Source organism: Hakea prostrata, chromosome 1, assembly GCF_041222555.1.
Source record: "Hakea prostrata isolate BN-2017 chromosome 1, UWA_Hpros_2, whole genome shotgun sequence".
NCBI lineage: Eukaryota > Viridiplantae > Streptophyta > Magnoliopsida > Proteales > Proteaceae > Hakea > Hakea prostrata.
Window position 1 is genome coordinate 11857570 of NC_142600.1, and position 71021 is coordinate 11928590.

General features: G+C 39.8%; 5 protein-coding genes across 7 annotated transcripts in view; 2 read left to right on the top strand and 3 right to left on the bottom strand.

Annotated features, from left to right (window-relative positions):
• The first annotated feature begins 4409 nt into the window (after nucleotides 1-4409).
• Nucleotides 4410-26219, top strand: LOC149027498 (autophagy-related protein 18c-like). 2 transcript variants are annotated; one of them, XM_089163173.1, is made up of 5 exons: nucleotides 4410-4703; nucleotides 11385-12223; nucleotides 24157-24415; nucleotides 25058-25181; nucleotides 25893-26219. In XM_089163173.1, the coding sequence occupies exons 2-5, from the start codon at nucleotides 11468-11470 to the stop codon at nucleotides 25984-25986; spliced, it is 1233 nt and encodes a 410-aa protein (XP_089019299.1). In that variant the 5' UTR covers nucleotides 4410-4703; nucleotides 11385-11467; the 3' UTR covers nucleotides 25987-26219. The 2 variants fall into 2 exon arrangements, with proteins under 2 accessions (XP_089019299.1, XP_089019307.1); XM_089163181.1 differs by having other exon boundaries at nucleotides 11481-12223.
• Nucleotides 26220-26328: 109 nt separating this feature from the next.
• LOC149027499 (Calcium-dependent lipid-binding (CaLB domain) family protein) lies at nucleotides 26329-27931 on the bottom strand. 2 transcript variants are annotated; one of them, XM_089163198.1, is made up of 2 exons: nucleotides 27371-27931; nucleotides 26329-27285 (listed from the first exon to the last, which is right to left on the bottom strand). In XM_089163198.1, the coding sequence occupies exons 1-2, from the start codon at nucleotides 27831-27833 to the stop codon at nucleotides 26741-26743; spliced, it is 1008 nt and encodes a 335-aa protein (XP_089019324.1). In that variant the 5' UTR covers nucleotides 27834-27931; the 3' UTR covers nucleotides 26329-26740. The 2 variants fall into 2 exon arrangements, with proteins under 2 accessions (XP_089019324.1, XP_089019318.1); XM_089163192.1 differs by having other exon boundaries at nucleotides 26329-27291; nucleotides 27371-27930.
• Nucleotides 27932-29324: 1393 nt separating this feature from the next.
• Nucleotides 29325-33362, bottom strand: LOC149027500 (Acyl-CoA N-acyltransferases (NAT) superfamily protein). Its single transcript, XM_089146865.1, has 4 exons — nucleotides 32633-33362; nucleotides 31194-31252; nucleotides 30623-30679; nucleotides 29325-29859 (listed from the first exon to the last, which is right to left on the bottom strand). Exons 1-4 carry the CDS (start codon nucleotides 33092-33094, stop codon nucleotides 29697-29699), a joined length of 741 nt encoding a protein of 246 aa, XP_089002991.1. The 5' UTR covers nucleotides 33095-33362; the 3' UTR covers nucleotides 29325-29696.
• A 12532-nt stretch (nucleotides 33363-45894) lies between these two features.
• LOC149027501 (dehydration-responsive element-binding protein 2C-like) lies at nucleotides 45895-48413 on the top strand. The gene is made up of 2 exons (XM_089163209.1): nucleotides 45895-46125; nucleotides 46639-48413. Exons 1-2 carry the CDS (start codon nucleotides 46100-46102, stop codon nucleotides 47807-47809), a joined length of 1197 nt encoding a protein of 398 aa, XP_089019335.1. The 5' UTR covers nucleotides 45895-46099; the 3' UTR covers nucleotides 47810-48413.
• Nucleotides 48414-50975: 2562 nt separating this feature from the next.
• Nucleotides 50976-71021, bottom strand: part of LOC149027502 (MATE efflux family protein) — a 21631-nt gene continuing 1585 nt past the window's right edge. The window contains exons 3-13 of the mRNA XM_089163219.1: nucleotides 70844-71002; nucleotides 70526-70704; nucleotides 68868-69003; nucleotides 68178-68274; nucleotides 67922-68022; nucleotides 55148-55311; nucleotides 54068-54139; nucleotides 53822-53938; nucleotides 52209-52304; nucleotides 51964-52085; nucleotides 50976-51328 (exon numbers count right to left, since the gene is read on the bottom strand). Of these exons, the coding sequence (XP_089019345.1) occupies nucleotides 51268-51328; nucleotides 51964-52085; nucleotides 52209-52304; nucleotides 53822-53938; nucleotides 54068-54139; nucleotides 55148-55311; nucleotides 67922-68022; nucleotides 68178-68274; nucleotides 68868-69003; nucleotides 70526-70704; nucleotides 70844-71002 (1304 nt within the window). The 3' untranslated portion in view covers nucleotides 50976-51267. The remainder of the gene's footprint in view (nucleotides 51329-51963; nucleotides 52086-52208; nucleotides 52305-53821; nucleotides 53939-54067; nucleotides 54140-55147; nucleotides 55312-67921; nucleotides 68023-68177; nucleotides 68275-68867; nucleotides 69004-70525; nucleotides 70705-70843; nucleotides 71003-71021) is intronic.

Here is a 71021-nt window from a genome sequence, read left to right on the forward strand (position 1 = left end):
GAGGGGTAAAGGCGTAAAGCTAGGTTGTCCTAAATATACCTGAACACTTCATATATTTTGTAATATCGATGTAATATATAAAGGATTTATATGTGAGTCTTCTTTGTGAGACCTAAACTATTCGTCTCCTTAATGTAACATATTACATTTTGATCTCAAATTAATTAACACTGTTAATATTTTACATTTTAAATTTGAAATAACCAAAATTTTCAATAAATATGATATAATTAAAATACCCCTTATCATATTGTTATCAATCATATTGGTGGATGAAGAGATTCCTTCTTCACTCCACTTCTTCTTTTCACCTTGCGAGAGGGAAACCTTAACCACCCCACAAAAGGTAAAAAGAAATCTGATTCCCTCATACCACCCCACCATCCCCATGTAGGAAATCACCCACCATTGCTAAATAAAAAACCCTAATCATAAATCTAAGACAAAAACCCTAATTAATATCCTCGATTTTGACATTTAGAAATTGAAACAAATTCTCTATTTTGCATATTGGAGTTACAACGGAATCGATCTAACTTCAAGTAAGCAAACCCGTCAACAAGCTTTGGTATTTGGTTCTAAACCGGATTTGTTTGTCTCCTCCACACTCATTGATATGTATTCAAAGTGCAGTGGATTGGGCAATGCAAGATTGTTCATTGAACTTCCACAAATAAATTTAAATATCCTTGATTACAAAAATGCACATGAAAACACTTGCAAAGCATTATAACCTTATTTAAGTTCTTAATGGGGAAGAGTTATGGTGGGAGAGAAAGTGCGGTTTTTAGATCCGAATGCCATGATTTTGGTTTTGTCAACTTGTTCTCATATTTCACAATTATGTAGGAATGGAAATATGAGAGAATAAATAGAGAAAAATTTATGATCATTGAAGCCATTTCACAATACTTTTTTTTTTTAGCTCATTTGAAGTAGTTCTTTTTCGCATACCTTGAGAGAAAGTAATGTTGTTGTGGACTCCCTAATTAACCACACTTGAATCTTCGTCTTAGAGTTCTTATCATTGTTTAGCCTCCCTTCATTGCATTTTATCCTTTTTTTTATGCTGACTTATTGGGAACACTATTCCCTAGGCAAACAAATATTTCTTTTTTTTTTTACCCAAAAAAAAAAAAAACTCTGTGAGCTTCCAGGGGCCATAAAACAATTCCCCCAAAGGTTTGTACATTAATTGATGCCATATACTTATATGAAAAATCACAACTAAAAAATTTACGGTAGCCAAGAGTCTAGCAAAGAGATTGTAAGCGTAAGTTTAACAAAAAAAAAGAAAAGGAGAGATTGTAAGCATAAGACAATCCCCCTGCCTCTCCTCCCAACCCCCACTTTTTTCCATCCATATGAAATTCTGAAGACAAATTTTGTTGTTGAAGCAAGCAAATTGAATGTTGTCTATCAACAGCATTGATCTCCTCAGTCTTGTTATTGTTGTATTTAGAAGAAAAAAATAGTCTTTTTTCTCCCTTCACACATCGTAGATCAAAGTGCACAAAACACAATTTTTGAGTACCATCTATGTTGTCACTAGAAAAATTTTCAAGCATGGGAGATGAGCAGCATATATATATATAAAACTCATCCCTTAGATCCTTTGTGTGAAGCTGCAGGTAACAAAAACTTGATAAAAGAAATGTTACAACAAGCTTGAGTACATCCCAGGTGAATGTGTAGTGTTGTGGAAACTTGACCTAAAGTAGAATGCCACACTTCTATAAGCATATAAATAACATCATCTATTTAAACTCCACAGGAAAAATGAGATAAGAAAAAAAATATCACCAAAATTGTAAGTTCTTATAAATATTTTTTCTGCCACGAATATCAATCCTTAAATTCAGTATCATTTTGGTTGGGTTGCATTAGTTTCTAGTAATGAATCAAATTATGCTAAAACTTTGATGTTCAAAATTTGATTTCATTTTTTCATCCAGTTTTTCATGTATAAGGTTTTGAAAACTAAGCCTATCTCTTAAATTTTTATGTTCAAGCATCAAATCCCTCTTCCTTTCACTCTATTCCAACAACTTAAAAAAAAAAATTAAATAGAAAAACAATTGGAGAGTTCATCAAAAAAATTTACAAATTAGAAAGAAAATGATGTATTAAAATTGAATTTTAGCTTTAATGGTGGGTCCTCATGGATCGGATTGATGCAATTATTATGTTGATGGCTAACAGGTTGGAGAGATGCTTCCAAGACCTGTGAAATATTGACCCTTACATAAGGCTGGGATTCTCATTGAGCGTATAGAGAATTAGCAATTTTTTGAAACTGGGTTTAAGATTTAAAAACTCAAAAGGAAATTAGAATGAGGGAAATACATTACTTCACAAATGTACTCTAATTTGATATCTTTTATGATTTAAAAATTTGTATTAATGAGAGAGATAAAGAAAATTTTATTTACACCAAATTGATGAAGTCGTGTTATAGAGTTTGGCCAATCTATAAGATCATTCTATATGAAAGACAAGATCTATATTTATTAGGATCAACAACTACAATTGTAAGGATATGAAGATCATAATTGTTAGATCCTAATAGATCCATGTATTACCTCTCGAGAGTTTTTCAAATATCGTTTACATGCCAACAACAAAAAACTTTATTCGTATCATTTTCTTTTTGTGAAACTATTCATATCATATGCACCAAGCTTCTTTTTTCTTTTTCTTTTTTTCTTGGGGGATTGGATCATACACTCCAAGTTGCTTGCCTATGATAGGTGGTTGTAAATTATTGGGAAATTACTTGATTAGCTACTATTGACTTTGTTTTTACAAAACTAGTCACCTTTAGTTTAGGTTAATGGAAATGGCCATTATGAGTTTAAGTACTACAAAGTAACTTAATTAGTGCTTTAAAATACTTGAACATTGTATGCGTATATTGTAACTTGCCCATTTACCTACTTGCTCAACATATGATTGTAAAACCATGGTGTGGATGATGATCTTAGAGCTGAAACAGCCATAGCAATGGCCACTCAAACAGTTAGCCATAGATCTCTCACAAAAAATAATAATAATAATAATAATAAAATAAAAGAAATATCAGCAATAGCTCTACCATAATCTATCTAGTTCCCTATCCTCTATCATTCAATTGTAGAAGCATTAGAATCTTATTGATGTCAATACTCCCCTTCTTTTACGACTTTTCACAACATTAAAGTCTACTATGGTAATCAAAGTAACCAAAGCACAAAACAAACCTCAAACTCCTCTTCCAATGAGCCTTGGACCCTAAACCTAGCCCTAACAAGTACTTTCACATGAAACAATGTTACTCTACTAATGTCAATTTTTTACTCTCCCATGGTATTCTATGATCGTATCACTACTCCTCCCACCGAACAATCTCCACAACTTCATTTTTGGAAATTCATCAAAGCTGATGGAGACCATGGGTATACTAGAGGTGCAATCCAATTTGATTGCACCAAGACATCAGATTTAGTAGTTGTTTGGTTTCATATAATGCAATTTTGGAGGCTTGGTGAGAGCAAATCACTTTGAGTCTTCTCCCACCATTCTGCAAACTATGATTGTCGTAAAATATTTATTGTTCTGCAATTCTGTTTGCAACTTGGGAATAATGAAGTTCGATCAACCATCACAAAATGTTTTTCTTTTAGCCAATCTGAAGAATAGTGTATGTATATGATGTTGAACTAGGGTAAACCACTCTTTGAGCAATTTTTGTTATACAAAAACTTGTATTGATCATTTTTCGTTAGAGTAAACAAAGGGTGACTAGTTTTGTAAAGGCAAAGTAATTTTTCCTGACTATTTGGTTGTAAAGGCCTAGTCCATCTCTTTTCAAGGAGTAAGAGGATTCATTTGATAACCCACCATAAAACAATTCATGGTGTTTTTTGCTTCGAGAAGCAAAAAAATTGGCTGAAAACCGTTTGATAAAACTACTTTGTTCCGCGTTAATTATTGCAACATAAATTGAAAGTTATGAATAGTTTTGCTTTGAGAAACATTTTCTCCTGTTGCATCAATTTCTTGAAATAAATTGTGTATGAGTTGGATTTAAATGAGACATTATTAGAATGAGAATAAATGAAATTTAGCATTCTAAATATAACAATGGTAAATTTTGTATATTATTATTATTATCATTTTTTATTTTTTGTACTTCTAGAAGCAAATTTATCAAATACTTAAAAAAATGTTTCTGATTCCAAAAACACCGAGAATTACCTGTGATGTTTTTAAGGAGAAACGCTTGGTGAGTTTTGGAACCTGACTTGGCAAAAAAATTCAAATAATCTGTAAAATTAAAATAAATATAAAGAGACTTGTTTTTTTGGAATAAAATATAAAGAGACTTGAGACTTGAGAGACACCTTAAAACTTACTTTTTGATGGGAAAAACTGAGAGATCTTTCGCGTTATCAGCCTCCCAGAGTCCCAGGGCACCGGAGAAGCGAAAATAAAATATTGAAAACAAGGGTTCGCGAAAAAAAGAAAGAAAAGAAAGAAAAAAAGAAAAAAGAAAAAGAAAAAGAAAAGAGGCCTGAGAGAAAACAAGAGAAAAAGACTAGTAATTTATATTTTCTAAGCTTCTCTGCCTTGTAACGGCCGCGAGGCTTTGGTTTGGGTAGTACGTCTTTCTGTTGTTTGAAGAATTCGATTCCTAAAAGGGCTGAAACCCTGCAAAGTTTCAGGTGCATTCCTCTATCTTGTTGTATAATTGCTTCTTATTTTTGTTTTAATTTGTACTCGAGACAATTCCTTGATATCTTGTGTAATTTCCTGACAAATTCAGAGATCTCGCAGAGTTTTAAGGTGGTTTCTCCCTTTATTTTTTCTCTATATATAACTTTAATGAGTTTTCTTTTTCAGTCGATCTGGTCAATTTAATAGGTGAATGGTCTGGTCACTACTGATCACTCGCTGCTCGTTTGATTTCGCTATTTGAGCTTATTTAGCATGTCCTTTCAGTTTTCTTCCGCCGGACTTCGCGACAGTTTGTTTGCCCTAGTTTTGAATTTCATCTCGGAGATCTGCCTTTTCTACGCCAATACGTTTCAGTTTCCTAATTTTGATTAGAATTTCCCTCTGGCTGATCAAATTTTGAACTGGAGAAGTAGTCCTATTCCGGTGGTCGAGCTGAAAGCTGACCAGCTCAGCTTGATCATCGTTGTGCATTTGCATGCTTTGACGCAGGAGCATTTGGGTTAACCTAGTAGCGTCTTTAAGGTGGTAAAGGAGAAATCTTGTTGTTTCAGTAAATGAGTGTACACATTGGCTACAATATGGTGCAAAACTTCATGGGCCTATAGTTCTTAAATTAAAGTTTAGTTTTTCATTCTTCAATTTTTGGCTGGTTTTTTCTGTTCAGTTACCACTCACTAAGAACATGTGAAGTCTTAGGATTCCATAAGAAGCATTCAACTAGTTTCTGAATTTGTAGTCGTTGTTGTTAAGGTTGTATCCTGGAAGCCAGTGCACAATATTATGGACAAAACCTACAAATCTAGTTTAAAAATTGATAAATGACTATGTATGAGTTGGATTTTAAAAACCAATAAATTTCTCAGATTAAAGTTTAAGAAGATAGTTAGGAGAGCATGGACTAAGAAATATAAGGATCTTTATAGCGATTTTGGCATGAAAGTGGGGGAAAGGATATCTACATAAACTACCAAAAGTGAGGCAAAGGAAATGTAGAGGTTTCAGTCATATCTGATGCATTAAAAAGTGAAGATAATAATGTTTTTATAAGTGACGAGTTATTAAAGAGAGATGGAAAAACTACTCTACGACTGACTTAACTGTAAACGATATTTTAAAATATTGTAATAACTGCCAAGAAACATCAATATTTTGATACATGCTAAAAGTTAATGTATGTAAAATTTTTTAAGATATCATGTAAAATGCCAAGAAACCTCAATATTTTTGATATCTGAAGTAATGGAAGATTTAAACAAAGAGGAAATAAGCAAAGTAGTCAGTCTAGGTGGTATCATCAAGTAGAGGTGTGGAATAGCTTAAATTTTTGTGTAATAACATGGCTAGGTAAGCTGTTTAATAAGATTACCACAAGGAAATGCCAGATAAGGGAGGAAAAGCATTGTGGTTCCTATTTATGAAAAGTAATTGCAGTATTCAAAGTTATTATAATCATTGAGGGATAAAAATTACAAGTCCAATTGTAAGCTGCCCAAGGCAAGAAATTTAAAAATATCAAAGGACCAATTTGGTTTTATGCTAAGAAAATCAACCATTAAAGTTACTTATTTGCTTAAGAATATAATAGAAACATTTAGAGAATGTGAGAAAGATCTCCAACTAAACAAGCTATTTATTTGATAGTTCACTTATTCAGAAATATGAATCTCTCAATTTTTATTTTTATTTTTTATGGAAAGGCTTGAATGATGATAGATTTCTTCATACAATCAATTGGGCTTCCATCTGACTGCCTAAGAAAGGATGTATGGGGCTGAGAAGAATGATTTAATATAGCGGGTTCCTCAAACTCTTTTTGAAAGTGGGTTCATCATAAGCATTTTTGGGTGGAATGGTTGTTCTAGAATTCTTAGGAATGGTTCATTTGGATAGCTTTGTGTTTGACGGATTGCTCCCAGACTTGAAGAAAATTTTGAAGCAGAGGCTCCTAGTGTAGGAAGTTATAAGGGAGTGGGGGTAGAGTTGAATATGGGCTTTCAACATTATTATGATTGGATAACTGGCATGCACTAGAATTCTTCTTCTGTGGGGATAGAACTTATTATTCTGGAATAGAATCAGGTGAAGGATGGGACTCCAAACCTGCAATTTCTTCAAGATTTATTTTCTGTGTGGGACTTTTTGGACCAGGTTGTCGGGAGACTGAGTGGGAGTGCATCATGTGGACGGAATCTAATTAAGATGTTTTGTCTTTAGTTTCTGCTGGGAACTTCATCAGTCTTGGGTACTTTCTGTCCCATGGTACAGCCTGGTCTGGTTTGCTGGACAGATTCTAAGCTTTCTATTGTTACATGAAATGCATTTATTCTTTGCTGAGTATTGGTTTGCTTAACCAAAGAGGGAAAGTTGATTCAGGCTGGGTAGTCATGTCTGCTTCAGAAAACGAATGTGCTGCAGAGAAGTAGTGAAATGGTGCAGTTTGTTAGTGTTAAAAGAAAATGGTGCTAGCAAGCCAAGAACGGCTTCAATTGAAGGGGCAAAGTAAAGTCATGAGTGTGTGAGAAGTGGCTTAAATAGGTTACCATACTGCACTGATAAGTACAACTTTGCTCTTCTTAACTGTGTGGATATGCTGCATGAATAAATACAGCTTGACTGCGCTAGTGTGCTTAACCATGTAAATCATGTTCTACCTTGAGAAACTAGTTGTGACGGACAGCCTTCTCTTTAATATTCTGCCTTCTGATAATGTCTTTGTTGAATGTAATTGATGCTACATGACTTAAGTTCAATGTGAGTATTGATAGAACCCTATTTTTAAAACTTAAAAGAGTCTCAGGCGAATCCCTTCTTTATTAAGTATTACTTTTTCCATCGATCTTGTTATTAAGCTTAAAGACATGGCGTAACAACCGGTCTATTGTCATTCCCTTCCCCTTGTTGCTTTTGCCCGAAAGCTCAAAAACACCAAATCTGCTCTCCGATCCTGGAATTCCTCTTCTTTTGGTAACATCTCCTCCCGCCTCTCCTCCTGTCGTTCAGAGCTCGCTAGGGTTCAAAACCTTCTCCAATCTGACCCTAGTAACTCCTCGCTGGCGGATGAGGAGAAATCTCTCTCCTTGGACCTCTCTTCCCTCATTTCCCAAGAAGAAAACTTTCTTTGTCAAAAGGCTAGGATCAAATGGCTCGAGCTTGGGGATGCTAACACTGCGTATTTTCATCGCTCCCTAAAAGCTCACCATAACTTCAACTCCATCCTTTGTCTCCTCACTGGGAATGGATCCTGGATCTATGATCCCCGTCGAATCAAGGCGGAAGTCATTTCCTTCTTCTCCCACCTTCTTTCCCCGTCTTCTCTCCCTCCTCGTCCACCCTTCCCCCATTCCCTTCTCAATAAATTTGTTGACTCCTCCTCCCTTGATTCACTTAGCTCCATCCCCTCTACCGAGGAAATCATCTTGGCCATTCTCTCCCACAAGTCTAACGGAGCCTCCAGCCCCGATGGCTTCAATATGGGTTTCTTCTTGGCTTCTTGGGACTTCATTGTGGATGACCTTATCCATGCCATCCGTAATTTCTTCTTCAACCCTTCCCAACTTTCCTTCATTAACCATACCTTCATCTGCCTCATCCCCAAAAAGCCCGGAGCCACTTCCCTCACCGACTTTCGTCTCATTTCTCTTTGCAATCTCCTTTATAAATTCATTGCCAAAGTCCTGGCAAACTGAATTTTGTGAGTCATCCCCTCTCTTGTCAGTCCCAACCAATCCGCCTTCATCTCTGGGCGTAGCATCTTGGATAACATCCTCCTCTATGAGGAGATTGTGCGAGGTTTCGATCGTGTTGGCCACTCCCCGGCAACACTCCTAAAGGTTGACCTCCACAAAGCATTTGATTCTATCTGCTGTGACTTTATTAATGAAACCCTCTTTGCCATGGGATTCCTCCTCCCTTTGTCCATTGGATTGAGATTTGCATATCCACCCCCCACTTCTCTATCATTACCAATGGCTCCCCTGTTGGATACTTCCCATCCCGTGTGGGTATCCGTCAAGGTTGCCCCCTCTCCCCTTACCTTTTATCCTTGGCTCTTGAGGTCCTCTGTCGCCTTCTTCAATCCAAAATTGATCAACTCCTCATCTCCCCCATCCCTAAATGCAACTCACTGAAACTCACTCATCTTGCTTCCGCAAATGATCTCATGATCTTAGCAAAAGCTGACCATTCCTCTATCTCTTCCATTCTTGATGCCCTCTCCTCCTTCGAGTCCCTCTCTGGTCTCCTGTTCAACTTGGATAATCTTCGTTGTTTCTTTTTGGAGTTTCTGACTTTGTTCGTTCCTCCCTTCTCCTCCTCCTCCCTGGTTTTAGGCCAGGCTCCTTCCCTGTCACCTACCTTGGCCTCCTTCTTATCCCCGGCCGCCTCACCAGCCATCATTGCTCTCCCATGCTTGACCACATTAGGAAAAAATTTCAACTCTAGAAAGGCAATCTTCTCTCCTTTGTTGGTTTCTGCAGTCCTCCTACTTTTACCGGTGTGGAATCTTCTCCATTCCTAAAGCCACAATCCGAGCCATGGAGTCCCTTTGTTGTGCCTTCCTTTGGAAAGGCCAAGAATCCACACGTTTCCTTCCATCCCATCAGCTGGATCTCTGTCTGTCGTCCTAAAGCTAAAGGGGGCTTGGGCATTCGACGTATCTCCAATATCAACCTTGCCTGCCTTTTGAAACTCATCTAGAAAATTGCCTCCAGACATAATTCCATTTGGGTTTCTTGGGTATACTCTCACTTGCTAAAATCGATTCCATCTAGACTGCTCCCATCCCCTCCAACCCGTTCTAGGTCTAGAGAAAGCTTCTCCTTCTTCGCCCCCGGGCCCTTCCTACCATCTCAACCCAAATCTCTTCTGGTTCCTCTACCTCCTTTTGGCTTGACCCATGGCATCCATCGGGCATTCTCTTTACCCTCTTTGGCCCCCGCTCTGTCTATGATTCCCGCATTCCCAAGCTCACCCCCCTCTCCATCTTCATCTCCAATGGTTCATGGTCCCCATCCCCAAGTGTGGAACTCTCTCCCTCCCCTTAATGCTGACATTTCCCGTGACACAACCATTTAGCTTCCTACCAACAAGCTCTTCACCTCCTCCTCTGCTTGGAACCTTCTCAAACTCCCTTCTACCACTGCACCCTGGGCCACCCTAGTTTGGTTTAAATGTCACATTTCTCGTCACTCCCTTACCCTTTGGAGAGCCCTTAACTTAGCCCTTCCTACCAAAACCTTCCTCATTAGCCGTCACATCCTTGTTAACCCTAATTGCAACCTTTGTTGGACTTGTCTTGAAGACCTTGAGCATCTTTTCTTCTTATGCCCCTTCTCCCGATCTCTTTGGGAGAAAGCCCTTGCTTCTATTTGGCCTAGGTCGAGGTGCTCTTATGGCTTTGCTCGAAATTGGGCCTGGTGCTTGCGAGCTTTCCCGAGCTCCACGCTCTGTGACCGAGTTGGCAAGCTAGTGTTTGGTGGGGTTATCCACCATTTATGGTAGGAGCGAAATCTTAGGCGTTGGTCTTCCAAATCTCGATCCCTTGATATGATTTGGAAGGCTATCTGTTTTGAGGCCTATTCTAGTCTTCTTTTTATCCCCAGGAATAGGCTAATTGTTAGTGCTTGGAGTCTCACCTCCTCCTTTAGGCCTCCCCCGTGAGAGGCTTTCTTCCCCCCCCCTTTCTTCCTTTGTATTCTTGGCGTTGTTGTCTTTAATATATTTCTTTATTCATCCAAAAAATAAATAAATAAATAAATTGTGCAGCTTAAATGCAATTTGAATAATTGTTATTAGTATTACCATCACATGAAATGTTTTTTGATTCTATGGTTCCAGGTCCTGGTGGGTTTGACTGGAACCGTCTCATATAAGACTTAGTAGAAGTTTGCTTAAATCATTGGATACGCGATCATCTATTCCATCATTTCATGGGAAATTAAGAAACTGAGTACCCTTTCTGGTGCTTGATAATGGTGGAAAAGTAAAGTATTGAACATTATCTTTGAGATATACAGAAGCTCTGAGAACATCCCAATACAGGGTGGTTTTGGTCAAAATGACCCATTGAAATTGAATCCCATGACTGAATTGTGATTTGATAGATTGACTTGCATTCAGTTTCCTTCAAACTATATCTTTGCATTTTTAGACAACAACAACAACAACAACAAGCCTTGTCCCAACTAAATGGGGTCGGCTACATGGATTCTTGCCCTCCAATCGGTTCTGTTCGAGGCCATGCTAGATACATGGCCTAAGCTATACATATCCTTTCTCACCACTTCTCCTAAGGTTATCTTAGGATCTTTGCATTTTTAGAAACTTTTTAAATCTCTTCACAACTCTCTGTTAGACTGAGAACTTCTCAATGCTTGTACAACTCCAAGATAATTCTAGGACTTTACTCTTCTACTATTATCCATGAGTTTTGGTGCTTCTCATGTGCTCTATCATCAAACTATCCCATTTTGTCATATAAAAAGCTCTGGTGATAAAATTCAATTTCCCTTTCTTGCCCTTTTTCTTTACAATACCCCCATCATTTTATAGCCTTAGTTTGTTAAATGAATTGGTGTTTCAGTTGACTTGTTCATCATTTTTCCTCCTAATGTTTTGTTGGTGTTTCTGCTGACTTGTTCATTGTTTTTTCTCCGTTTAATGTTTTGTAGCGCCAATTACCAGTTTGGTTGAGATTTCTGAGTTTCAAAGGATTTTGATTGCTTCTGATGCTGATAACTTCTGTTTCATTCCCATGAGCTCTACAGTTTCGACATCTTGGGGAATTGCACCATCCAGGCTTGACACATCAGAATACCCAAAGATGCACCCATCAGGTTCTTTTGGTCAATCTGAACCTGAGTACAATGAGAATGATGAGACAGAGCTACTGTCTGTGTCATGGAATCAAGACTATGGTTGCTTTGCTGCTGGCACCAACCAAGGTTTTCGTATATATAACTGTGACCCTTTCAAAGAAACTTTTAGACGGGATTTGAAGAATGGGGGATTTGGAATTGTTGAGATGCTGTTTCGCTGCAACATACTGGCACTTGTTGGTGGCGGAGCTAATCCCCAGTACCCGCCCAACAAGGTTATGATCTGGGATGATCATCAGAGTAGGTGCATTGGTGAATTTTCATTTAGATCTGAGGTTCGTGCTGTGAAATTAAGACGGGATCGCATAGTTGTTGTACTTGAGCACAGGATATATGTGTATAACTTCATGGATCTGAAGCTTCTTCATCAGATAGAGACTTCAGCAAACCCAAGGGGACTGTGTTGCCTTTCACACCATTCAAGTACCTCAGTACTGGCATGCAATGGTCTTCACCGAGGACAGGTTCGGATTGAGCACTTTGGTTTGAAGGTGACAAAGTTCATTAATGCTCATGATTCCCAAATTGCATGTTTAACGTTGACAATGGATGGACTTCTTCTTGCAACTGCCAGTACGAAGGGAACTTTAATTCGGATTTTCAACACAATGGATGGTACTCGCCTACAGGAGGTAAACACTCACCAACCAACTGCCCCAAACAAACCTATAGTCTTCCTTACATAATGTGAGAACACTCTCAGTTCTCTGTAATTTCTATTATGGTAAGGTTATTTTGTTTTTTACATGGTAATATGGTTAGCAATCTATCTTACAAAGAGCTTAAAGTATTCAACAAGCTGCATGTCTATGTGACTCTAAAACCCTAAAGATTTTTTTTTGCATAAAGGTAAGCTGATTTTGTATTAAAAAAATTATAGAAATCACAATTAAGTCATAGAGAATGATGAATTGAAATAGAATCAGATTAAGAATGGCCAATGGCTAGCCTTCCACAAGAGAAGAAGCAAGGAGAGAAATAGAAAAATTGAAAATAGAAGTTGGCAGACCAATTGGTCAAGTTGTTCTAGTTGGCTTCATAGTATCATATTTATAATAGATAAAATTATGGTAATTGCAATAAGTACGCTGAATTATGTGTTTGTATGGATAAGCTCTTGCTGATTCTTAATTATCCACCCCCCATTTTCTCCTTCTGAAGCGTTCACCCAAAGGCTGCGTTTGTTTGCTGGAATAAAGGTGGGGTGGGAAAATTCTTGAAAAAAGTGTAGATTTTTTACTTTTCCCTTAAATCTCAAAATGGTAGATTGTTTGGTTGCTTGGGGTGGGAAAGTGGGAGACAAGTTTCCTTGAATCAAGGAAACTTGTCTGGTGATGTGGCAACCCAACTTTCCCACCCCAAGCCATTTTAAAACCCCACATATTTGGTAGGACTTTGTGGGAAAGTTGGGAAAAGTAAAAAGTGGGACCCACCACTATCACTTTTCCACAAAACCCTTTCCTTCTTCCTCACCCCACTACACATGGGACCCCCCTTTTTTTTTCCCACCCACCTTTGCAAACAAACGCAGCCAAAGGGAAAATAACAATTCTCTTTGAGCTGGAGCTTGTTTATCATCCATATGCCCAACTTGTAACAACCTTGAAAGGAAACAAAGGCTTTGGTTAACATCTCACCAAGTTGACCACGGAATTAACAAAAACGAGTGGAGATCTACTTCCTCATGGCAACATCTTAGTCAAAAGGACAATCACCTTCTACATGCTTGGTATGTTCATGAAAATAGGATTATTGGCAATCTAAATAATGATGATTGCCACAATAAATATTAATTATCTTAAGAATCTAAGGGGGTTTGCTGAATTATTTCAGGAAGTAACCATAAAACCATTTCTCAGACTAGAAGTTGTAAGCATTGAAACTGAAAACTGCAGGAAGAAGCTCTTTGCTTCTAAGTTTGATTCCCATTTCAAATGGGAATTCTAATTAAAGCTAAGATCAAGGATATGACCTGGTCCCATTTAACCCAATACTCAGAGAATTTAGAAATAGGGACCATAATTAGTAACTTAGTGGTTTATGGGTTCATGTAATGGAGGGAATGGCGGAATATTTCGAACAATTAAATTCAATCAGCAACTGATCGATGGGAGGATTAGCAAACTATACTAATAGCTTGGTTGTGGAACATCCTCAGCTTGACTTTCTCAGCAGCAACTTGGGAACATTAATAGCAGCGAACAAGAGAAGAAGAGGAGCATAGAGGGACTTAACTGATGTGAACCCGATTCTAGGGGAATCTCCTAGAATTTAGGATTTGCCCAGAATCTTCTAGCAAATCATCTTGTTAAAGTAACCGAGGAAGGGGGGTGAATAGGTTGCTACTAGTGGATTTACCCCCTTTTTTTAAATTAATTGCTAATTCAAGTTTAAGTTACCAAATTTAAATGAAAATGAGCAATTACAATCAACCCTCAACACAAAGAATTTTATAGTGGTTCGACTTAGCAGGTCTATGTCCACTCCTCTCTTGGTCTGAAGAGAGATTTTTACTAGTAGTGACCTCTTTCAATACAATGGGTAGAGGATCAAACCTTTATAATCTATGTTCAATAAGGCAACAACATCCTTTTCTACAATCTTTGTTTAGGTAGGCCAATAGCACCCTTTTACAATTTTAATCAAACCTAGGCTAGAATTAAACAACAACAAAACCAATTACAAGAGTTAAGGTATGATATTACCTTACAAGGGGTATGACACTTTACCACTTGTGTGAGAGTGATGCAATGAGAGTGTATGCTCAACTCAAATGGATATGATTTGCACCACAAGTATGACTCCAAAGCCCAAAGCCTTCAAGCACCACAGCCTAGCTTCAATAATATGTTTTACTTCCTTGGGACAAACTTTATGGAGTGGGTAAGGGAGAGAGAGACAAGAATGCAAGTAGATTTTGAGAAATTGAGAGCAAGAGAGTTTGTGTATCCTTGGTAGTTAATGCACTTTGTAGAGGCTTTCAAATGAGGGTGTTTTGGCTTAAAAGGAAGTCCCAAAAGTGCTGAAGTCTAAGTCCTAACAGATAGAAACTAGCCAGTTTTCTATCTAAAACGGTGGGCCATTTGGTAATATATCCGTTAATATGACCGTTGGGTCATTTCTGGACTCGCATACAAAAATATGCCTCTGAGCTAGCCATTTGAGCTCAAACGGCAGGCCTTTACTTGCTCAAACGGGCTGTTTGAGTCCAAATGGCGTTTTCAACAGTAAGGCCATGCTCAATTCTTCAAGGTAATTGGTCCTTCTAGCCACCCCTAAGTCCATAAATGACTTTCCTAACCTATCCTAGGTCAGTCTAAGTATATCATGAACATGATATGATGCATGTGTGCAATTACAGGATGAATTTAGTGTCCTCAATCCTAGGTGCACTTCATCTTCATCTTCGGCTTGATTTGATTCTTGAGTCTTCAGTTCTTCATTGTCTTCTAGCTTCAAGTCTCAATATGTCCAGACTTAGTTGAGCCATTTCTTGGGGCTTGAACATGCATTTGAGTTGGGTCTTTGTTGCTGTCTTGATCAATTTTGCCCTTGATTCCATGTTCTTCATTTTACTCACTTGGCTTGATCTAAATGCACACAACTCAATTTAAAAGTTAGTATTTGTGTTTGGTACCATCAAAATCACTGGAGGCTGATGTGGCAATGCTAACATGGCATTTCCCCAACAAATCTAATAATTTTAGGGGAACCTATGGGTAGGTGGGAATTGGAAGGAAGTTAAAGAAACACAATTGGGATCTAAGGTTTGTTAAAGGTTTCACAAGAGTCTCCTTTCTTTTTTCTTTTTCTGAATTTTCTTTTCTTTTGTTCTGTTCTGCTGCCAGAACAGAGAATCCGAGGGAGAGAGGGAGGGTTTTGGGGGAACTGCAGGGGCTGGGAATGTTGGGGCCTAATGGAATCACGGGAGGGTGGTTAAGGGTCTGAATCGGCTGGAAGAGGGGGCTGTAAGGTCTGCGAGGGCTAGGGATGGTAGGTTCTGCCTTGCGCACAACAGGGGAGGGGGCAGGGCTGACTTGCGTGGGCCTGGAGGGGGATGGGGAAGGGTTAGAGGATGCTGTAAATGCAGGGGGATGAGTGGGAAGGGGCTGCGATGGGGGTGGGGGTGTCTTCTGAAGGTTACACAAGAGAAAAAGGGGAGGGGAAGGGTGTGATCACCTACGGAGGTAGGGGAAGGGCTGGGGCTGTGTATGCTTACTTGAAACTGCTGGTGATGAGAGAGAGAGCTGCTGATTTGTTAAAGAGAGGCTGCTGCAACTAGAAACTATAAATCCGCCAACTCGCCAAGGCCCTCCCAAAGAGAACGCTGACTTGTTTCCCACAAGCAACATTCAATCTTTATTCAATGCAGACCAAAGTTTACAATCATAGGTTGGCTTATTTATAGCCTTACATCAAAAGATAGAACTTAACTCAAAATGGGAGACTCTATTTTGACTCAACTAGCCTTAGAGACCAACTGAATTAGGGTTTCCTTTATAAGTTGGGATACCATTTTACTATTAATTCACAACCACATAAATAAAAGGAATTCTTGTTGAAATAAAAAACTAACTTATGTATAAGAGTCCTCTTTAAAGAAAGACTCTCCTTACCTAAGTAAATCACTGCCACTAATAAAGGCAAATTCCAATAAATAAATAAAAGAACTCCTAAAAGATAGGAACTCTTCTTGTAAAAAGAGTCTTATCTTAACTAACTCAATCACAACTCAAATAAGGAACTTAAAATGGGCGGGGATTGTACTAGAATTCTGGAATTAGATTCCAACAGTGAAATAGGGCCTAAAAACCCAAAATACCTCTGTCGTAGGGTTTGGCCAGCTTGCTTTGGTGGGCCTTGGGACCCACTTTAGGGTTTGCCAGAGGGGTCAAGCTGTGGTCACACCATTAGCCCTCTCAGCAAGGCTCCTTCCTAGGATTTAGCAGTCGACAGCGAGGTTCCGCGTAACTATTCTGCTCTCACGACGAGGCCCTGTCCTTTTTATAACTCAAATTGGACAAGAGAATGGTAGCAGCAAATCAAAGCTACTTTCATTGGATTCATCATTAATCTGGGCTGTGAACAGCCAAGTTCATATTTATAGAGCAAAGGCATAAGTTGGTTGGATCAAGAGAAGGTGCGCGCAAGCCGTGGTGGACTGTTTGCTCAATAAAAAACAAAAACCAGACTTGCTGAGTTATTTAGCTAATATTTCTTGAAACTTGTTGAAGCTAAAATTAGTAACTGTTAGACTTTATAATTCAGCCACATGCATGAGTAAGTAAAACAAAAACTAACTTTTGGAAACTACGAATGACATGAAAGTAGTAAGTAAATAAGATCTTCACAATTGACATCATGTGGTCTTGGACCCCACAAGATCTTGTAGTATCCTCACTCAAAAGGCAAAATAAGGACTGCAACACTGTTCAGATGAATGGTTTTTTGGCCCTTATAGAAGACCTGCTAGTCTGGTTTGACTTGGTCTAGTTGATCCAAGTGAGCTGGTTTGATCCTGTCCTGTTTTTCATCAAATCCTTTTATTTAAGCTAGTATGTATAAAGGCTTTACTTTCTTGAGGTGGAGGGTGCTGCGATTGTCAACTCTCTTCTCTAGACAGTCCCCCTTTCTTTCCCATCTCTTCTCTTCTTCTTCAAATTCTGGTTGCCGTAGTCTTTCATCACATCGTATTAAATTAGTAAAGAAGGGGGGGGGGGGCTGTAGAATCTGCAAATTTCATTTGCCGATTGGGGCATTTATGAACCATTTGAAGGTTAAAGGCATATTGCTCAGTTTGTCTTGGTTTTACTACTGTGTTACTGGTGCTCTCTCTGGTATAGACTGGATCAATTACTTGCCTGAAATTGATTGCAGAATGTATTGAACTCTGTTTTCCTCCTATTTAGTTTTGAGATCTGCAATTTGTTCAGTTGCAGTTCTCTTCTTCTGTTGCTGTTCAGCCTGCCATAGCTACCATCTATTGATTTGAGTTCTTGACTTCTGTTGGGGTTAAGAAGTCCTCTTCCCACAATTTATTGGTTATGGGTTCTGGTTTCCATTTTGGCACAACCAAGCTTCTGGTTTTGCTAGTTTCATGGCTGCTCTCACAATTTTAGTTTATCAATTGCAGTTCTTTTTTTGAAAAATGTTACTAGTTATCTATCCTAAATTTAAAGTGGACTGCTACTGAAAAGAAGGCTCAAAAGGCTCAGAGAAATCCTGCTGCAACATTGACTCCTTTGATCTCAGCATCTAGCCATCGGCTATTTGTCACATCCCGCCCTAGATCCACCAAGGGGGTACCCTATCTGGATTACCCGGGGAGTGAATCACGATCCCGCCGATCAAGTTTAGGAACGATCATAGCCACTTAGCACAATAATATAATCAAAAGCAAGAACAATTCCTTGTATTCGAATAATTTAATAATAAAAGTTTGGAAAAGATCTTAGAAGGTTTCACAAATAATATCAGAGTGCGGAAATGATACAAGTAGGACAAATAGTCAAAGTGTGAAAAGGAAGGAGGAAACCCATCCTATAATAATAGCGGAAGGTAGATCGACTAAAATTAAGGGTTACAACCGGTTCCCAACATGACAAGGGAACAGACTAAACTACGGTCTCAACAAATTAACTAAAAGGTTAAAAAAGAAAATGGGACGATATCCCAACACTAGCACACAAGTGCAAAGGTCGAACTGCTCCAGATAAGTCCCAATCTCGGACTACTAGTCTTTATCAACTTGTACACCGTGACCAGTGGGTTCGGGTCATCAACTTGGTCTTCAGAGTGTTGACCATCATAGTCAACAATGGTGGTACCTGCAGTAGAGTCTAACAAAAATGTTGCAAAAAGGAGTGAGTTCAAAAGAACTCAGCAAGGCAGGTTATTCCACAATAACATAGATACATGATACAAAATATAGCATGATGCAATATGATATGAAACACATGATGCAATTATGATTCTAACTCTATGTATGCTAGTCTCTATTGGTAGACATGCTTTAAATCAATATGATATGAAACACATGATGCAATTATGATTCTAACTCTATGTATGCTAGTCTCTATTGGTAGACATGCTATAAGTCATAGCACCATACTTCTTTGGGTCGTCTGTCACTCCCCCTCAATCATACATGATATCTTGGGTCTGCCGGGGTAATTGGGTAAAGTCCTCATCAAAACCATAGTTGGGGATTTAGTCACCACTCTCTCACATCACCATTGGTATAAGTATTGGCGCATGTCACGGCGAAGCCTAGCCCAATGCAAGTCATCTACTTAGTCATATCATGTCAGTTCCAGATACGTCCATTCCTCGCCCCGGGCGATCCTTTCCGGTATCCTTCACACTAGAGTCAGCGTAATCCCGGATTACGGACTCATCAACCCTATTGGTCATCCACAAATAGTAAACAGGAAGCTCTCACATCCCCCACGGATATGACCCACCGATCCTCGAGCGCCCGTGAGCCCAAGTCTAGCTATTTGCAACCCTACCAATAAATGGCCCCTTTCGAGTATTCGTAGCATGGTTTATGTCCCCTACCAGATTGGTTACCGGCCTAGAGCGCCCATCAAACCAGACACTACCGTGGGTCGTTCGGTCTCAATGCCCTTTCGATTTGGGTCTAATATGACAGGGACATCCTAGCGATACATCTAGACAAGTCCTATATATGTCATCCAATAATTCGGAAAAACGTCGATGGGCATCTTCGGAGATCATCCCATACTATTCCCTCCGATGTCCAAGGACAGAAATGTCAATATGACATTTCCCAATCCTAAATCATACCTATTCAATCACATTCTCAATTCCATCATATCATACAGAAATGACATTTCATTATATAGAAAGATATATAGCATAACATGATCAGTTACATATGAATTTATTAAGAATACATAATCATGATAACAAAAGAATATGTAAACATGGCACTACTATACTTGAAGTACTTATAACAGTCATATAATGTAGGAAATACGATAAAGAAGGTAAATCTACTAAGTCTCTAACATAGAAGCAAGAATCACATAATCTATGTAGTTATGGTAACAACCGTCCTTACCTTAAGTCGTGATGATGATAATCCAACAATCTCAAAAGAATGATCCAAAGATGGTAATAAGACCCTAGACAAACATAAATGAAAGGTTAGAAAAGAAATCGGAGGTCGAACGGGTCAAAACGGAGCAAGGTTGCCGTCAGCAACAAGTTTGGTCAATGGTCCTTGGTCGATGGCATCGACCAAAGAGGATCGATCAAAATTGTCTTCGGGGCTGCATAGTGGGTTTTGGGGATTTTGGTCCGAAATTGGTCTTCCGGGGCTCGGATCGATCCGAAACTTGGAGGGAATGCTAGGAATAGTAGCAGGAGACTATGTAGCAAGAATTAACATGATCCAATGGTCAAATTGGAAACCCCCAAATTGAGGTCTTAGGTTCAAACTTGCAAGAATCATGTTCTTCAATGAAATCAATTGCAATTGCAAGAGAACTTAGGAATTTAATCAATAGAATGATGAACAACAGAATAAAGACAATTACTAACATATAATCAGACCTAATTGAAAAAGAAAATCAGATTAAGAGATGAATTCATGTTGTAAGGAAGAGAAAAATCAAAATAAGAAAGCAAGAACATCATGTATGAGAATCATAGCATGGAAAGGGTGAAGAGAGGTTTAATCAAAGCAAAAGAGCTTGTAGAAGAGGTTGCAAGGTTGCAGCACCTTCTTCACGAACTCAGTAGCAAGAACAAAATGAGGTAGAAGTAGATTAGAGAAAGTGAGAGATTACATTCCTTGGAGAAGAGATTAGAGAAGAGAGACAATGATTCTTGTAGAAGATCATCACCCAAGCCAAGGAGGAGCCTAAGAGGAGCTTTCCCACGTTCTTAGATGTTGAAATGAGTGAAATATGGTTCTAGGTTCGAGGTTTCACTTAAATAGATGAAGGAATATCCAAAAAGCATCTTTTTCTCGAATCTGGGTAACTTTGGTCGATGGTCTTTGGTTGATGGCATCGACCAAAAAGCATCGACCAAAACAGGTAACAGGTTTCAGCAGAAAATCCAGAAATAGTTCAGCAACTTCGAACAGGGATTCGGAGGGCTATACGGGGTCAAATTGAGTGAGGTTTTCTCCTACAAGTCAATCAAGAAGTCTAGTTTCTAGAAATACCTTTGGATCAAGCATGGGAGATCATTAGGTCCACCAACTAAGCTCACCTTCTTTGATGCGCAAGCAGGATTTGCCAGACATAGTTCAACAACTTCGGACAGGGATTTGGAGGGCTATATGGGGTCAAATTGAGTGGGGTTTTCTCCTACAAGTCAATCAAGAAGTCTTGTTTCAAGAAATATATTCAGATTGAGCACAGGAGTTCATTTGGTATTTCAACTAATTCACCCCTCTTCAGTGCGTAGATTTGAAACTAACACTGACAATCCTCTCAAGTGAGGGGCATCATCGTCAATGTCCATGGGCTTGGGTTCCGACACCAAATCATCAACCAAAAAGGTCCACAAGTCTGTTTTCCCCCACTTTGGGTCTTCGGACCTACAAACATAACATATTTCGGACCGGGTCAAGGTTAGGATAAGGCCAGATATTACAGATCTACCCTAAAGGAAAGGTCTGGCATGACTTCTTAAGGCTTTCAAAGATAATAACATTGAAATCAAGGTCCAACTTTAAGGTCTAATATCAAACAAGTCTTTCTTTATCCCAAAACAAATAGGGTGTCCTGGCTAGGTTTGGGCTGGATGTCACACTATTGTTGATACTTGGAGACTTGAAACAACCGTCTTTTTTATTTCGATTTGGTGTAGACCTGAAGGCTATACTCTCTTATCTTCTAGTTTCATGTCAATGTGCTATCTTAATGTCTAGCCATTAATTTGGCCTGGGATTTTAACACTGTATTCTACATTTGAAGGCTGCTGTTTGATGATTATATCTTCCCTTTGCTTCAATGTTGCTGTGTTTATTAAAAGCAGTTTATTGCCAGGTTTTGGCCCCTACTTTCTGCTGTGCAATAGGGATTTATAGCCACTGCCTGTTGTTCTAGCTAATACTGATATCAGCTTTGAAGTGCTACCTATTTGGGTTTCTGTGATTTTATTTGCCATAAATGTAGTTCATACTTAGCCTCAGTGGCCAGAGGTAATTGATTGTCTTGAGTTTCCAACGTGTAGCTGGGAAATAGGAATAAAGGGGTGCTCTTTGATGCAACTTGAAGATATCATGAATAAATTAATTATTTAGCTGTAGTTACACTAGAAATCAATTAAGTTCTTCATCGGATTCAGAACGAAGATTCAATAAGATAATCAGATTTAGGAAAATAACAAAGGAAATGTCTATACACTTCATCTCAGCTTGGCCAACAACTACAAATCAATTGCATAAATAGAGGAGATAATAGAATATTTTAGAGCAGGTAAAAAACCCTCAAGTTTTCTAGAATGCAGGGATCTTGGATGCGTGATCAAATATCCACCATCTTCGATCTAGTGAAGTCAACAATTAGACTGCCATCCAGTGGGGCAATGACCAGGGGAATGTAATAATGTGGGAGTGGAAAATAGACTGGGTCAATTTCAATCAAAATATTAGCTAGTTAATGCTCCTCCATGGATGATTCTTGAACAATAATCAAAGCCACTACCTTTTTTGTCACTGGTGGTTCATCACATAGTTCTTCCAGCCATCATTCAACCATTGGGAAAAAGTTATTGAACGAAGACCCCATACAATAAGATGTGATCAACGATTAATTCTTGAATTCTTTACATTGTTGCTGAGGTTCTCTCTGCTATTTGCTTCAACTATTTGCAAGCTTTGTTGCACGTACAAGAGGTTAGGACCCATGATATTAAAAACTAGGTGGCTGTAATTCTAATACTAGTTATCAATAGATCCAGATTATAAATCTGAACCACAATTGGCCCTTTTGATCAGATCTGAGATAAATAAAGCAATTGCATTATTAGGAAAAGATTTTTCTGATCATTGGAAGGAGAAGAAAATTAGATGAGATTGATCTTCTTGGGAGAAACGAGAGACGAAATGTGTAGAAGAAGAGAGAAGATAAATCAGGTTTGAGCTATACCAATCTGATATTCACTCAACAGCACACAAACTTTTTCTTAGAAAAAACATTTCTTTATTCAAATCGGCTTAATTAATGAGGCTGTATTACATGTATAAGGATCTTTTAAATCCCTTAACTGATTTATAAAATGATCCATAGACACAGAACCGACAATTAAGTGAAAAATAAACAAAATTCTATCCAATTATGAAAGTTATCCAACCCATATACTTTACTGATCCTGTCTATGATCCTCATTTTATGGGCTTATAAATTAAGCCATTATGATGAAGCCGCAAAAAAATAAAAAGCCCATCCTAAATTATAACTACATATATGTTGATTTCATCCCATTAGATTGCCACCAACACTTCCTGAGCTTGTGCATAGGCCTGCATACAGGCATGTACCAGCATCATATGGTCAAAGATAGCCAGAATTTAAAGAAAGTCTAATATTGACTAGATTAAGCCACTGGGTTTTGTTTATCCCCTGCTGGTCCCAAGCCCAGATAAGGAAGAGGGTTGGTGCATCAAGTGGCAGGTAGCATTGTAATGGCCATTCCTTCGATTATGGATCTGAGAGTTGCAAAAGAGGATCCACATAGTTGGCCCCATCTGGTTCGTTGTCCAAGGCTGATGGGTTGATTTGTGTTCTAAGCAGTCAATATATTAAAGCTGTGGTAACACCAGCACATGGTATAAACTAGAAAGACCAATAAACTATGCTAGCAAAGTTTGCCCTGCGGCTGTGAAATTCCTCTGGAAATCACTCTTTCTTAATTTCAGAACCCAAAAATTGTGGTACATTTGCCAAGGGACTAGGAAAAGAAAACTGTACAATTATTAAAGGTGCCCATGGGACTGCTTTTGTTTGCCGATAAGAATTAAACTAAAGCAGAGAATTCTATCATATGATTAGCCATCTAATTTGAGCACAAGGGTGTGAATGCAATATATCTGATACCTCTTCATGGTTGACTATTGACTGATGTAGTTTGAGTAGGTGATATCTGATTATTGATGAGGTCTGGTATACTTTTAGAATTCATTTGGTTGGAGCACAGAGTGAGCACTGAAAGAGAAATGCATGTACATAGTAGTGGGTCAATGTGATGTAGGATGCATGCTCTTTCATTGGTCGATTTTCATTTCAAGGCAAGTCCTGCAATTCCTTCAAGTGAATTTAAAGTAATAAAAAAATTACATAAATGCCTTTAGATTTATACAGGGAAGTGATGTTCTTCTAATTATATGAAACTTAATCTCGCATTTTTAGAAAACCCATTGTTGTTTTGGATTGAAAATTTGACCTGTGAATGGGTATAGAGTTGTCTATAACATCAAAAGCCATTTGGGGTGATGATGATGACTTAATATCACAATTGTTTGGTGTGTTTGGTTTTCCTTGTATCCCTGTGACTACTTTATGCACACTGCTGCTTTTTGTAGGTTCGCCGGGGGGTCGACAAAGCCGATATTTATAGCATTGCTCTATCTCCTAATGTCCAGTGGTTGGCTGTTTCCAGTGATAAAGGTACTGTGCATATATTCAGCCTGAGAGTGAGAGTGGTGGGGGAGGACACAGCAGACCATTCCAGTGCCACTCAAGGGCCAGCATTAGGTCACCAAAATTCTTCTACTTCCCTTGATGCTCTTATATCTCCAAGCACGGGTGCCAATCCTGGATCATCGCTGTCTTTTATGAAAGGTGAGCACAATTTATCCAGAAAAGTTTGCAGTCCGCTGAAAAAAATTGGATGACTAGACAAGTAAAAAGGAATCTAATTGGATTTGCATTAGGATTTTCCCCAGAAAATTTTCCACCAGGTGTGCATATTAAGATTGTCTATAGTATTCAAAAGACAAACTGTTCTCTGAACATATTCTGGTATTTATCTAGAAAACCTTATTAATTGAAAGAGGACTTGGAAATTAAGCTATATTATATATGGAGAATGGAATGCCACCTGGGCGAGTTCCTTGCATGCCTCCCATCTCCTAGACACAGAAACTGCTATGAGCATTTGAAATTTCTACCTTCACAAGGGGATAAGACAGTTTGTCTGTCCAGGCATTGGAGCTACGCTAGGGGCATGACAAGTAGCATTATTTTTCTCATAATGTGTTCTCTAGAAACCTGATAATGTATTTTACTTTTAACTTTATTTCATTGTTCTACAAATTTTCAAATGTTGATTCTTCTATATCTCATTTTGTGCCTAACTTTAATCTGTTTCCATATGTTGTGGTTCTTCTTATCAAAGGATTGCATGGGCTTGTGGTTTGGATTTACAAAGTTATTTAGTTGCTCTATGTTTGCGTAACAAATTATTTATTTGAAATGCAATAGGGGTTTTGCCTAAGTATTTTAGCTCGGAATGGTCGTTTGCTCAGTTTCATTTGCCGGAAGATGTACGCTTTGTTGCTGCATTTGGATCTCAGACCACAGTTGTAATTGTTGGCATGGACGGGAGGTATGAATCCATTATCCACTTACTTCCATTTCATTTGGTTCTTTCTTGATCTTTCTGTAGCTAGTGTTTGTTCTGACCCCTGACCTAGCTAGCACTTGTTCTTTTGGTATTGAAGAATCCAAAAATATATTTCTAAAAATTAATTGGTTGATGAAAGCTAGAGCTGATCTATCATTTGCCAAAAATTATGAGTAAACTGAATATTGGGATTTAAACTAGTTTCAATAAAACAACTTAACACAATGTCAAATGCTGGGACCAACACCAGTCCATCTCTCTCAGAATTGGGATAATGGTTACAGGCCACATTTATTTTTCTTATATTATCTTCTTTAAATTCAGTTGAATAGAACTTTGGGCTTCTACAGTTTTTCTCATTGATTTTATCATTTTAAGAACACAATAATCTTTTGGGATTATTCAGTATTTTACCTCCGGCCTCTGGATTTTGAAAGAAGTAGGATCTTTTGACAATGAAAAACTGAACAGCATAGCAGAAAAATGGGGAGGATAGTCCTGTGATGATGCAACTAGTGGTTATCCCCTCCATCTTTTGACAACTTGCAAGTATACCATTTAAGGAATGGGGGGGAGGCGAATGGTTCCTCATCTGACGCTCCTAATTAGTGTGTTTCTGCGATGCATGGTTGTGCTTAATACTTCTGCTAACTGATTATATCTTTTGTTTAATCTTTGGTTTCTGTCCGCCAGTTTCTACAGGTGCAGTTTTGATCCTTCGAAGGGCGGAGAGATGTCACAGCTGGAATATGTCCGATATCTGAAAACTGAAAATCGGCCAAAATGAGGTGTTATCCGAATAAATGCTACCATGAAATCAATCTGCTTTCCATATAGAGTCGATCTCTGTAAATATTTTCATGTTATGCCATCACATGAAGAACTCTCAGTAATTGTACATATTATTACATTATTGTAAAGAGTCGTCAAATTTAAAAAACCCATTGGAAAAAGAATATATTTATGGTCATTTCAACAAGCACATGATTGTTTCATAAGCTCTTTTGGTACTGGTGAATTTTATTCGTGTTCTTATTTAGAGTTCGTTCTTAAATTGTTTCTCAAGTGTACTAATTTCAGCAAATTCCAAGTCTGGCTGTGGTGACTGATCCGATGCCTAGAGCTAGAGGTAGATCCGGAATTCTCTTAATAAGATTGTTTGTTGATGCATTATCTCCCACACTCGTTACCCCTTGATGACTTAAAGATAAACCGGTAATTTCTTTAGTTTATGCAGAATTTGGTCGATCTAGCTAGAAATTGGCTGGACACAATTCAGATCTTGACTCTAAGAGAGGTTGTACTGTGGTTGGTAGCTCCATCCGCTAGCAGCGGTGGTGGGGGAAGTTGCCGATGCTGATCTCTGGCGTAGAAATAGAGACAGACATCTGCTGCGGTGAGTTGGTTCCCTTCATTTTTATTGCCTTGTAGGTTGGTAGAAGACAAAACTCAAGCCACCCAAACATGAGATGGAAAAACAAATTGAAACAGCTAACGTTATGGTTTTTTTAGATCAAATATGAACATTAACAAGCAGAGCACTAGAAAGGAGGAACGAGTGATACAGTGAGGCTAGCATCTTGTAAACCTGTTGGGAAATCAAATCCCGACATAAAATCATCACCAAAGATGACAGCACCAGCAGCCAGTGCTCCAGCTCCAGCTCCCATTGCAAAGTTGTTGGGTCTTCCAGTTCGGCCAGCAGGACCTGGACCTGGCCCAGAAGACGGCAAATTCAAGTAATTCTCCGGCAAAGGATCTGTTCTTGGGAGGAAAGTCGGCAAATAACCTACGTGAGAAGGTGGTGGTGGTGGCGGCGGTGTCCGAGGAGGATGATAACCTGGCCCTACTGCTGATGGGTAGCTTGGTTCACCCATTGATGTCTGGTTTTGGTAGTTTGCAGGGAAAGGCATGGGATGGGCGTATGGAACGTTCATCCGTGGGTGATTTCCGAAGTGGTGGCTGTCTTGGCCTGCATAGGGTTGAGGTGGGTAAGGTCTTGTTGGTCCATATTCCATGGAGGTTGGGAAGTTGTTATTGCTGTGATCTTCAAGCAGAATCCCTTCTCCTTTGCCATAGCCGTCACCTGCACCTGCAGAGTAGAATTAGAAGATCCAAACCCATTGAAAGACCCAACTTAAACAGAGTAAAATTTTCTGCAATTCTCATACCTGTGTAACGAGTGACTCCTTCCGTATCCCCAAAAATCCGAATGCCAACATCAACAAATCCTTGAGGCTTACTGGAATTCTTCTGGTGCCGTAATTGGAAGCTGCCCACTTCCTCCACTCCTCCTTGCTTGGAAACGCCTGAACCTCTGACGTACTTGGCCAGGAACTCTTTCAAGAGAATGGTAGCTGTCCCCTGTAGCTTCTCTCTGAGAAAGATGGGATCTCTGCTATAGACTTCAACCTGTAGAGTTAGATCTTCCAGGTTTGGTTCTGAGTCATCAATGAGCTCGGAAAACTTGGTTTTCCAAGTAGGGTTTGCATTTCCTGAGGCGTCAATCTTGGTGCAGTATTTGTTTTTGGGGTCAATCCATCCAACAGCAAACCACTGGAGCTTCCAGAGAGACGAGGTACGCCGAAGCCCACGAGCAGAGATCAGAGAGACTTCGACCCTGATTTTCGCCATGAATGCGAAAGGTATTCTGGTTTTTCAGGTTTGGCGAAGATGGAAGAAGGTGGTCGGAGAATTTGTCCTGTATTTGTGGGACCCTGCTGTTAGAAAAGGTTAGCAAAAGAAAGACTAAAGGGTCAAAAGAAAGCACAGCTGCTTTGCAAGATCAACAAGAGTTCTTTACTTGTTAGTAAAGAAAATTTAGGCCATCCCCTCTGGCTTTCAAATAGGTCTAACCAAAGGGAATAAATCTCGATGAAGATTAGCATCAGACTCTTGGGTTCGATCTTTACAGGTGTTCCTGGATTGGAGGAAGTCTTCCTTGCCAGTATTATAAAGACTGAAAGATGAAAAAAATTCTAGAAAAAAAAATAAAAAAAATTAGGTATTTGATTGTTAGGCTATTGTTTTTCTCTAAGTAGATTAATTTTATCTTTCAAAATGAAAATATAATTTAATTTACTTATTAAAAATAAGTAAATTAAAAACCTTGGGAGTCTCATTTCTAGCTTTCAATCTCCATCTTCAATGAGAGTGCCGGTAGTGGAAGATAAACCTATTTGTCTCTGTGTTGTATCTCGCAAGTATTGTAGATGTCTGAGAATGAGGCCATTTATGTTGGATGAGTAGGACATGAACAGACATATTTACAAAGGATTCATCAATATGTATGTTTTTTTTTTTTTTTTTTTTTGGTAATAATCATCAATATGTATGCAAAATGTGATTTCATTGATAAAGCATATGGTGTTTTTAATACAATCTTAGAGTCTTGTGTTATGGAATGCTATAATCATGGCACTTAATTACAATAAAATATATTAATTTAAATTTTTTTAAAAGTTTTACGGCCAACCAAGCAACTTTGTAGGATTTCAAAAAGAAAAAAGAATTCCTCACAGTTCCTTCTATTTTCTTTTTCCCATTCCCTTGCAATCAAACATGCTTTAAAGAATTTTCTTTTTTGTTGAACCTAGAGAATTTTAATATGTTGCTTCTCAATATTCTATACATATTTCTGCAGCTGTAAACTGTAACGTTCACAAAACAACACCTATCATCATCATCATCGATTTCTAATTTCAAAAACATATATGATAAAGCAAAGTGACAAAGTGTACTAATAAGACATCCTACTTGCAACATATATTGAGTTATAACAATTACTGAATAATCGTTTATTCGCAGAACTCTTTTCTTTTTTAATGCGCAACACTGAAGTTGAACGGGTGAGAGAGGTTGTTGATGTGTCCGTATTCTACATAAAATCATACCATCCAAATTTTAGGAGAAAAACAATCTTATCTGCTGCCCATAGAATGGAGAAGGAATAAATACTCAACCTCCTTTATTCGGCAAAGCTGCCAAATTGACCTATAATTCCATTCTACATAAAGCTCTTATGGTTTGTCAAACAAGACGCCCCTCCCCATGTTTCACCATCATAACATCAAGATGCTTTTTAAAAAAAAAAAACTTACATACGAGAGATAAGAGTAAGCCATCTTGTTTTATTAATCTGTGAGGTATTTGGTACAAGTTTCAACAATCCATTGGCAGCAAGGAATGTAGGAAGCGCAATGGTATAAATAAATGTATAATCTAATCTATTGAATCCCACATATTCCATTAGAATACAGAGTGAATTTCTTCCAACTGATCCATGCAACTGTACATCCCAAGTGGATTGTCCATACCTAGCAATCCACTTGAGCCAGAACCCCAGAACACTGGCCTCATTTGAAAATTTTACATCTAACCTCTATGACATACTCTAATCAGCGATCTTTTTGCACCATTACAGGGAGGTTAAACCCAACTTTTAGGGCTCACAAAGAAACCAGAGGCCAACTGTACAAATCAGCAGGAAAAAGGTCCTTAAGATGATAAAAATGGCTCTCTTGGTGGTGGAACTAATAACACCAGTCTACCAGCTCTTTTAACCATCTGATCAGTACTACAACTTGATGCAGTCCTGGTATACATCATTGTCGTGGATCCCAGAATGTCATCTCCAAATCCACAGGCTTTAAAAAACAACCTGAAGAAGGAAGATATTTCAGTATATCATTCACATTTAAAGCTTCCTCCCATCTTTGATGAAGAACTAGGATAATGACAAAGAATCATTCTCTCTTAAACTATCAAAGATCAAGATAACTAGGTTGAATTAGCCACCATTAGATAGTAATCTCTCAGAATCAGATCAATCAGAAGAAGAGTGTAGAGGATCATTTAAGGGGCATCCAATTTTTGTCCAATTCAGATTCATGCATCTGAATCTAATGATTTTGGATACCCAACATTAAGTACTCATCAGTAACAGGACAGCTTAAACATCTGGTATGCCAATCAAACATGATAATGGAATTGATATGTCAGATAACCATTTATATTCCCAGAAGCAATATCACCAGCATATGTCATTACACATGTAAACAGACGTGTTCGGCGTAGGGAATTGAGGGTTTTTTTTTCTTTCTTGTGGGGGGGGGGGGGGGGGAGTGTGCAGTGATTGGGCACTTCAGTAATGGCTTTGTGGAAAGCCACTCAAGGACTGGAAGGCATTTGTGGCACACCAAGATTTTCAGCTTCAATATGTTCTACAGGAGTTCGCTCAAAATGCCAGTGTTCGGAGAAATGGGACAACCCAGTGAAGGTCAAATGAGAAAATCTGGGTTATCATGTCCCAGGGAAAGTCTTTACTTAAATAAATGCTACATCATATCATCACGCAGGATCTGTCTTTAGGAGATCTAAAACAAGAGGTTTTAAGGTTTGGTAGGGGCTAGATGGGGCAATACCTGTGTTTTTCAGAGCAGAGTGCCACAATGTCATAAATGTCTCTACTTGTAAGTACCCTGTCAGAAACTATACAGATGTTAAACATACATTGGAGAACAAGAAAAGTCAATTCACCTAACAATTTAAGAAATTCAAAACTAAAAATGCCATATTTACCCCCCCCCCCCCCCCAAAAAAAAAAAAAAAAAAAAAACTGCCTCTTGCATCCTGAAGCAATGAAATAGCTACCTGGGTTCAATAACCTATTGAGTTCAACAGTAACATTTCAAAGTAAGGTTATTTTTGCCAAGAATTTTAAAGTGATGAGGGGTAGAAGCAACAGACCTAGATCCAAGTACACATGGCAAACAAGACTCCGAAGGCTAAGAAATAGCATTCTGACAGCATATATGCCATGTGCACTCTCATCCATTTTGTAGTTCAAGATCTACTAAAAAACGTACTTAAATATTTATGAAATAATGAGAATTCAAATAATGAAGTTATTAAAATAAGTGTGTAAAGAAGCCCAGCCACAAAGAAGTTCTCCAAAGAAATACAGAAAATTTTGTCACCATCACCAGTACACACCTTACAAGCCTTTTAACAATCATCCGACCAATTCCAACTCCTTGCAAGGAAGGGTTAACCTGAAAAGCAATAAGTATAACTTAAAAAATACAGTAACTAAAAGTCAATAGTGAATTAATAAAAGCAGAAGCAAGGAGCATATTCAAACTCAAAAAAGGTTTGGTATGTCAGCTATGACACAGGATTCACCTAGAATTTTATTTTATTTTCAGTATAAAACCCTGATTATCAGGATTTGTTGTCTACTGGAATGAAATACATCAATTTTGCAGACAACTTTCTCCGGATGTATCAATATCTTAAATAGGCTAGACACAAACCAAGCAAAGAAGGAAGAATATTATAACCTAAAGCACATACATGCAACACAGAAAACCTCAGATTGCACTAATTCCAGAAATATCAAAAAAGAAAATTGAACAAAAGATTCCAGTCACTAACATAATTCATCCATAACATCTCCAAGAAGATAGCATGATAAATTACTTTTGGATAGAAGGTTCTCAAATGAGTATTAGAATGGTAAACCAAATTCCAACAGGTGGGTTATAGAAGTAGATTTGTTCCACCCATCTGGTGATTCAGATTAATTTTTAGGGCAAGTTGAAGTAGATTCAATGCTCAAGTTAAGCAGCTAACCAACTTGACAAAACCAACTGCCTCCCTGGTGCTCCATAGGGTTTTTCAGCATTTGGTCACGGTCAAGATCAAAATCTCCCACTTCCAATTTGATGCCACATGGTTTCAGGCCAATGCATCCAAATAAACTACACAGGTGATCAGGTGACGATGTTAGAGACATTCAAGTATGTTTTCCCAACAGCAAGATAAAGCTCATTTTGTACAATTTACCTTCTAGAACAACTATTTTGAAGGAAGACCTTTAGATATATATAGTGATATTCATAACCAAAAAGACTTATCCATCTATCTTGAAGATAACTAAACCACTTAATTTCTTCAGAAGTACATTTAAAGCTAGATGAAATCTAGTGATAACCATATCAAACGATGAGTTTGTGCTTTCAAAATTCAAATAAACAAACTGCCATGCTCCCATTCCCAGTCACCATTATAATTGTGAAGGCACAATCAACTTGCAGGTCGAAACAACAACTACCACAAACCACGACACTGCACACATTGCCATAGAAAGCAAAATATAGTTTCATCTCCGTTTCCGTGGAGTGGCTTAATTGCCCTTCCAAATTCTGACGGTCATCTCTCTCACGAACAGCCGGCAACCAGTACCAAAATAGCAGCAACCATATGGATATAATTTGAAAAATTAAACGATCCTCGAAATTTAAGCTACTAGTTTCTCCTGGTAAAGGCCGAAAAGCAGCATTAAAGAACCTAGACTGCAAATACTCATAAGTATTACATAGTTTTTTGCAGTTTCGTTCACCATTTTAAAGAAATTCCCTCTCGGCACTTACCACGACATCGTAGATTGAAGCGGTCAATCCACAATCAGAAACTGCTCGGCCAAAACCAACCAACTGCCCGTTTGATTCAGTAACTGGAATTGCTCTCTCGAACAGTTCTCCAAGCACAAACCCAGATTTCCTTGAGGTCACTTCATCTTTCGGGCCATCGTCAGAAGAGAATTGGGTTTTGCAGAAAACAGAAACAACAACAGAACTATGGGATAAAGCGATACGAAGCTTGTTTATATCGGTCGGTTCGACCCGGCCATCCGAATCAAGGTTTGGGAATCTATGGCATGAGAGGTTGGACGCTATGAAGAGTTCTCTTAGATCATGGAGATTAACATGAGAAGGGTTCGTAGAGATGAAGATCGGAGGTCTGACTCTCATACTGATTTGGGTTTTGCTTTTCGTTGCAGAGATTTGCGTATACATGGAGGCAAGAGTAAGACCACTAGCTACAACCGCCATTGAAGCCAAAGTTAAAGGCGTAGGATGACTGGAAGAGCGTAATTTAGTATATTTAATGGTGAACTACTGTGAAACTATTGCGGATGAGGTGATACCAATACACACTTGGCCTACAAATCCGCCTGCTTATTCTGTTTAAATCGCTGGAAGTGGATTTGTCCCATTTGAGAAATCTCCAAAAACAAAAAAATCTTGAATGCACACAGAATGGAATTTTACTATGATCATATGATGGAGAAGAGAAAAGTCATTATATATGGTAACACACAGAAACACCCTATTCCTATACCCTCCCCCTCCTCTTTCCTTTTCCCTTTTTTTTCTTCTTTTATTTATTCTTTTTTCTCCCCTAACTTTCTATTGGAAAATAAATAGAACAGATCAACTACAGACGAAGAGCCAAATTTGGGTATTGATTATCTGGCTCAGCTCCGGTATTTAGCTTCTGTTGGAGGATAGACATTGCAGCATCAGGAGGCAGGGCATTGAAACTCATTGGTACATCAAGAGACAGGTCCCTCTCCCTCCAACCCACCGGGTTCAGCTCAAGAGGGAGACCCATTTCATGAAAATCTAGTCCCCATTGTAGATTCTGCCCAGGCAGATGGCCCTGCACCGGAGCCCCAATAGGTAAACTGAGAGTGTTAAAATCCACCCAACCTGAACTTGGTATAATTTGTGGGTTATTTTCTGGAACCCAAGAAAGCCCCTTTGTACTATTCATCATTTCAGATAGCAGGCTACGTACTGGAGCCTTCCCCTTGGAGTTACTCATCAGTTCAGTTGGTAGGCTACGTACTGGAGCCTTACCCTTGGGATCGTTCCTCGAATCAGCTTGGTGGGGAAGCATTGGAAGTGAAGGGAATGCATTAAAAGGTGGCCTTCTTCCCCCTGGCCCTGGACACATCTCATTAAATCTGAATTCATCCAAGTGTGAGCCCTCAGCACCTAGTTCAGCTGGGTAGCTCGGCACTAGAGGCCTTTCATGGGAACTCGATGCAGGAAAAGATAACTCCTCTGCCCTCGGCTCTGTTTTATGTGGCTCAGGGATTCCGAATGTGGAGGAAGAAAGATTGGTGGGTATCACCCCGACTTGGTGAACATTCAGTTGAGCCCTCTCTTGGATACTCCTTGGAATAAAAGGCTTTTCCACGATACTTGGCTCAGCTTCATGAGTATATCCTGAAGCTGACTGTTTTATCGAATTGAAAGCTGGTGTCTCTGTTTCAGGTACCAAATTATGTTCCAATTCAGGCTGTAGAATTCCGACCTGGTTTGATGAATTCCGCCCACAGAGACGTGACTGCAAAAACGATAGATTGAAGACACCTTCTGCACCCACCGTTTTAAATTGGATATGATCTTGAGCTGCTTTTCCCTGGACTGAGCCAATTCTGTAGCTAGACCCATCCGTTACTTCTTGTGAAGGGATGAAACTGGTCAGCTTCGACTGCGAATTCAATTCAGTAGGTTGAGTCCAACTGCATGATTTGCTGGAGCCTGTTAGCCCAATTGAGTGCCCAGCACTGGAGTTTGTTGAACCAACAGGTGGGAAATTCAAGTCTCCAGTGAACACAGTACGATGGTTTACGCCCAACTGAACCTCAGGCATGGGAGGTTGCTGAGCCATTTCTTGTACCGAAAAAGAACGAAGCTGCTTTGAAATTTTTTCATGGCCATACAAAGAAGTATCAAAGCTCATGAGTCCTTTCAAAGGATTTGGACCACATTGAGGAGAGGTTGCTGGAACCTGACAGTTTGGAACTGGTAACAGGAAATTTTGACTCTCTGGCTGAATCTGGCATTGCTGTAACTTCCTTTCGGCAACCTTTTGAGCTGTTGGTCCCAAATCCCTTGCGAACCTCATCAAGCTTTCCTTGTACTGAACACCCTCTGGATTAACCTATGGAAAACAGAGGATAGACAGCAGACTTATCAACCAACAATTTTATAGACAAATTTCCTGAAGATAAAATGCTTTGGCGGTTGTCAGAAAGGGTATCATTTTCTAAGAGCTCATCTTTACTAGGTATATTAGCAGCCAGGAAATCTTATCTTACAGGTAGGGACTAGGAAGACAAATGGAGAGCATTAGTGACTTACAGGCACAAGTGCTTTTGATGCATTGTAAATGGTTGCTGACATAGATTCATTCTCACTGAGGTAAGAAGCCCAAGATCTTCCTGTCGATCGACGATCATCTTCATATAGATTAGTTCTTCTAGAACCTGTTGAGGGAGGAAATGAGATAATGAACTACACACTTTGAAAAATCTGATTATGTGAATGGATTCCTGATCACATTAATGAGAACAGAATGATGGAGATGACATTTAATGTCTACGAGTGCTGCTTAAATTATACGCCAATCGGATCCTTGATTGTAGCTCTATCCAATAGATGCTTGTAATTAGTGCCTCTTTAAGGTTTTCAAATCAATGAATCGGAGTTGACACTGAAGAGAGAAACACAAAAGTTTTTGTTGGAAGTAAAGCATGGAGAAGTTTTTGCTTCTTTACCAGGAAGATTATCAGAAGATCTTTCATGGGCAGTCAATGTGGAGGACCCACTGGCTTTCGAATTCATGGCAACATTATGAAATGAGCTATCATTCAAACCTCCAGGTTCAACAAGTGACCTTTTATAATTCCTTCTTTTTAAGGAGAATTCGGCTTCAAAGTTCACTTCATTACTTCTTAACGAACTAAAAACCTTTTTTGCCAGATCTGCTAGTACACGAGCCTGGAAAATTCGACAAAATTCAGTTAAGAATAACTTGAAGTACTCTTAGCAGTTAAAATTCTCAATAAATAGGAATTCTGTTTGCCTCCCACTAAGCAAGGATTTTAAGATCCTACCTGTTTGTAATAGATGGTATTACAGGCATTGAATAGCATTGCATTATTTGTTATCAGAAACACATCATGCTGGCAAATCAAAGAATAATGAATTAGTTGATGTTTGATAGTCAAAGCAAAAATAAAATAACTTTTTAAGTGCAAGTAGATTTAAGAATAAAATGACCAATTACATGTTTGGTCATGTAACTGCAGGCTCAAAAACTGACTGGATGGTTCAACCAGCAGACTACCTTTAGCATCAATTGTCATCAGATACAAGTTGAACAGATATGAGAGGCAAGTGACACAGAGCCTTGTGAAACTATGATACAAGAATACTGAAAATCAAGTCAAGAGAAAACCTCAAATTGTTCGAGTGATGCATACATTCCTTCTTGAAGTTTTAACCTCATGGTGCCAAGATCCATGGGGTCTTTGATAATGTCGTAGTAACCCAAGACCTTCCAAGACAAAAATCCAAATCATAGAGAGAATAAGATAGACCTTGAACATTCATATAAGAAAGTATAATGCATCTTCTTATGTAATGACTGGGAAGTGACCATTCACAAACCTCTTCAGGATCAACCGGCTCAGCAAATATTCCCCTTGAATCTTTCCTGGATTAGAAGAAAATTCATAAAATTAGAAAATAAATCACTCAATAGGAAATACAATGTAACAGGTTAGTCCTCTTCTCCCCTAGCTAAAATATAACAAGAGTCATTATCATGGAGGATGATCTCTTACTTCTGCAATACATCAAGGACAAGCTCCAATAGCCGTTTTTCAGGCAACTTAGGACAAGCAATGGCTGGCAATGGTTGATCTGATGTAAGAAAATCAAATTAGTTTTCACCGTTCCATGGTCATGATTTAAAATCTAAAGAGAGGAACCTATTCATTGATGTCGTTTGAAGACAAGAAGCCTACCTTTACTAGGTGGATCACCCACAGGTTTTGAGCTTCCATTTTCCTTCAAACAATTGAGAAACAGATACCAAAATCAACACAGCACATAGAACAGGAAAATATTGAAAGACTTGGAACACCAGAATGGAGGAACCAAAATTGTCGTTCATTTAGTAAAAATGAAAGTTCAATTCCAAGATTTTTAAAATCTGAAATGGGCGGCGGAGAGTGAATGAGACTCTTGGTTCTTGAACAATGGTTTCAGAACTCCCTCTGTGCCCCCACAGTCATAGAAATTTTTGAAAGGATCACTTGGGTTTACTTTAAATTGCCCCCACCAACATCAAATGGAAACAAACCAAATAACAACATCGCCATCGCAAACCAAATCTGGTTAGTTCATGTTGTTATACTATCACTGCATTAGTTCTCGATAAACAGAGGAAAACAGAACATAGCAAAAACACCAAAGAAACAAGTGAAATAATCATGGGGAGACAAGAGTAAACTTACCAGTTGAAGATTATTAATGTCATTGACAGATGAAGCAGAACCAGGAAATGCTTCTTCTAGTAGCCGTTTCTTTCTTCCTCGCTGCTTCTTAGTGTCTATTGGTGGTGCATTTCGCGCCGGCAAGGCCAGCACGATATCAACTTTCTTCCCTTTACACGAGTCCAACGCTACTAGTCTTGCGCTCCTTCTCCTTTGCTGATCACCTTCCTCCATGATCGCACTATCTTCGAGTTTTAACTCCTTTTCTGCATGTGTGATTTTTTACCAATCCAATGCAATTAAACATTTATTCAGTGATTAGAGCTTCTCATTGATCACATAAAACAGGGGAAGAAATGTCCAAATTCGATTTTATGAAAGAACCCGTATGACAGGGAAGTGGACACATTAGTTTTTTTTTTCAAAGAATTTGGATAAATAAATTTTTTGATCAACAAATTCTATTTTCGGACAAACCTTTGACTGCCATGCATGCCTAGTTGAGATACAAATGAAGTGAAAGAAAAGGATGACTTTGAAGGATTTTGAAGCCTAATCCTTCAAAGCAAAAATAAGATGAGAAGACTCTCATGTTACCATGCATGTAAAGCAGAGAAGATTATACATTACCAAGATCTTCTTCCTCCAGTAGTCGCAACTTTTGAGTTTTCTTCAAAATTCTCAAGCTAGACTAATTTAGCAATCAACTGAATACCATAGAACTCTCTACGAACTTACGATGTTTGGGTCGATGAAGAAGAGATGTGATTTGACAGCTCCTTTTGTGCTGCTTGCTCTTTTGGTCTTGAAATTTTCCTATCATAGTCATATTTTATGGAGAGCTAGAATTTATTGCTTCCCCGGAAAAAAGAAGAATTTATTAGTCATAGATTTTCCGAGATATGAATATCTCGCATTTGATATTTCTTTTTCCTTAGACAATAAAGAACAGTAAATGGCATGAAGTGATGCATGAACCACCTGATGATTTACATGATGCGTTCATTGGTTTACCAAAAATAAGACGGCCAGCCAATAAACTGTAGTTGTATGACATATGGTGTGGTAACAATGTGCCGTTCAAAATGATATTGCACGACAGCATAGTCACATTAAATTTTCTAGATTAGATAGATAGCTGTAATATATCGATAAGAAACGGTCACATGCTATAGTCAAGTTTAAATTTAAGGGAAAAGCTTGATGTTAGAGTAACTCTAAGAAACAATGTCTCTACCCAAAAAAAAAAACACTCAGAAGAAACAATCTTGTACAATGATCAAATGTAATAGCATCTCGGTCTAACAACTCTTAGGGAAATTTTTTTTTCTTTCATTTAATATATTTATATGCTTTATTACTGTTTTGGTTTTCAAGGTCCTTTAAGGTTTTTTTTTTTTTTCCAAAAGAGGAGGGTGGGGGTGGGGGAGAAAGAGTATAATTGAAAAGGTAAAGAGCAAGCCCAACTAAAGCCAGTAAGGCCCAAACAAACAATGCTAAGTACAAGAGACTGTTAAATTTATCATAAACATTCACACACAAGAACTAAATAACTAAGGCCAAGACAAATTAACAAGGACCTAGGATTTCCTATTTTCTTCTTATTCTTCCTAGAAGCCTCAATGGTCTTGATCGACGTAGTCTTCTTCAAGGCGGTGTCGTCCTCTGGGAGATCGATTGCTACTCATGCGACTAGGAAGTGGAGAAAGGGGTGTCAAATTCCGAGGTGCCTCTAGGCTCTATTGCAGAAGCTCCCTCCAAGAAGACGTCCTCGCAAAGAGAAGTGGAGGGTAAGACTGCCTACCAAGACTGACTAGGCCTGAAGAGCAAAGGAAGCAAGAAGAAGAGAGTGGCCAAGGAAGTAAGAGACAAGGCATGAAGGGGGCTTAGGACAGTAGGAGGAGAGAGATGGGCCTGAAAGGCTGGGCAAAGAAGGGTTAGAGGGTTAATTATTAATGGGCCTACTATGGGCCTATGTTCAAGGTCCTAAAGTTGTTTTTAAACCAATAATCACTTAAAATGCTGGTTCTGAAATTTTGCTTTCCCTTAGGTGCTCGATCTAAATATTTCATTGCAGATTGATTTAAACAAGTTCTTTTTTTCTTTCTTTCTTTTGGGTAAAAAACATTTAAAGAAGAAATTAATTATGCTACTGTTTGTGAATTGTGTTCAGCTATTTCCTTGCGTGTCCGACCACTTGTAATAAGAAGAGAAGAGTTAAAAGGGACCCTGAAGAACTCTGATACTCAAAAAGTAAGAACACAATCACCATGCTTGAGGATCTAAGAGGCTATGAAATGGAAGACTGACTAAAAGCTTCAACATGAGAAGATTCATCTTACTTTTGACATGAAATCTCATATTTATGGACCAAGGTGGGTTATCGTTCACCTTCTATGGTAACTGACTAGGTATGAGGACTCGTAAAATAATATAACCGTTTGAAGTCAGCTCCTTAACATGTTGTTGGATTGGGTTTCTCTCCACGTGAAGGATGGTCTATTACTTAAATCGAGTCATATGGTATACGGAAGGATAATTTTATTATTCTTTTCAAAAGCCAAAAAGGGGACTAATTGCTTATTTGTTGTGGAAGAATTAGTGAACGAAGAAATCTCAAAACTAAAAAAGAAATGGGCAAATCCGTTTTTGTGTGTGCCCTGTCTAGTTTTAATCAAGTTTTTCATCAAGTGGTCATTTGGTGTAGAGTTATTCTTTCATTTTCCATCAGATATCATGAATCATCACTTGTTGACTTATTAGGGGAGAAAAACCTTGGGGTTTAGAAGATCGTGTCACTCTATTACCCTTCTGCTCTTTGCGGTTCTTTTGTCTGTTGTGCTATGATCAAGCACAAAATGTTGCTCGTGGGTCTTCTTGACCTATAGGTTTATAAAAGTTTGGTAGGATTAAGTTGTGCCACATGTCTTTTACCCATATCTTTTGCGTTGGCTTTTATATTCATGAAAGTTTGGTAAGACTGAGTTGTGTCATAATCCACATATCTTTTATCTTAATTTGTGCTCAATAAAGGCTTGGCAAATTAGACTAGGTTGGTGTAAGATTTTGGATTAAAGGTAAGACTTGACAAAAAAAATGTTATTTTTTTTAACTTTTTTGAGTTAACAATCACTATTATTGGGGGTAAAAGTGTAAAACAAGTGAAATTCCTTTAATTTCGTATGAAGAAATTCCTTTAATCCCAGAGGTAGCTTTTTAGAATTTTCAGGATTTCTATTTGATATAAATCTTTGACCAATTATATTTTAAATTACATGATATTTACTTAAAAAATTACAACTTATTCACAATTTTTTTTTTCTTCTATTAAGTGAGAGATAAAATGATATAAATGCCCTTACCCCTATTTAATTATTTAAAATTTAAATTAACCCACGTGCCATTTGGATAATGAAATTACAATATTGCCTCTAATCTAACCCTCCATCTCCATCTTCCTTTATCTCACCATCTACAAATGGCTATTTTCTAACCATCACCCCTGCAAGGCTGCAATGTGCTGGCCTTCTTCTAACTCACCATCTAAGATTTGCTCAAATTTCTGATTCTCCATATTAGGGTTGTATTTAACTATTTAGAGAAAGATTCTGAACAAATAAGATCCAAAAATAGGTTGTATGATCCAAAGCGACCAAGTCTCATTAGGGGATTTCATCTTCTAATGCCACCACCCCCTTCTGCTCTTAGAGTGCAATAATAATTAACCAAATTTAGGGCAACACCAACAGAGCTGAAATGATAGATAGAAGAGAAGTGAACGAGAGAGAGATTTAGCTTGGGTTACAAAATAATTAACCCAGACAAAATCGGGTTAAGTTCGGGTTTAGCCCATGGGCGAATTGGCCTAGCCCAACCTGACCATGTATTAGTCTAATTTAATTAAAATTATTTAAATTTTAAAATGACTTTAAATAAATGTTATTCCTTTTGTTTTGATAAGTAACAATCGAGTACCTCTAAAATATCAATAATCGTGTATGGTAGCTCCATCCCTCCAATTGTCACTCAACTGCTAAAGAGACTTCAATAATTTCATGTCTATTATCGACATTTTCATATGGTCCAAAGAACTAGGTTCTAGGGCCAACCCTTGCCAACATGTTGGGCCTGGGCTCTTCTCTGGTTAGTGTCTCACCGAAGACCTGCAGACCGAGAAGTAATTTAAAACCCATGTCATTCACCAATACGTGACTGGGCAAGGAAGTCTCACATGGCAAGACCATATTAAATGAGCTCAGTACTCCTGCTGTAGATGGCAAGATCTGTGTGCACTCAAGGATCTCCTCGAGGTTAATCAGTGCTGTGCAGGCTAAGTTGAGTCAGACTCTGTCAAGGTTGGATTAGGATTAGGAATTTTTAAGGCTTGACAAGGTTGGGTAGGGCTTGGATTTCAACTTTGGTCTCTAGGGTAAGGTGAGGTACACGACCAGTCCAACTCAACTTGGCCGGTTGATGCCCCTAATTGATTTCTTCACTAAAGAGGTCATTGGTCATTAACAATTGAGCCATCATAATTTGTGAGACTCACACATTCATAATTTGTGGTTGTAGTTGTAAAGCAGGTGATGAGCACTCTAGTACAAAAGGCTCAAAGAATTCATGATCTAAAGTCGAAACGTGTCATGCTTCCTACTTGTCTATATCATTATATGATATGTGATGCGAAAACTGAGGAGGGGCGATTCAAGTGTCAAGTGTCGAGTCATATTCTTCTCCCTATCGTGTTGCCGTCGCGTGCATCGAGGCCACCCACCCCCCCACCCACCCACCCATATAAGGCCATAAGATTATACGACGTGTCCCTTTGTGTGTGTCTAAATCCCAATAACAATAACATGTTAATAACTTGAAAATGTTCACGGTTTCTGCAATTGCCACGAACCAACACCAACATCAACACCAACACCTCGTTTTGGTTTCTATTTCCATTGCAATTCCGCGCTTGAACACCCAACCCTCTTTCGTTCACCTGAGTCATCCACGCAAAGCAGCATCTACAATTAATATTTTGGTCAAAAAGCATGACTAGACTTCATGGTAAAGCTAAAGGCCAAAGCTACCTTATCCATTTATTTATGTCAACAGTAATCTAATCAGTCGATGACGTCATACATTACATCATCTTTTATCTTCTTTTTTGCATAATTTAATATTTACTAATTTTTTACCTAAAACAAGAAACCGTTGTTTTGGTCCCCTTTGAAAAGTCTTTCTAATCTTCTACATTCTTGATGTCGTCTGTCCTCCTTTGATGCATGGCACGACACCAAATCGCATGCAATGCTATCAGCAGGAAATCACACGTAGTAGCTGACGCGTAATATTCTCTTTAGTATGTATGTATGTATGCCATTACGTTCTACTTGGGAATTTTATTTGTAAATTCAAATCTTTTGTAGCACCCAAATGAACGACCATCCCATACCTAGCTCTCAAGAAGGTGACGTGTTCCCTATTTATTTTAAATTTTAAATTTTAAATTATTTATTATTTAGTTTAATTGATGAACCAAAGTGTTAAAGGCATATGGATTGGAAATACATAGAGACACGTGACACTCATTGAGAGTTGATTGTTAGAAGCCACTCACCTGGCATTGCAGAAAATTTAAACCCCTAATGCAGTGGTATTTTGTTGTGTCCATTGTGTTTTTTTGGTAATCTGTTGTGTTCATGGTTAGATACGGGCTACATGGATTTATTCAATTCCAAACACCCAAAACATGATTTGATTCACATGAAAAAGAATCAGTTGTGTTTCATTTAAGTTAGTTACATGTGCATATATTACATGCATCCATTAGTGGGCATCACATCATACAGAGGGCCCATGGGATTAGGGTAAAAGGATTTATTTTTTAAAATTTTTTGTTAATTTTTCTAGTGAGCCCCACATAATTTGTAGTTGTAATACCGTTGAAGGAGCACTGAATACTCCAATTAGGAAAAATGATCCACATTCCTTGTTTGGGGCACAAGAAAGAGGAAACGAAAAACTTGGATTTGAACTCTTCTTGTGGGGATTGAATTCTCGAATACAAAGGGGAACAAAGTTGCAAAGATATTTTGTTTTTTCTCTTCGGATGAAAGTGATACTAGCCATTAAATGAATGTTTAGTTGATAATAATCAATGCCTCTTAATGAAGAGATCATAGGTTTAATTTTGTTATTTAAACGAACAATTTTAACGTTAGACAGCATACGTAATATCATCTAAAACACAACAACGTTCCAACAAAAGCCTCCTAAAAGAGAACATCAACTTTTACCCCCCAAAAAATGAAATTAAATTGAAAAGCATAGACTTAAATTATATAATAAGTCTGATACATGTGTTTTACTTTCCAATTAAAAAGATTAATATAGTTTGGAAATAGATTTTAGGACTATATCAACAAAAGTTTCAACTTTGGTAAATATATATGATTTTGCTTCTCTATTCGTTATATCCATTCTACTTTGGTCCGGTCCTATATCATGTGGGTTGACCCATAATAGTAAAGGTATTAACCGGTACCATATGGTTCGATTCATAACATTAATAGTGTCAACTAATACAATATCAAAATCATATCATATAAAATACAATATGTATTCTCAACATTGATAGTTGATATTGTACCGGCATGGTATGGTTTATTTCAACATAGATGTATTATAAACTCTCAATATTATTGGAAGAGAATTCTCAGTTAAATTATTGTAAGAAAAGTAATAAGATTCTAACTCTAAAAACATCTACTATTTCACTTTTACTAGTTATCAATCTCAAACATAATAAAGCTATTATCCGATCCGATCCTTGGATTCAGGCGCTTTGTTCTCTTGTTTCCTCGACATAGCCGTAATAAATACGACTTCATTACCAAAAAAAAAAAAAAACATAATAAAGCTTTTGAATTTCATCCCTTCCATGTGATTCATGCTTAATACTTTAGTCATACATTCATCGTGAAAAGGCACGAGTTGAATAGATCATCTTATCCAAAAAAAAAAAAAAAATTAGAATATATCTCCTTAATTTCAACACCACACATCGTGAAATCCCATATTACTAAGATTTTTTTTTTAGTCAAAGTATTAAGGATAATTTGGCCGTTTTAAGAGTTTAAGTTTTTATTTTTTTTTCCTGGTTATAAATGAAATACTACATGAAATTAGGGTTACCTGGCATTCTTCTTCATGATCACGAGCAACCAGGAAAGTAACTTACGGGTTACGTATACAAAACCTTGTGTCATGTAAAACCTTTTTTTATCTTTTGTTTGTAAAGAGTCTAGGTTTTACTCCTACACACGAAATTTCACTCAGAGATGTTTCACTCAAGTGAACATATTGACTTAATTACAATTATAAAGTAAAACATAGAAATATGGCAACATTCATATCATACACAAATTCATGAGAAAATAGCCTTATGATATACTATTTTCTCCTAGTACATTGACACGTCTAAAAAAGACTCAAATCTCCATACAATTACCCTATAAAAAATATCTTACCTATTTCTCTCGTTGTTTTCCATGGGTAACTAAACATGTCTCTTTTAAAAAATATAGTAATGTACCTAAGTGTATACCATAAAATATTGATTAGGGCTTGTATGTTATTTTTTGTAAAAGCTAGACGCTAATCTTCAATTATGCATTGTTTATTATTTTGTGATTAGAGTATAAGTTAGGTCAAGGTTCAAGGCTAAGATCACAATTATATGTCCAATGTTGTCATGCAAAGTCAAGATCAAGACTGTATTAGGAATGAAAAGCTATCCAACCCAAACCTATTGTATGAAATTGTTGTGGTGTTGCACATTAAATGCGTAATATAGGGTAGCGTACGGTCGAGATCGAAACGAAAACCGAGATTTGATCTCGATCGTTTGTTTTATAAAAAGTTATTTTTATTCTTGTTCAAAACGAATAGTCGAGATCGAAATCTCAACACTAATTTCGATCTCAAACATACGTTGTATGGCATTGCGCGTCAACTACACAACAGGAACAGCACCCACCAAGAGCCCCTCGTTGTAAGATGTAAGTTGTAAACCTACAGAGAGAGGGAAGAGTAAACGCGCATCAGCTACAAAAGAAAGGATAAAATGGTAATTTGGCGACCATAACTTTATTTAAGGCGAGGGGTACTACCAGATATTTCTGGAAGGTCATGTGGATTGCGAGGGCATTTATTTTGTGATACGAAGAACCAAGCAACTGGCATATTTTTTATTATTTTTTTAATATTTTAATATTTTTTGGGTAGTAAAGTAAAGCGAGTGGAACCAAATCTTGGTGGCTAAGAAAACGATTTGGAATTTGTGGATGAGAAGGAGCCGAAGAGGTGCGCTAGGTTGTTTGTTTTTCGGGAAAGTTCCAATCCACGTGTCTAAGACGTCTGCGGAGATCGTGGTATAACGCGATTAGAATTTTGCCACGTCAAGGATATTTACTGGGGAAGGATAGAAATATCTCGAGAGTCCTCAGTCTATAAATACTCGTATCGCGATAACACGCGAGCTTTCTTGGTCGAAAAGGAGAAGGAAAAGGAAAAGGAAGAGGAAGAGCCAGAGATATCGAAGAAGAAGAAGAGCAAGAACGAGAGCTGATCAACGCAAACAAAAACCTCTAAATCTCATTGCAACACTCAAGGAGAAGAACACAAAACTCAAAAGCCCAAAAAACCCCAAACCCAGGAGGATAACCATCACTTCCAGAAGAAGCATAGCTTGAAAATCACAGTTTGTATGTCGTCGCAAATTGGTTCGGAGAGGTATGTCTTTTCCTCTTTCTCGCCGTATTCTCTCCCTATTTGCTCATCATCTTTTGTTTATTTATGTGATTCTGGTTCCTGAAATCGTTTCTGTGACTACCTTCTTTATATAGAAAACAGCCCTGTTGAGGTTTTTTTTGTTCTTTTTGGGATGAATGCTTTGTTGAATTTTTCAATTTCTTTGAATTCCAAAAGGTTCTACGGTTACTTTTCAAAAATATATCATAAGACATATGATGAAGATTATAAGGAACATGCCAGTAATCGTTTTCGGTAGGTAGGGACTATGGATGATTCGCTAAGTTACATTTGATTTTAGCTTCATTCACTGCTGGCTTTTTATGGATTAGACTCTAGAGTTTAACTTTGAATGCGAGAGAAGTTGTCAGTAATTTCTTCACTTTAAGCATTAAACATCAGCCACAATTTGTGTTTGGTTGGTATTCTCTGTTTTTGGGTGTGCCATGGAACTTGAGACTGAACTGAATCTTTGCTACCCTTCAATGTGTGCAGAAAGAGGAAGTCAAGAAGCAGGCAGAATAGGTATGATTCCATAGCAGAAAAGCTCGCTAGGTGGAGAGAGTTCAATAGAGAGCTTGATACATCTGGCGATGGAGTGAGTAAAGGCCGTAAAGCCCCTGCCAAGGGTTCTAAGAAGGGGTGTATGAGAGGAAAGGGAGGACCAGAAAATTCCCGTTGCAATTACAGAGGCGTTAGGCAGAGGACTTGGGGAAAGTGGGTGGCTGAAATTCGTGAACCTCACAGAGGCAGCCGGCTTTGGCTGGGGACTTTCCCCACTGCCCTCGAAGCTGCTCGAGCATATGACGAGGCTGCTCAGGCTATGTATGGTTCTGGTGCACGGCTGAACCTCCCGAAATCCTCTGCATCAGAAGATTCCTCAAGAGAATGGTTTTCTGCAGCTACTCCTACTACTTCTGCATCTGATTCAACCACAACATCTGAAGTGTGTGTAGCCTCATCCAATCAGTCCGATATCTTAGGAGCAGAAGAACCAACAGTAAAGAATGCCCTCACTCCTAAGGTTGAACTAAAGGAAGAAGAGGTCCCTAAGGTTGAACCGACGGACGATGAGATGAAAACTGATTTCAGACAGTCAAGTCTTGTAGAGGCCCCCTCAACAAGGAGCACAATTAAAGAAGAGCCCAATGAAGAGGCTACAGAGATGATTGATTTCAGGCACTCAAATGCAATGGTGGCTGCTGAAACGACGAGCACGATGAATGAGAATGCCAAGGAAGAACCACCAGATTCTATGGAGACTAGTATGCATGGGACCTGTAATGGTAGTGCTGAAATGTTGAATTCTGATCCGTCATTACAAAGTTTCTCAGTAGAGGAACTGTTCAATGTGGATGACCTACTGCAGAATCTACAAGACCCTCAATCCCTTGGTGGTGGTGGTTTTATGGATGATTTTAGTTATGACACATGTCTTTTCGGGAGCTCTGGGGAAGACGGGTTGCAGTCTGGGAACCCGTCAAATTTATCATATCAATTGCAGAATCCAGATACGAAGGTGCTTGGTGACTTGTATCATATGCAGGAGACACCAGCTGCCATTGATCAAAGTTATGATTTCTTGAAGCCGGTTGATTCACAGGGAGCTGAGTATAGTTGCTCATTGGATGACCAAATGCTTGGATTCTCAGACTTCGAGCTCTGAACGTATCATCAGCCGGTTGATTCACAGGGAGCTGAGTATAGTTGCGCATTGGATGACCAAATGCTTGGATTGGAGCTCTGTTGTATCATCAAGCTCATGAGCTTGTGAGCTAGAAAACAGATACCAAGCAGTGCCTTTTCCATCTGAAGAAGCTCAAGGTCACATCCGAAGTGTTGGGTGGCTGGATTTCTAGTTGCAGTCCTCTTGATTGTGCTGAGATCCAGCTTCTTTTCTTGTCATTTTAGTGTTGGATGTAGACTTCTACTAAAACTCTTATCTGATATGGTTTTGAGTTGAGCCAATATCAGTTTAAGTTGGATCCTCTAATAGGTATTTTTTTTAGGTTAGAGGATCAGGTCGAAGTATTTGTTTCTATTTTCATTTTTTGGGGCACAGTATGGGAGGGATAGAGAGATGATCTTAGTTCAAGTTTGATTCATTTTTTGAATACATTTCGTAGGACGCATAGTGAGAATGCTGCCCTAGCACGGGTATGGCTTGTATATAATCCAGCTTAGCCAGAGAAGGAAAAAATAGATGGAAAAAATAATAAATATCTTTGTAACTATAATTTGGGAAATTTTTTTTTTTTTTGGATCTTTGTAATTGTTTTATTGATATACTGTTGGGAGGAAATAAAGTTTATCGTTTGTAATCTCGTTTTGAGGCTAATATTTTGATTTCGTCTGGTTGCGGAGGAGTTTTATCCAGGTTCTATGAAGGGGTGTTTTTTCCGAAAAAAAATTGGGGTTTGTTGGAACTAATCCATGCGTACTTACAACATACGAGTACTATTTAAACTAACCATCTGTGTTTAATTTTCTTCTATGAGATTAATATAATTTCCGATGTCCCGTGTTGATGGTTGAAATAACAAGGTAATGGAATTGTCACGAATATGATAACTTACTGAAAATAAAATAAAATAAAATAACCCGAATTTTAGAAGCACAAATTTACAATTCTAATGTTGGAAAACTTTCCAGAGCGAAAGAGAAACGCATGGTACCACTGAAAGTAAAAGCTTGCATCTCTAAGTCAATGCTAGAGGTTCTCCTCAGAATTACAAAGCAACTTGCAATCACAGGATTATAGAACCCATAACTGCAAAATCCAATGCGAGAAATATCAGAGGAACCCAAAAACCTTCACTTCGTCTCCCTTGACAAATAAAACGTAGACATCATGTATGAGATACATGGGAGAGGATGCATGTCCTCGTCTTCTTTCTTTGGAATTTTTGTTTATTGTGTTCAATATAAGCTCTTCTTCTTTCATCTGAAGAGCGTAAACACATATTTTTGCCCTAAATGAAATTCCCCAAGCGGTAATTTTGAGATTAAGTCGGTCCAATAAACTTCCCAGCAAAAAGAAATCGTCCCGGGAAACCTGATGTCTCGAACTTCATCAAAATTCCCCAAGACTTCGAAATAGAATTATCAGAAAATGCAACCCTAAAAAGAATTAAACCCATGGCACCCTCAGCGTTTTAAAGCAGGCGTACAAGGGCTTCCCCCGAGATTGAATAACGCCCCTACATAGAGGAACCATGCCCTCACTCCCACTTCAGTTGGAAGAGGAATATGTTTCTGAGTAAAAAGTAAAAAAGAAAGACTTGCCCGGAACTTGATTTCTCAAGCTTCTCAAATTCCCCAAGACTTCATTGAATTGTCAGAAAATGGGCCCTAAAGTTCCCTTGGCACGTCAGGTGTTTAAAGCAGGCCTCAAGGCTGCCCCCTGAGATTGTAACGCCTGTTAGAGGAACCATGCCCTGGCTCCCCCTTCGTTGGGGGCCATGCCTCTAATTAAAAGAAAGACTTGCCCTAAACAAGATTTCTTCGCTTCAGTTACTAAGTTTTGATAATGATGGATTGAAAGAACAATTTTCCTGCAGGATTATAATTATGTTGGATATGAATCATATGATTATAGAAGAATTTGTTTTGATTTTTAGTTTCAGGGATTGTACTCAATCTTACAGCAGTGCCTGGGCACCCAAATGTAATTTGGGTAGAATATCCCTAAGATACATCTAATGACTAATACATATCGTTTCAATTAAAAAGATTGACCTTGTTCAAGTTTTGTTCAAACAGTATGCAATGTATCTGCGAGTAATTCATATCTGTACATACAATAAAAACGTGTGATTTGCACAAGTAACCTTACTAGCTATCAAAACTATAGTTCGGTGTGGATCTCTCGACATTACATGAAAAAGCTGTATCAAGCTAAAATCAGAGGTAAACTTGAATATAGCCTATTCAAAACAATACAGTATCACTAAAACCATGATCTGAACATTATCTGTGTAGGGTCTTGATGTATGCAACTTACCCCCGGTACTGCAGAGAAGCTACCCTCCAGATTAGATCCAAGAATGGTGATTATAGAGAAGCAACCTTACCAGTTGCACCAAAGCCCCGTCCTCTGAACCTGTGACAAGGAGTAACCCAAAAATACCCCTGGTAACAGGGAAAGCAGATCTACACACAGCCATATATATTTTAAAGAAAAAGGTTTTGCTTCTTGAAGCGACGGATAAAGTAGGAGAAGAAAGAAATACAACTGATTGGAACTGCAAGAATTCATGAGGGGAGAATTCATGAGGGGAAACAAGAAAATTGATATTTATGACCAATAACATGTTTCTATTGACACCACCCTAGTACAAGATCCAAATGTACAGAAATGAGAAATGGATAATCACCAATCTTGTGGATGTACACACCTGGCAAAATCTCAGGTCGAACGGACACAAAAAGTATGATGGATAAATACAAAATTTGATCCACGATCTGAAGTTGCTAAAACCATGGGGAATTTTCCAAATTAATAGGATTGACTTGGAAATGCAAGCCATTGATAATGATTCTGCTTTGTACTTCCACCTATGCACCATTCTAGCACTGATTAGCTCTGTGAACAGTCAACAGCCAGGTGAAGATATTCTCCCAATAACATCAGACAATATAAGATGAGTTTCAGACACAATCCCATCAATCAGAAACTGGGACCATTATAACCTTGAACCCCATACCACCCGCAATCTCTCATGTAGGTATAGCTCCTTAAGACAACATATTCTGGGATAATCCACCCCCCAAAATATATATATATATATATATATATATATATATATATATATATATATATATATATATATATATATATTCTGGGATAATAGCATGCATCACTCTCTGTGGTTAGTCCAAGATTCATCTTGGTAATAACAGACTCAATCTTTCGAAATCCAAAGAGTGGCAATTTCAGTATTACTGTCAATCAAACAATATTAATAACTTCCCAAGCAAGAGTGCTTGTGACCGATGCTTTCCTCAATTTGTTAGGATTTGTTTGGCTCGGAATCCGTGAGACAAGTCAACCAGTTCCTTAACAGTAATGAGTTGCACAACTGCAGGCGTTTAAGGTATTTACCAAAACCAAGTCAATCTCAATCAGCTATCTTGATCCAACTCCAACCAAATCATTCTCAATGGTCCGCCTTGGGTACCAAGCCTGCAATATAAAAGCACAAAATACAGAAAGGAAAAGGAGCTTGAATTTCTTTTTACCATCTTCCGTATCCATGTCCAATATATTCTACTGGCTCAGCTTAGATGCCATGTTTGCAGCTGCCTATGCTATATATTTATTTTGTGCTTTTGTTATCTTTTTCTGAGTGATTCTTCAACTCCATGAGAAATCATATTGGCAATAAGATTCAGTTGACATGCTACTCTATCAAAATATTATCATAGTTTTAGTTCAGAATGATCTTGGCATGAGTCTAAGCCATTCTCTTCAGTTTCAGTCTGTGTTGGGGAACTCAACATGATCGGATCCACAGAGGATAATTTTATGTGTATTATTGTCAACATAGCATGAGACTGTTTTCAAGGGTGTTAGCATGGAAGCGCTTTGCTTCCCTAATGCATGCTTTCATCATCATGCATTCTTTTTTTCCCCCTGATCCTACAATAAATTTTCTTATTTCAGCCTACTCACAGTAGTTTCAGCCATTGTTTGACCTGACTTCTCACAACATTTTAGCATTGTGATGCTGACTGCAGTAACAACTTTAGCAGTTCAGTGTGGAAACTTCTTTTTGTTTCATGCTTCACCCAAATTACTTGGCTAGAGTTTTAGAGTACCTCCAAAATCCAGCAGCTACTCGGAGGGTCATGAAAAGAAACAACCCTGACCAGACTCCAGCAAGACCAAACTTAGGAGCAGCCACCAATAGGTACGCTGAAGAGGTCAACCCAACAAACACCTGAGAATAAAAATATCAGTCAGAGAACCCTAATACCAAAGATAAACAGATGCACATTGGAGGGTTTGGGGGGGGGGGGGGGGGAAGCCAGATACAAAAATTGGTACCAGAAATAAAATATACCATTGAATATGCGGCGTATGCAAAGTCTGAAACACCATAGTAGAGTCCATCAAAAACAAATGCAACGGCATTCATAGGCTGAGATCCAGCAACAAACTGCAAAATCTTCCGTTACTATTATTGCCTTCACATACTTGTGTCCAGAAAAGCCAGAAAAGAACTAAGGTAACCAATTCAACAACATATGTACTTGGGAATCATCCATGCCCAAAAAATGAATTTAATCAAACAATCAACATCTGATTAATTTACACTTTACTATCAATAGAATCTAAAAACTACAAAATGGGATCCCCAATAAACCAAAGCTTGGATGACTAAGGTATTTAATGGTCAAACTATTGGCAAGAACCATCCCCAGATGCAAAATCAATACCTGTCTTGCCATACTAAATCTGTTTCTGATACAGCGAAACAAAGGCATGTCGAATGCAGAACCTAAACAATTCCAATTCTCAGTCAAAGTTGCCTGCATCTAATGGTTGGCACCTGGGTAAGTATGAAGGTTTTCATCATCTTGTTGCATGTTCATAGTTGCATTTTTTCTTTCTTTCTGTTTGGTGGTAAGCGGGAAGACCGCCGAGAACCCCACCGAAAGAGAGACCACCACCGGGGACCGGGGAAACAGGACAACGCCCACCGGGGGAGGCCCAGGGGAAACGGAAGCAGGCCGAACCGGGGGCCGGCAAACAACCGGCAGCCCCAGGAAACCGGGGGGGGAAAAGCAACGAAGAACCAAAGCAGGAAGCAAAACCCAAAGTAAACACCAGGACCTCCAACGATAAAAAATACAACCAGAAGCAGTCAAACCAAAGACAAGAGAAGTGCTCCGTGGAGGCGGAGGGAAACGCCACCAAAAGGGCAAGGCCGGCCGGGGGTGGCGAGTGCGGGGCGGTCCGGGCCCCCGCGTCTGCCCCTGTCCGCCAGGTGAAAACGGTTCCGGGAGCCGCCATCCGCGGTCTCCCCTGGTTATATGTAACTAGTTGCCGTTAGGTTTTAGGATAGAGCTTGGTCTAATAACTGGAAATTCCATACCTTGCAAAGTGTTAGTTTGAGAAAGAATAAGGTGAAGAATGAGGGAGAGGAGAAGATGGAAGCCACGACTTAGTTGTGGAGGCTTAGATTGAACTTGTGAGCACTCCTCAAAATAACTTCACCATATATAGGCTAATTTACAAGTCTATTCTATATAGGAAAGCATCAACCAATTTCGATTGGCATAAAACTCTTAATTACCGCCTCTTTTTCCTATCGAGAGTTAGCGCAAGGCACTAACTCTCGATGGATATGTCCTTTCCCAAATTGCCCTTTCCTTACACAAAGAAATTTGTTTATTTATTTAAATGTTTTTCCACTTCTGTTAGCAATGCAGGATAGTCAATTTTAAATATAATTAGTCAGACTATTGAACAAATGTAAATATGTAACTTCACTCTTCCCCCCCCCCCCCCACAAGATGCAAGTAGATGGCATCTTACAAAAGATGGCTATTCAACTTGAGTCCACCGGATGGTGAGTTTACACATTGCAAGCCCACCATCTGCACCATATCCAGAAGGTACGTTAGCTTTCTTCTTGTATAGAATACCGTATACAGAAGAGAAGTTTCTCACCAGAACACCTGAGCAAGCAATCTCCAGAACAGCAGTATCTGTGCTAAATAACCCAGAGACGGTCCCAAAGGCAAGGAACAAGATAGCAGCCAAAGCAATTCCCGTTACTAATGAAATCTGGTTAGACATCAAGATACATATTAAAAAGGCCATTCCTCAGCAGTATGTGTAGCTACACATAAGACGGAAAAAGAAACTCGAAAGACAATTTCAGGCAAATACTTGGACAATGAAGATGCAATTAACCTGTAGAACTCTGTAAATCACAACACGTGCTTGTCGATAGTCTCCCTGTGAGTAACTACTAGCAAGAAGAGCCTGTAGAAGAAAACATTGACAACATGCATAATGGTACATAATCAAAGAAAGGCCTCAGCATTGAAAAATCAGTCAATTTCTGTATATAGCTGTATCAGCTGCAAAAGAAAATTGGGCCAAAGAAAAAAAAAAGAACTCATACACTTGTCAAGTATATGATGTGCAAAAATTATGGACATCTAATAACTACCTTTCTTAGAGTAGTATCAGGCATATAGCAATATCTAGTTTAGGAAAAAAATTACTGGCTGCCAAAAATATCAAAAAACCTATAGTAGATTTGAGCTGATGGTACTAAACCATTTGATCCTTCCATTGACCAGCTCACTCTAAATTGTCATTATCGCCTTTTCAAAAACTAAGAAGTAAATAACCTTAAAGAGGCTCAATTACTATTCTGATTGTTTTCCTTTATAGAAATGGAGACAAGATAATCTAATTTTTGTAGGTTATGGAAGTACAACCTACAGAACATCTTGATTATGAAGGTAAATATTTCAAAGCACAAGAGCAGGGTAAATATCTTCCTCAAAAGGAAAAATAAGGGGTGCATGATGATAAATGAGCAAGAAACCCTGACGTAAGTCAATAAGTATGACAAGATTCTAGCAAATTCCAGCATTAAGCACCTTAGCACATGTTTTAGGATGATGGTGGGTCATTTCTAGTAGAGCTCCCAGGCAAAATATTGAACTTTCTACTGTTAACAATGAAGTCTATCACATTCTTTTGGATGGCTAGAAGGGAGCATGAAGAATAAGACCACATGATGAGAAATTGTAAAGCATATCCGCCTCTTAAATTAAGGATATCCGTACATGGTATCCATCAAAATGTTCCACAGTCTGCTAGTTGAATATGTATGAATGGAGTTTTTACATATATCTGGACTGCCAGGTCACTACCCTCCGGAAACTAATAACATATCAGAGGGATAGCGGAGCAATTCTAGGATACCACTCTAACAAGGAAATGTTATTCTGTTCACAATGAAAGGGAACTATTTACCTGGCCAGCAAGTGCTAAAGCATCATTAAGCAGAGATATTGCCAACCAAACTTGCAAGCAGATTTGGTGACCAGCCATAGGAATCGGACCTTCCTGTGCAGCCAGGGATGTTGACAATGTCATGGTCACAAGTACCGATATGGTCCTGCCAATTAGTAGACCACCTGCACAATGATAACCAAATTATGGATACTGATATGGTGCAAATAGACAACAAAGAGATACCACAGAGTGACTAATTTAGATATTTTGGGCCAATCTAATTTGAGAAGGAAAGAAAGAGAATGATGTCCAACAAAGAATTAAAATGGGTTGGATGAAGTGAAGAGGTGCATCTGGAGTACCATGTGACTAATGTATTCCTTTAAAGCTCTTGAAGTTAAGTTTTACAGCACAATTGTTTGACAAGCCATGACTATGGGGCTAAATGGTGGGCAGATAAGAAGGGTATATAAATAAGTTCTGTGTTGCAGACATACTGATGTTTAGATGGATGTGAAGAAAATTTATGAAGGATAAGTTAAGGAATGAACGTACCAGGGCTGATTTCAGAGTTTCCCCAATCAATGACAAGTTCCATGAGAGTCATTTAAGGTTGTATGGTCATATTCAATGGAGCCTTAGGGATGCCCCACTGAGGGGATGAACTTGATATAAGGAATCAAAAGAACTAGGAGCAGACCTAAAACGACTACAAAGAGGTAGCAAGGAAGGACATCCATCGTTCAGGTTTCGTTCCAAGTATGACTTCGACAGAGCCTATTAGAGAGGCAATGATCTTATGTGGGAGATCCCATTTTAGTCGAGATTCTCCCAACATATGGGCTGTGCCACTTTACCTTATTGTCTTTCATTCCCCTTTTCTCTTTTTCCTTTTCCCATATCCATCCTCATCTCCCCTTTCCCTCATATTTTCTTTTTCCTGCTTTTTTAGTTGGGACTTGTTATGGGTGATCCAAAATGAACCGCTGGACCAGAACGGATCCACCCGAAACGAACCAGGGGCTATGGGTTCCATACGAACAAGACTTGCCAGCCAGGCAAGGGCGCTTCTCAGATAACATCGGGCAGAGGCGATGATATAAAGATCGATGAGAAGTTCTGTCGCCCAACAGCAGCCAGCCCAGCGGTAAATAAGGGATTCAGAATATCCCTTCTCAAACGTTGTCCATCAGCATTAAATTCATCAATAAATGCTGAAAGCCCCATTTAATGATCAGGACAGCATGGAAGCTTCTAATTCGTCCTGAAGCTGTCTCAAGTACCGCAAGACCTCATTTTGTCCCCTCAGCTAAGGAACAACATCACATCAGGGCAATATTTGAGTTGACCTTCAAAAGGGAAATCGGCAGCTGTCTAAAGGATGGCTCAAGGGGCAACATCAGCAGGGCTCAGAAGCCATCTCCACCGTCGGAGCCTTTTTCAAGGCATCAACCCACCATTGCAGAAGGAAGAGGGTCTCAGGTTCGTTATAAATAACGATGGCCTCTCAGGTGAAACACACGCCCTCCAGCTATTACTCTTCTTCTTAACTCCACCAACAACATCCCCTTCATTAATCTCCTGCAACTCCTTTGAGCATTTATTCTTCATGAAGTGATTCTCAGTGTCTTCTTCAAGGATTGACTTAATCATTGGAGGTGGCTTCCCGTCCTCAGAGGTGGCCCACTCTCACTTTTGTTCTGATCTCAAGTGAACCAAGAGAACCGGGCTCTGGAAGAACCCGAACCAGGCAAGGAAGTTGATCCTCCCACAACATTTGGCGCCATCTGTGGGAAGCTGCTGACAAAAAGTTTGAATGCTTCCCCTGTAGCTTAGTTAGTGCTGAGATGGCTGGAGAAGATTCAAGGGATCGAGTGACCAACTCCCAAGATCCTCATCGTCAAAAGAAAAAACAACCTAGTCGGAGGGTTGTGCCGGTGAACTCGAAGGATCCGCAACCTTTGGTGGAACGTGAACAGCAGGATATCGCCCCTAATCCTCCTGTTGATCTTCCCCCGCCTGAGTTCAATCCTATCCCGAGTTCCCGACTTCAAACCCAGAGGAGCCTCCTAACATGTAGCAAATGATGTTCGAGATGCTCAATTCCTTGCATTCCATGGCGACCCAGGGAGGACATTTCAGACCTTCCTCGGTCCCTACCACAGGTCCTCTTAAGACTGGTAACCCTACTCTTGTTGGTGTTGCTGATAAAGCTCTGAGAGATGACGGTGACACACGCCGTCATCGACCAGCTAAGCACAAAGACAAGGAGAAAAAGAGGGCAACCAGGAAAGGAGGAAGACGGTTTGTCTTCGACAGGCTTGGAGCTCTCAATGACATGTTCTCCTGTCCAGGAGTTATCGCCAAGCCTTCCCAAGCTCCAAAAAAGAAGAAAGCCCCGAAGGAGCATATGGCGGAGTCAAAGGGTCCTCGAAAAAGCACGATGACCTCTGAAATGTCAAGGTCCATTCGCGACGAAAGTCTCTATCAACAAGTTTAGGACTTGAATGAGCGTCTCTTCCAGTTGAATAAAAAGGTCCCTGACGAGGTTCAGCTTGTACTAAGTCAGGACCCTTTCATCCCGGAGATAATGAAGGTTCCCCTCCCGGCAGGGTTCCGTACGCCAACTTTTACTTCTTATAACGGAACTACGGACCCTATAGCACATATAATTCATTTCACTTCTATCATGACTATGTGCGGAGGTGGAGACTCCAAAAAGTGCAGATGTTTTCCTGCGTCGTTGACGGGTCCTGCTACCACCTGGTTTTCCAGACTACCTAAACATTCTATACACAACTTCTCGGAGTTGGGGTATGCCTTCGTGGCGAGATTCAAAAGTGGTATAAAGAAAGACAAGACTGAGGACAACTTGTTGGCCCTCAAGCAAGGACGACATGAGTCCATCAGAGACTTCATCTCCCGTTTCAACGGCATTTCAATCATGATCAAGGATCTTGATGATAAGGTCGCATTTACCGCCTTTAAAAGAGTAGTCACCAACGAGAAACTGATCACGTCCATTATTGAAAAGAAGCCAAAAACCTTAGCAGAGCTTCTCGACCTGGGATATGAAATGGTGACGGTGGAAGAAGTTCTGGAGGCTAATTGCAGTCACTACAAGGACCAAGAGAGTCCACCTGCTCGAAAAGTCCCAGAATCCGCCTCCAAATCTCGCTTTGCAAAAAGGGATCCGAAACCCAGACAAGAGTGGCGTGGCAAGAAGGTGATAGATGAAGACGAGGAAGCTTTTACTCCTCTCAACAAATCACGATCAGCAATCTTGATGCAGATCCATGACTCAGGAGATTTTGGACTGCTGAAAGCTTTAGGAAAGATGCAGGTGCGCCCACAAAATAGGGCCAATATGGGAAAGTATTGCTAGTACCATAAAGATAGAGGACATCATACCAATGATTGTCGTATGCTGAAAATAGAGATTGAAAAGCTGATCGCCAGAGGACATCTAGACCAGCATGTGAAGGGTTCCCATCGCCGAGAAGCCTCCCCAAGAAGGCGTAGCAGGACATACCTTCTAACGGGGTGGGATCTCGGGGGAAGCTCCCATGGCCTCGAGGGATGAGGACCTTCCTCGAATAAATACCATATTCTGAAGGCCAAACCTGGGTCAATCGGCCAGATGAGGCAAAGGACTTGTGTAGTAAGCGTTGTCGATCCCACAGACATAACACACTTTGTTCAAAGCAAGCCAATCGTCTTCGCTGAAAACGAGCTTGTCGATGTATGTACCCCGCACGAGGATGCTATTGTCATCAAGGTCAGGTTGGCGAATCATATGAGTTATAGGGTCTTAGTGGACACCGGATCATAGCGGACATTTTGTCCCTAGATGCATTCCGCATGCTCAAAATAGATCGAGAGACCCTCCAACCGACAACTGCCCTACTTTATGGCTTCGCGGGAAGTTCCACAACTGTGGAAGGACATATACAACTGGATCTGACTGTGGGAACTTTTCCCCAGCAAGTCATTGTGCCCACCATGTTCATGGTCGTGTAGAACCTCTCGGCTTTACAATATCATCCTGGGACGCCCTACGCTGACAACGCTAGGAGCAGTAATCTCTCCCAGGCATATGATGATGAAGTTCCCCACTGCTGAAGGAATAGGGACTTGTGAGACCGATCAAAGGCAATCCAGGAACTGCTATTTGAATTTCATTCGGGAGCAACCAGCAACCCCTCCCACAGGAGCCACCTTCACAGTAGAGGTGCGCGATGATCGGGATGAGGACCAGCTACAACGGGGAGAACCAGTTGAAAAGTTACAAAAGGTCCCTCTGAGCTTAGTACATCCTGAGCGGGAAACGAATGTGGGTTTTGAGCAACTGGTAACTTTCAAAGAAGAGTTGATTTCCTTCCTGTCCCGAATTGCTGATGTCTTCGCCTGGTCGGCTGAAGATATGCCTAGAATTGACAAGGGAATTGCAGAGCACCACTTGTAGATCAACAAGGGGGCTTCCCCAATGATTCAAAGAAGAAGGAACTTCTCTACCAAGAAGCAGATAGCAATCCAGACAAAAACTAAGAAGCTGGCCAAATCTAACTTCATTTCCCCAATTTAGTGCCCAAAATGGCTAGCCAATGTGGTGATGGTCAAAAAAACCAGTGGAAAGTGGAGAATGTGCACAAATTACACCGATCTCAACAAAGCCTTCCAAAGGATTGCTACCCCTTACAAGGATCGACCTTCTCATTGATGCAACGGCTAGGCATGGAGTGTTGAGTTTCATGGATACCTATTCCAGTTACAATTAAATCTTGATGGCCCCTAAAGATGAAGTTCATACTGCGTTCAAGACCAATAGAGAAAGTTACTATTACAAAGTAATGCCCTTCGGGCTAAAGAACGCAGGAGCAACTTATCAGCGAGCCGTCAACAAAATATTCAATGAACAAATCGGGAGAAACATGGAAGTCTATGTAGACGACATGCTTGTCAAAAGCGTCGATCCCAAGGATCATATCCGTGACTTGCCAGAAGTCTTTGGCGTCTTGCGGAAGCACAAGATGCGTCTCAATCCTGAGAAGTGCGCCTTTGGAGTATCGTCCAGAAGGTTCCTAGGATTTATGGTCTCGCAGCGGGGCATTGAAGCCAATCCTGAAAAGATCGAAGCAATCTTGGACATGTAGCCACCGTGAACCATGAAGGAGGTCTAGTGTCTGACTGGAAGGGTAGCAGCTTTGAGCCGTTTTCTTGCTAAATCTGGAGAACGCTGCCAACCTTTCTTTACAGCCCTGAAGACGCTTAACGCCACAGCAGAGATGATTTGGACAGAAGAATGTCAAAACGCCTTTAATGAGCTGAAAAGCAAACTGAGTTCGTCTCCAATTTTGGTGTGTTATACCCCTAAAAAGAATCTGTTTATATATCTTGCCTCATCTCCTAAGGCTATAAGCTCATTATTGATTCAAGAAGATGAAGGCATCCAAAAGCCTGTTTATAATGTTTCTCATGTACTCTTGGATGCGGAAACCCGATATCCTGAAATCGAGAAGCTGGCCTTGGCCGTGATGATCTCTATCAGGAAATTAAGGCCTTACTTCCAGGCCACCCAGGTGACGATCCTTACCAACACTCCTTTGAAAAAGGTTCTACACCGATCGGATCTGGCAGGAAGGATGGTCGCGTGGGCCATGGAACTGAGTGAGCATCAGGTAGAATTCCAACCTAGAACAGCGATAAAGGGCTAGGCATTAGCAGACTTCGTTGTAGAATCTGCTGCCGGATGGAATGCCAAGGAGACTCGAGAAAAGCCAACGAAGGCACGGGCCCTATTCGTGGACGGTGCCAGCAATGCCGCAGGAAGCTGGGCAAGCTTGGTGCTGGAAAGCCCAAGCGGCTTTGTTATCAACTATGCACTACGTTTTGCCTTTTCAGCAACCAACAACGTGGCCGAATACGAAGCACTGCTGGCAGAACTTTGCTTAGCAATTTCTCTATGTGTTCGGGGCCTGAGGATACATAGCGACTCCCAACTAATAATAAGCTAAGTAAAGGGCGACTACGAAGCAAGGGAGGAAAAGATGGCGCGCTATTTGAATATGGCAAATGGTTTAAAGGCGCACTTCAACTATTGCGAGTTTATCCAGGTCCCTAGGGAAGAAAACTCGAAGGCTGACATACTGGCTAAACTAGCTTCTACTGGTATCTCAGACATAGAGGCTTCGGTTTATCAAGAAGTTCTCCACGAACCTAGCATTGAAGCCTGGGAAATGATGGAAATTGAAGAAACAAAGCCATCCTGGATGGACGAATTGGCAGCTTATTTAAAGCATGATCGGCTTCCTAAAGATCCAATTCAGGCCAACATTGTAAAAAGGCGGGCCACAAAGTTCACCTTGGTGGAAGGAGCTCTATATAAACGATCGATACAAGGATCGCTTATGAAGTGTGTGGGCCCAGCAAGTGCCCAGTACGCATTGGCAGAAGTCCACGAGGGTATTTGCGGAGCTCACATAGGGCTAGAGCATTGGCTTTCAAAATCTTGAGGCAAGGACTCTACTGGCCGACCATGATTAAGGATGCACAAGACTACGTTCGTCATTGTGAACCCTGTCAATTGCATTCCTCAATCCAAAGAGCTCCTGTAGTCCATCTAATATCAATACTTAGCCCAGTACCCTTTGCAAGATGGGGGATGGGCCTTCTGGGACCATTCCCGCCAGCATCCGGGGGAAGAAAGTTTATGATTGTAGCAATTGATTATTTCACCAAGTGGGTGGAAGCAGAGGTCGTGGCTACCATTACCGAAAAGCAGATGGAGAGGTTTGTCCTCAATAAGATCATATACAGATTCGGCCTACCCAAAATACTACTGACGGATAATGGGACTCCGTTCGACAACCCCGCATTCGAAGCTTTTTGCCGAACCTATCACATTGATTTTAGGAAAGCCTCAGTGGCATATCCTCAGTGTAATGGACAAGTGGAGGTTTCCAACCGAACATTACTTGACGGCATCAAAAGACAGTTGGAGGAAAGTCATAAGCAGTGGGTTGAAGAGCTCCCTCATGTTCTTTGGGCTTACAAGACTTCGTAAAGAACTCCAACGAGGGAAACTCCCTTCAAATTATCTTATGGAATGGAGGCCCTGGTCCTAGTAGAAGTACTAGCAGGATCTATGAGGTCAAAGCGCTTTAACAAAAATCAGAATGAGGAAAGGCTCAGAGCAAACTTGGAGTTCATTGACGAAATTCGAGAGGTAGCTTTCTACAGAAACATCGCTTACCAGAAGAAAATAGCAAAGTACTACAACTCTAGGGTGCGGAGCAAGACTTTTCGGCAGGGAGATTTAGTTCTCCGACAAGTTGACATTTTGGCCCCAAGACAGAGAAACAGGCTATAACCAAGGTGGGAAAGACCTTATTTGGTGGTTCGAGAGCTACAGCCGGGAACCTACAAACTCAAGGATATTGAGGCCGGTAGGGAACTTGCTCATGCGTGGAACGCCACAAACCTGAAGAAATTCTATCAGTAAGGAAAGTGGACTACACAAAATCACAACTTTTGCAAAGACGAAGGACATGTATTCTCGTATAGAAACTTTTCGAAGTTGAAGTTACAAAAATAACATTCCTGACATCTAAAGTTCATTCAGAAGTAATCTTACAATTACTTTTAAAAGAGCCCCAGAGGGATAAATGCACCATGCATCAAAAGAAAGAAAAGTAACGTATCACCCTCCAGAGCAAGCACGACCTTCACCTGCCACATCAACGGATGTTGAGTCATTCAAAGTAGCAAGAGAAGAAACAACTTGTTCAGAAATGTCTTCAGGAGGTAAGAGTTGGGCATCGTTGACTTCCAAAAAGGGCGTTCCAGGAGTTCGCTCCTGCATCTAGCTGAAAACCGAAATCTATAGTCGTTCACAAGTATGGATGTCGAAGGGAGAATCTTGGTAGACCTGGCAAACCATCTATAAGGTCTCCTCTGGTAACTTCTTCACCATCAAGTCAAAGGCTATGTCTAGTCCAAACTCAAAACCAAGAATAGCCTTGCTGGCAAGTTCAGTCTTGAACTCCTCTGAAGCTTTATATTCATTAATAATCTCCCCAACGTTGCGAGGGCTGCGAGCGGCCAACTCCTGGATCTTCTTCTCAGAAGTAGATAGACTGGCGGCTAATTGGTCCCTCTCAACGAACAGTTTGAAATGAGAAGTGGTGATTGTTTCAATCTCCTTCCGGAGCTCGGCTATCACGTCGTCAGAAGTCTCCTTGTCATTGCGAAGCTGAGACAATTCAGCATTCATTTCTTCAATCAAAACAGCATTAGCCGCCAAGGCTTCTCTTTCTCTCTGCATCGCCAATTCAGCTTCCCTCCTGGCATCATTTCTACTCTTTCAATAGTATTCACAGTTGGAACAGACTTTGCGCAATTCCAGCGACATCTCCTCCAAGTTTTGCTTGGATTTGCTGGCTTCTGCGAATACTTCGTTAGCTTTGGACTGAAGGACTTTGTTCTTGTCAAGCTGAGAGTTCAAGTCACGAGTAAGTTGGGAGCTTTCATGGACCGAGGCTCTGTATTTCCTCACGTATGACTCCATTAGACTTAAAGAAGCGTACAAGTGCCTAAGGAAGGAAAAAATAATGTTAGGGAAGCTTACGGAGCAAATGGCGAAGGAAGAACCAGATGCTACCTAAAGGCTTTTAAAGGAAAGTCGAAGCTTACTGAAAAAATTGCGAATGAATTTCCGAAGACATCAAGTCGTCGCAAGCTTCCCTGTCAGTAGAAAAGGTAGCATGCTTAGCCCATTCACTCGATTTAGAGGAATTTCCCAGAATCTTATCCCCTTCGAAGAGCGCCCATTGCGGGATCCATCTGAGGGGAAGAGAAGGCGGAACATCTTCTGCAGACACCACTACCTCGCCTGTGGTTATTGCTGTTGGAGACGCGACTTCTGAAGCAAGTACCGCATCAGGAGCCGTCACCACAGCCACGACTGGCGAAGGTATTTCTTCAGAAACACTCAAAAGGGAGACTGCCGAAATGTGGGAACTCTTCTCAGTAACTTCGGCAGGGATTCCAAGGATGGGTTTTGCACCTATGATTACTCCCGCTAAAGACTATCCAAAGACAGGAGGGAGAATGGATGCTAAAGCCTTCTCAAAACGAACCACCTTAGTCTTCCCTCGATCTGGGAGCCACAGGCCTAAACGTTTACGACTTTCAAGAGCCGCATCCTCACTGATGGGAGACATCTCTGAAGTATGAATTTCCTCAACAACCTTGGAAGGAGCCCCACCGGTCTCCGCAGTTGCTGTGACTTCTTCCTCTGCTGCTTCTCGGGCAATTTCATATGTGGTTTTCAGCTCTGAATTAGGAGGGGTCCTAGTGACGGGACTGAGAAGTCCAGACACTGAGGTGGAGGAGCCCACACTGTTCCTTTTGCTTTCTCATGCTCCCTCCTAGCTGCCGAGCGAGAATCCATGTAACGTTAAATAAGGAAGTTCTTGCTGAAAGACATCTCAGGAACTGCACGAAAAAGAAAAATCAGATCGGCATGGCAGTGGCGAATAAGAGAAAAAAGGAGGAAGGTACAAGGACTTACCAACCATGACTTCCCAGAGAACTAGAGGGGCCTCAAACTCCATCTCTCGGCCATGGATGGGAGTCCCTTTCCCTTTCGCAAAAAGAAAATAAAGGCCATGTTCCTCCTTGCTCAAGGAAGGTTTGATGTTCAACTTCCGAACAATACTTTGAGTCGGAGAAGGCCAATCTAAAATAGCGCAGTCAGAAGAAACTTGACAAGTGATGAATCTGACTTTCCATTTCTTATGGCTGGTAGGAAGGGTCCCATCTTCGAAGATGCGAAATTTCAAAGAGGAAGTTCCTCGTTTACATAAGCTATACCAACCTCTTGTTCTAAGGTTTTAAGGGAGTAAACGGACCAAAGAACGTTCAAATTACAGTCAACGTTTATACTTTTACAGTACCCCATGAAGCCAACCAGACTTCTCCAACCATTGGGGGCTAGCATCCTTGGATTCAGCCCATAATGGAAAAGCACTTACATGACAAAAGGCTAGAAGGGAAGCCGCATGCCACCCAGCATAGAGTCGAAGTACAAGGGGATTTCCCCCTCTTTCAGCAAGCATGCCCTCTCACAAGGGTGGGGAAGCCTAATCGGACACTCATCCGGAATTCTAAAAGCAATTTTCATCAACTGAACGTGATGAGGACGAAGGAGGCTGGGAAAGAACAGAGGTCCCGAAGTGGGTTCGTCATCAAGATTCTCCCACACCGGAGGACATGACAAAACTATGCCGAGGGCTGCTCCCACGGAACTATGGGGCTCTGTAGCATTACCTTCGCGAACGATCGACGAAGGATCTCCTGCAGAACCAGAAGCTACATCTAGAGGGGTAGAGGAAGAAAAGGCCTTGTCACTAAAGGGATCACCGGAAATCCCATGCTCCGCCCATGGGTTGGAAAGAGGAGCAGCGCTAGCCACGGTTACAAAACTACGCTTCCTCACCGATTTCCTACCCATTGCCCTAGACAAAGGAAAGGAACTCACTTGGGGGAAAGAAAGAACTCCAGCGAACATACACAGTGCTAAAACGTCTCAAAAGATTGCAGAACTCCCGAAGATGCGAGCGAAAGATAAATCCACTCGAGATTGCCGGAAAATCGCACAAGGCACCAAGGTTATCACCAACAGAAACCACATCTACGAGCGCTTCAGTTCTGAAGCTGAGCTAACCTTGGGGTATGCACCTTCGCAAGCACTGCCATTTCAAAAAACAAAAAGGTACGATGTGACTAAGAACGTCTGCCGACAGGACAGTTGGCTCCTGCGGGTACGGATGCCTCGAGACCATCAATCACTTCAATAACACTCAAGTGCAGTGTATGGACTTCTCAGCCGCTCCAATCGGTTCGAGGGTACTCTTCCTGATAAAAAAGCATCATCAAGATTAGGGGGCTAATGTTATGAGTGATCCAAAACAAACAGCTAGACCGGAACGGGTCCGCCCGAAACAAACCAAGGGCTCTGAGTTCCATACGAACAAGACTTGCCAGCCAGGCAAGGGCACTTCTCAGATAACATCGGGCAAAGGCGATGATACAAAGATCGATGAGAAGTTCTGTCGCCCAGCAGCTTTGCAGCCAGCCCAGCGGTAAATAAGGGATTCAGAATATTCTTTCTCAAACGTCGTCCATCAACATTAAATTCATCAATAAATGCTCAAGGCCCCCATTTAATGATCAGGACAGCATGGAAGCTTCTGATTCGTTCTAAAGCTGTCTCGAGTACCTCAAGACCTCATTTTGTCCCCTCAGCTAAGGAACAACGTCACATCAGGGCAATATTTGAGTTGACCTTCAAAAGGGAAATCGGCAACTGTCTAAAGGATGGCTCAAGGGGCGACGTCAGCAGGGCTAAGAAGCCATCTCCATCATCGGAGCCTTTTTCAAGGCATCAACCTACCATTGCAAAAGAAAGAGGGTCTTAGGTTCGTTATAAATAACGATGGCCTCTCAAGTGAAACACACGCCCTCCAGCCATTACTCTCTTCTTAACTCCACCAAGAACATTCCCTTCATTAATCTCCTGCAACTCCTTTGAGCATTTATTCTTCATGAAGTGATTCTCAATGTCTTCTTCAAGGACTGACTTAATCATTGGAGGTGGCTTCCCGTCCTCAGAGACGGCCCACTCTCACTTTTGTTTTGATCTCAAGTGAACCAGGAGAACCGGGCTCTGGAAGAACCCGAACCAGGTGAGGAAGTTGATCCTCCCACAACAGGACTATATTCTCCCTTTTTCCTTTAGAAATTTGGATCCATGCAGCTGGCCCATCAAGTTGGATAAGGGTGTAAGGCTGAGTTTGTTGTTTTTGTTGCTAGACATAGTATTTCAAATGAGTATGTAAACCACTCTTGATCATGAATGCTCAAAGGTCTGACCAACCTAAGGTCAGTGAGGCTGGGATATGCTAACCCTCACCCATGGGAGCTTAACTCAACCCAGATGAGCACAGGCCTAACCCAGCCCAAGAATCTGCATAAATAGTTACAGGTACAACAGCAAGTAATTCACAATGTTTATTGTCAAAAACATCGCATAGTTTGCAAGGTACTCATAACACTATTGTCCCACCTACCTATTGTGCGCACAGGCAGATGATGTGGCAGGCCCACCCTTGGACAGAGTCCAAGTTCTGGATAAGCAATGTGTCGAATTTCAGGGCCTAACTCAATCAAATACCCAGTGATGTATGTGTGTGCATCTCTGTGCTGGTATGTAACCATCTTGGTGGTTCATGCGCTAGTATGACCTTTTGGTAGTCCATAATTTTTTAAGCTTTACTTTTCTATATCACCCTACCTGTACAGAAAGTTCGGACCGAGTTGCAATTTGGCATATGGGCATATGTTTGGGCCACAAGAGAAGGTGTGGATGCAGGGACAAGTAGCTAGATAGTATATCTATTTGTAAGAGCCTGAAGCTTTCCTAACGTAACCCACCTGACCTCAGGCTGGGAGAAATTTTCCATCAATAACCAGTTCAAACCCTAAAAGTGATTAGGGGATTAGGACTTTGCTGAGATTAATCAACACAGCATGGGATGTCCAGAACCATATTATACAGCAAAGGAAAATCAGATCCAAAGTTATTTCAATATACAAATTGAATCTAATATGCAATCCCCTTAAAGACTAAGGAGATACTGTCTGATTTTTATGTAATGTTACTAAAATATTGATGAATTTTTTTTCTGAATCCAAGATGTCATCATATAAGAATCTGAATAAGATGCATACCAGAGGTTAGGTATCTGGAAAGTCTCCTCCCTTCAAAATCTGGTGGCAAGAGCACCACTTGTGTGTTTAACTCCCAGAGGAGGATAAAAGCAATCACATATCTGAAGACAGAATAGAAATTTAAAGAAAAAGAAGACAACGTCATAAGAAAGCACATGGTACCGGAAAGTAATAATTTAAATTCTTAAAAAAGAAAAAAGGGCCATGCAAAGAGCATTTTTCCATGCTAATATTTTTACCACATTCTTTGACGTACTCAGAAATCACAAGAGCAGTTGCAGCACCACTGATCCCCATTCCAAAGAGAAAGATCAAAATAGGATCCAATATTGCATTCAGCAAGTTCCCAGCACCTGATTTACTCCAAAACAGATGATATTCAAAATCAACATCGTACAACACCATTCACGAAGAAAAGATGGTCTGGACCCTCATTATTCATGCTCATTACAACGAGGTTAACATAGTAGGGCCCTCAACCAAGCTGTTGATTGCATAGTTGTTAAGGCGTGACCTAAGTGTCCAGGCCCTCTGCTGGTTCAAGGCGCCAGGTGTTACCTGGTCGCCTAGGCGCCTTGTTTGGTGTTACCTTGGCTTTCTTCGCCGCTTCAGACACCTAGTCACTTTAGTGCGTTGACAACTATAGTTGATTGTCATAAAACCAGTAAAGAAGTACCAAAAGTAAATGGATTATAAATAGGTTGCTACATAAGCCACACAGTTCACAACTATTTTTCGCATGGCGCACACATAAAGCAAATGATAAACAAGAAGCATATCCAACATGGTTCAATCAAAACAAGCCAGTATTCTGGAATTTTCTTAGAGTTTAATATAATAACTGATCAGGGCTATGCATAATTTTGACCATTTAAACATGGAATTTTAAAAAGTTATTGTAGCAATCCCAAATAGAAGATAGACAACAAAGGCTTTTATTACTTGCCTATGGCAAAAAGAGGTGTCTTTGTATCCTTAAATCCACGAAATGTTCCCTGCGCAGCTAGTGCCACTACCAATGCTGGAGCGCCAAATGCCCTCAAGGTCAGAAAATGTTCAGCTGGTAAACGAATTGGTGAATCCTGTAAACAGATTGGTGTAAGTGAATATTCATCCGACAAGCTCTTAAAACCAACACAATTCAAGATGCCTGATAATTCAACTCCACAAATTGAGAAATAGGATCACCTAATTACTGAGAAGCTGCACAAAGAACAAATACAAATCTCAACAAGGAAGTGAATGAGAAAGTTGTGGTGTCCATTTCACCCCCCACCCCAAAATTTCATTTTTCAAAACCTCTTAGATGTTGTACTTCCTCTAGTGAACAAGAAAGAACAAAGCAGAAGAGAGACAACCCTAAGGGGGGTAGCTCGGCTAAGTAGGACAAGTGCCTCACAATTATGAAAAAAAGCTGCAGAAGAGATAATCTTTAATTCACCAAGCACAAAGAAACCCAAAGAAAACAGCACAACCAAGCAGACAGACATGAGAATGGTCAAAGCAAGAATTGACCACCAAAAGTAATTTTATCACAAGACGGCAACCATCACACTGTGAACATTACTCTGATGATGACTGCTCTATGCAGCATCTATCTAGTCCAACACTGAGTATCTACAAAGTGGTTATCTCACTCTAGCCTGCTTTATACCCACCAGACTAATATTAAGATATTATGTGTTGAATAACAATACACCAAAACAGAGGAACAATAAACCAAAACTATTTAGTAAAATGAGCAGATCACCAGATATTTTTGTGCTACTACTGCTCTAGGTCCTTTACAAATCATGAATTAGAACGTGGTAACTTCCATTGTTAGATTCAATTCAGTTAAAATTGCATGTTACCAGAGATCACCACCTCCCTTGAGGAATCCGTGCTTAACTGAAATGCCAAGCCAACTTATGAATAAGTGCCTTGAACTAGGTTACTGTTTTTACATCACGAGAAATAGGCTAAAAATCCTGGATGCACAAATCTCCACATAAAGGGCATCATGGCCCACCACAGAAAATTTGCATATAAGTGGGGTCTAAACAACAACATGTTCCACTATGACTCTTGGAGTATGGCCTCTTTCAGATTTCTGAGCTCTCATTTATTCTATGGACCGCATGCTTAATTTCAACACATTCCCAGTGGTTGAGGCATCTTCAAAGCTAATTTAGAGGATTACAGTTAAATGTTGAAAAGCCAAGACTGTTGGAAGGACTATGGTCCCATCAACCCTAGCATAAATTTAAAAACCAAGGTAAGAATACAACTTGATTGACAATTAAACCCAGTTTCAAATGAAAAATTAAAAAAACAAAAAAGGAAAAGCAAACCAGCAGTTCAGATCACATTCTGGAAGCATCACTATGCATTACAAAGAGATATTTCGTATATAAGAATAAAAGCAAGATTCATCAATGGAGTAAGACAGGGTGCAAGTTGATAGGCTAAACAGTGAAATCTCATTGGTATCAGAGTTCACCAAGGAGGCCCTAATGCAGGTATGGTACTTCAACAGGTATCCATTTCCCTTAGTCCCAGTAAAAGCTAAAATTCATGTAACAGCTGAATTCTATGATGTGTAATTAGATTACTGTGACGTACAACAGGTATACCCATGATATTCATTAAGAACCCTGAACCCAAGGAGAGTGCACTGGCTTCTGCAATGCCAATACAAGCTGCAAGCACTAAAGAAGTTGATACTGCAGGAAGAAATTTCTTCTTTTGCTTTCCATATGCGGCATCTAGAGGTTTAGAAATAGAATGGAAACCTCCATTACCTACAAGAGATCAAGAGTAAGACAGAAGCAAATTAGTATAATCCCAAAGCAAAAAATTCAGAAGAAATAACAATGGTATAGACACAAGTGAAATTATCATACAAATCTTAGCAACTAATACAGATCAGTCAATTCATACTTGCACCATTCCTGGGGATAACATCATTTCTCTCAATAGTCAAGGTCTGCTCTTCAGCAACAAAAGATGTTGTGATGTTAAGCAAGGGTACATTAAACAACTTCGACACCAGGTTAAATACGGAAATTGACACTCCAACTGCTGCTAATTCAACCGATCCTACATGAGAAAGAGCATC

Coding starts and splice junctions, on each gene's coding strand:
- LOC149027498 (XM_089163173.1), top strand. CDS start 11,468: ATGAGCTCTACAGTTTCGACATCTTGGGGAATTGCACCATCCAGGCTT. Junction 24,416..25,057: donor ATCGCTGTCTTTTATGAAAG/GTGAGCACAATT, acceptor GAAATGCAATAG/GGGTTTTGCCTAAGTATTTT. Junction 25,182..25,892: donor ATTGTTGGCATGGACGGGAG/GTATGAATCCAT, acceptor TCTGTCCGCCAG/TTTCTACAGGTGCAGTTTTG.
- LOC149027499 (XM_089163192.1), bottom strand. CDS start 27,833: ATGGCGAAAATCAGGGTCGAAGTCTCTCTGATCTCTGCTCGTGGGCTT. Junction 27,292..27,370: donor AGGAGTCACTCGTTACACAG/GTATGAGAATTG, acceptor TCTACTCTGCAG/GTGCAGGTGACGGCTATGGC.
- LOC149027500 (XM_089146865.1), bottom strand. CDS start 33,094: ATGGCGGTTGTAGCTAGTGGTCTTACTCTTGCCTCCATGTATACGCAA. Junction 31,253..32,632: donor CTTCAATCTACGATGTCGTG/GTAAGTGCCGAG, acceptor ATTGCTTTTCAG/GTTAACCCTTCCTTGCAAGG. Junction 29,860..30,622: donor CTCTGCTCTGAAAAACACAG/GTATTGCCCCAT, acceptor TTCCTTCTTCAG/GTTGTTTTTTAAAGCCTGTG.
- LOC149027501 (XM_089163209.1), top strand. CDS start 46,100: ATGTCGTCGCAAATTGGTTCGGAGAG. Junction 46,126..46,638: donor TCGCAAATTGGTTCGGAGAG/GTATGTCTTTTC, acceptor CAATGTGTGCAG/AAAGAGGAAGTCAAGAAGCA.